The 72,089-nt window shown below is 40.4% G+C and overlaps 5 protein-coding genes across 5 annotated transcripts; 3 read left to right on the top strand and 2 right to left on the bottom strand.

Annotated features, from left to right (window-relative positions):
* The first annotated feature begins 5,912 nt into the window (after window positions 1-5,912).
* On the top strand, window positions 5,913-7,490 carry LOC100352379 (ubiquilin-1). The gene has a single exon (XM_017344860.4). It carries the CDS (start codon window positions 5,913-5,915, stop codon window positions 7,488-7,490), a length of 1,578 nt encoding a protein of 525 aa, XP_017200349.4.
* A 12,827-nt stretch (window positions 7,491-20,317) lies between these two features.
* On the bottom strand, window positions 20,318-21,274 carry OR52D1 (olfactory receptor family 52 subfamily D member 1). The gene is given in 1 exon segment (NM_001171467.1): window positions 20,318-21,274. A coding segment is annotated over 1 exon segment (957 nt).
* A 16,523-nt stretch (window positions 21,275-37,797) lies between these two features.
* Window positions 37,798-38,754, bottom strand: OR52D1_1 (olfactory receptor 52D1). Its single transcript, NM_001171466.1, is given in 1 exon segment — window positions 37,798-38,754. A coding segment is annotated over 1 exon segment (957 nt).
* A 15,211-nt stretch (window positions 38,755-53,965) lies between these two features.
* OLFR645 (olfactory receptor 645) lies at window positions 53,966-54,913 on the top strand. The gene has a single exon (NM_001171465.1). It carries the CDS (start codon window positions 53,966-53,968, stop codon window positions 54,911-54,913), a length of 948 nt encoding a protein of 315 aa, NP_001164936.1.
* A 13,137-nt stretch (window positions 54,914-68,050) lies between these two features.
* On the top strand, window positions 68,051-69,019 carry OLFR644 (olfactory receptor 644). Its single transcript, NM_001171464.1, is given in 1 exon segment — window positions 68,051-69,019. A coding segment is annotated over 1 exon segment (969 nt).
* The last annotated feature ends 3,070 nt before the right edge of the window (window positions 69,020-72,089 follow it).

Below are 72,089 nucleotides of genomic sequence, written 5' to 3' on the forward strand. Positions count from 1 at the left end.
AGGATCAGCCCCAGATACTCCAATGTGGTACGTGGGAGTCTTAATGGATGCCTCAACCACTAGGCTAAATGCCTACCTCCAGATAGATTTATTTTGTTGATTCTTATGTAATCAAATGGATGCATCTTCCATAAGTGGTTGTACAGCCTCCATTATTCTAATTTACATATGTAAATATTCATTTAGTACCTACTAGGCAATGGAGTTACAGTAGCAAAGATGAGGTCCCTGTTTTCATGGGGGTTTGTATTCTAGACAAGAGATATATAAAATAAAATTAGTAAACAAAGAAGAAAATATCACTCGATGATGTGTTTTACCCATAAAATTAAAGTAGTGAATGGCTGAGAAGACCTTGGTGATCCAAATGATAAAAAGGGACAATTTTGTGAAGATTAGGTGCAAAAACATTAAAGGCTTAGGGAGAAGTTACTGCAGTGGCTTTAAAGAATATGTTGGGCACTTAATGTGCTCTAGGAGTAGAAGACAGGCTGTGAACGGCCAAGCTTTGTAGGCAGGTAGAAAACCACCATTAGGAAGTAAAGGGCCAGGCAGGAATCCAATTATGGAAGGTTTTTATTTGTCAAGGAATTTAGATTTCATTCTGAAAGTGGTAAGGAGATAGCCTTTACTATTCCCACCAGGGGATCTAATTCAGTGAAATAAACCTATGAGACTATCATAAGCCATCATTGGCTGGAATGTCCTCATCTGATACAAGGAGAGCATAGCTAAGCAGCAGGACAGAATCAGGTATTTTTCATTCAGCAGAAGTTCTACAGCAGGTGATGCTTATGGTATAGTCATCCTGGAGTTTTCTCCCCAGTGACAACTCTGGGTGGAAGGAGACAAAGTCCTCATCAGGAAGTCAGAGAGACACTGTGTGTTAAGAGGATCCTCAAGCTCCATAGAAGCTAGTGTGGTTTTAGGTCCTCCATGCATCTGTATCACATATTTCTGCAAAGGACATGCCCTGCTACAATTTGTCCATATTCGGGAAAGCCCAAAGCATGGAATTCCCAGCAGATATTTACGATTCTTTGAGTTCAGAGTTAGTTTACCAGCCACTGGTTATTTTGCTGTCTTGCAATAATTGTATGGTTGAGGTTTTGCAGTCATCTGTTTGTCAAGGTAACAGAGCCAGTTAAATTTAACTGAAAATTAGATTCTCTTGCAATGGAATAAAAGACTTGTTAAAAACTTTTTTACCCATGTGCTTCAGACTACATAAGGTACTGGGATCTGGGATAAGCATTAGTGAGTATAATGGTTTAGAACTGGTTCAAGAGGCTTTAATTTAGGCTTACCACTGAATGAGCCAAGAGGCAAGAGATATGTGAAATCAAAGGCATAGAAGATTGGGTAGACTCCATAGTTTTTGCAAACATGCATATTGTACACATGAGTTTGTCAGTGCATTCTTTGCAAATCAAGCAGTGTATTCATTCAAAGGGACTCAGAGTAGAGGACTCATTGCTTTTTTTTTTTTTTTTAATATTACCAGGACGGGCAGGGACCACATTGGTATTCAAGAATCTACTTACCAAAATTAAAACAAATTCTATGCATGATAGGTTATATATTCTATATTTTCAATATTTTATCATTAGGGCCATTACAACCCCCCACACAAAAGGAATTTAACCAGAACGACACAAACTGATCTCCTTGTCTGTTAAGTTGGCAGTTTATGATGAAAGAGTAGAAGCTAAGTAGACCTAAGAGTAGAAGCTGACTAACTAGTACAGGAATTGCAGAAGGCCAGGCAACAGATTGTCTAAACTAGTATAGTAACAGTACAGAGAGAGTGATAGAGCAAAGAACTTGTTTTTAGGCTTGCTGGACAGGACTTGCTGATGGAATTCACACAGGGTAGAGGGTTTTTGGCTTGAGCATTTAGGAAGATAGTGGCCTTTTAACTAAGAAGGCTAAGACCTGAAACCCCCACCTCTTCTTTCTCTCCTTCCATTCTCTCGCTATTCAGTCACCCTTCAGGTTCTGGGTTGGGCAAGACAGGAGTATGCTTCTGGGGAGGGTCCTGCTAAGCCAGAGAAACTGAGCCCTCACTTTGCTCTTATTCTCTCCCTTGTGGGAGAAGTCATGATCCGAGGATGGGATCTTTCAGAACAAAGCTGTGTTGTCCTGGGGAAGGGGTGACACAAGTAAAGTGGTACTGCTATTCTTTCTTTCTTCACTGTACCCACTCCTAGGTTTTTTGCTCCTCTGTTTTCCAAAGCTCCCACAAAGGCATTATTCTCCTTGAGTAGCTGCCAAAGTTTGTGTTTCTTTGTGGAGGAAGTGGGGACGAAGGACTGGAAACTCGTATCATCTTGCTGACATTACTTCTGACACAGATTTCTGGATACTGTACTTCCTCCACAAGTCCATATGGAGTTGACTCTATCGCTTCTCAGCCTTTTGGCTAAGATCAAGTGTGGAGTTGCCTCTACCAACTGTATCTTCCTAGACATTTGCTCATCTTTGATGGACTTATCTGTAATCTGTTTTCCAATGCCGACCTGACCACAGGATGCAATGAATATTGCCAGTGACTTTTGTATTGAAACAATACTCAGTAATTAAATAATATCTGCTCTATTTCAGGCATGTTGGTCCTTTGGACTGCAAAACAAATCCACATGAAACTGTCATTTTAAGATTATAACATCTGGTATTTTTAAAAAAGATTTTCATGTGAAAAGAGAGAGAGAGAGAGAGAGAGAGAGAGAGAAATCTGCTGATTCATTCCTCAAATGGTTGCAATGGCCTGGCCCAGTCCAAGCCAAAGTCAGGAGCCTGGAACTCTGTCTGGGTCTCCTATATGGGTGGCAAGGACCCAAGTACTTGGGCCATCTTCCACTGCTTTCTTAGGCACATTAGTAGATAACTGAATGGGAAGTGTAACAGCTGGAACTTGAAAAGGTGCTGAAATGGAATGCCAGCATTGCAGGTGATGGCTTAACATGCCATGCCACAGTGAGGTCCCCAAACCCAGGCTTTAAAGGGGCAAATGACTTGTCAGAGGTTCTGAAGTGGTAGCAGGGCAATTTCATCAAGGGTTATTTAACTCTTGAAAACCCAAGTTTCCTTTTATCTTTCTAAACAGCTGCTTGGTAAGTTCATTTTTACTTTGTTTTATAACTATAAAATGATTATATATATAGTATAAAATATTCACAAGATGTCAGTTCTTCAGAAAGAATGAAATATGGTCTATATGCTGTGGAGCTCAGTGGATAGAATGGACAGAGCTCTTGCCTTCAGAGACAAGTATGCCCCTGAGAGGGAAAAGGCTGTCAAGCAGTGTTTGGGAAGGAGACATCCAGGCACTGTCAATGGGGTTTATGAAAGAGGAGACAAAGGAATGGTTCACCTGTGGGGAGCAACTGGGAGCAACTCGGACTAGACTAAGTTACTGGAATTAAGACTTATTCTATGCATCTGCTCTCCCACAATATGGCGCTGGGAGAGGAGGAAACAGCTTCTACACAGCTGCCTCCAGTTCAACCAATAAACAGCAGGACTTGCTCCTGATTGGAGGAGAGCAGCATACTCGGCGTGTGGGTAGCAGAGTTGGGATTGGTGGAAGAGGACTATAAAGGAGGAGAGAGACAACATGCACGAGGAACATCTAAAGGGAACACCTGAGCAGCCCCCGAGAGAGCCGGCCGACGGTGTGCCGCTCCCCTGCGGAAGTGGGGAAAGTGGCAGGGGGCCCGCCCCTCCACGGAGGTGGAGGGATGGTAGCCAACCCGGGAAGAACCAGCAGCAAACCCGGGGAGGGCCGAGTAGACCAAAGAACAGCGCAGGGTCCTGTGTCGTTCCTCCACGAAGAGGGGGAGCAACATAATGGTGCTGTGACTCGGATATGAAGCCTAGGCAGGGTTCAGTGTTGCTCCTCCACGAAGAGGGGGAGCGACATAATGGTGCCGTGACTCGGATATGAAGCCTAGGCAGGGTTTAGTGTTGTTCCTCCACGAAGAAGGGGAGCGACATTCACCTATAAAGATATGAGGAGAAAACAGTTCCTGGAGCCATGAAATATGCAAAAGTGGTTCTGAATAACTGTTACCTGGAATGTTCTTTAACTGCTGAAATATAGCAGTGCATTTAACAAGGGAAAGCCAGAAATATTAGCTTGAACATCTGATTCTGAGTTCAGAAACCAAAAGGGATCTCTAAAGCTTACAAGCTTCTGCTTATAACACTGGAATGGTAGAAGTTGCTCTGTTGTCTGGGCATTGCTAGGAGAGGCCCTCTTGTCCGGCTGACTGCCAGTCAACCAGGAGGCTCACTTGGTGAAATTATCTGGGTCTGGGAAGTTTTCTTTCAAATTTAAAAATCATAACTTACTTTGTACTGATATTTCCTAGACACTGGAGACACAGATTTAAACTATTGAAAGTATAAGCACAAATGAGGGAACTAGATGTTCCCTAAACACATGGTTAGCAGAATATCCTGGAACTGGATACTAAAGTCCTAATTTTGTAGTTCTTGAAAATTCTAGAATCAGAAAGAAGATTCAAGTATATAATGGCAACAGTTGATGATATAAACCTGTGATAGCCTGATGCATTCATCTTTTCAGCGAAAAGAAATTGCTGTAGGGTTAGTCTTTACCCTAGGCTCCCATCTGCCTGTAGTGGCTGAAACAGTGCCTTAGGAACTCACTATTACTTGATTTTACAGCTGAAATACAGCTTAACATTTATCTTCAAATATGCTGATATCTTACATCAATTACTGTTAAGTCACACAGTGCTAGACTCTAATACTTCTTTATCTTGTCTCAGTTCTGATTGTCAGAGTTTCCGTCATATTCACTTTGTTTATAGGTTCTTGGGGATACATGATGGTGTATTTTTTCCCCCAAAGAAACATTCTATTTAAGGAATAGATGATGTCTTTTTTAGAACCAAGTGTGTGAATTACTCAGCCTGGAAGGCATCCAAAGTGCATGCTGCCTGTATACCCCAGTGAGACTGGCTGGACTAATTATATATAATCTTCATTCTTTCTGTACACAAAAAGGAACTTGGAGACCTTGGGTGGGCTCTAGTCAGTGTGCAGTAATTTAGCAGAGGACAGGTGACAAGAAACTGTACTTTTCTTAAAAAAATCTATTTTATTTATTTGAAAGTTACAGGAAGAGGTAGAGACAGAGAGAGAGGTCTTCCATCTGCTAGGTCACTCCCCAGATGGCCACAATGGCCGGAGCTGCATGGATCTGAAGCCAGGAGCTAGGAGCTTCTTCTGGGTCTCCCACATGGGTACAGGGGCCCAAGGACTTGGGCCGTCTTTCACTGCTATCCCAGGCCATACCAGAGAGCTGGATCGGAAGAGGAGCAGCCAGGACTAGAACTGGAGCCTATATGGGATGCCGGTGCTTCAGGCCAGGGCTTTAACCCATTGTGCCACAGTGCTGGCCAGAATCTATACTTCTTTAGCTATGTATTAGACTTGAGCCTTTTTCAAGCATCCATGTTTGTTTATCAAATTTAAACTGTAGGATTTTCAACAATGGAACAGGCTATTGTGAAGTGTTTCTAGACAGGGACATCCCCCCCCCACCATTGCTTTTAAAATAAATTCATAAAGAAAGTCCAATCTCAAGCAAGTGGTTGGGGCCCCTACCCTCCCCGCATTCCAGCTACCTTTCAACTGTGACTTCATCACTGACATCATGTCCCCCAAGACTGGCCCAGGAGAAGAGCAGCTCTCCCTTCTATGGGAGCCAGGTGGCCTCAGGGCTACACTGGGAGGTAGCATCCACAGAAGGTGGGTGACAGGACATCACTGGACACCTACAGGTACCTGTATCCAGGTGTGCTCAGTGCCACATCTAGGCTTCTACAAGTCTGTGAGCCACTGTGTCCTCAAGTGGCCCTGCTTCCTGCTCTCAAGAAAATATGGCACGGGCTAGGGAAGAAGCAGGGGACAGCCAGCTGGTATCTGGTGGGGAGCCATCATCACGCATCATCAGAGTGTTTGTCAAGACCCCACAGGACTGCCAGGAATTTATGTTGGCAGAAAATAGCAGCGTCTACCTCTTCAAGAAGGAGATCTCCAAACGCCTTCATTGTGACATTGATCGACTGGCACTCATCTTCACTGGAAAGATACTCCGTGATCAAGATATACTGAGCCAGCGTGGCATCCTTGATGGCACTACAGTCCACTTGGTGGTGAGGACCCATTTGAAAGGATTAACGGGCCCTAGAACTCTGTCAGGTCCCACAGGTCCCACAGGTCCCATCCATCATCCTGAGCCATCAGCCTCTGAAGGTACTGGGGCACTAGCTATGCTGGGCCAGCTGGCCCGGAGTTTGCCTGATCTAGCTGACTTATTTGGTCAATTGACTCAACTCCTGATGGCTGCACCTGGGTCTGTGGTGCAGTTCTTGGAAGATCCTCTAGTTCAAAGCTTGGCAAGTGAGAAACCAGTCAATGCCGGCCATGTTCCAGAATCCTCAAAGCCCAAACAGAAACGTGAGTCTGCTTTTAAGGCTCTGGAAACCTTGCAGAACCCAGTCCAGCAACAAGCATTCCTACAAGCAGACAGGCAGAGGCTAGAGGCCTTGAAGGCAGTGCCAGGGGGTGACAATGCTATGCGTCCAGTCTGCTCTGACATCCAGCAACTCATGCTCTCCACGCTGGCCCTATTGTCTGCCTCCAAGGGCCATAGTCTAGGCTCAGAATCTTGCAGAGGGGAAGCCAGTACTAAGAACAGTGCTGACAGTAACACAACCATGCCCACTGCTTCTGCACATGCCAAGACGTTGGTAAGAGAGGTCAGTGCAAGAGTGGATGCCCAGGTCAGGGAGATGGCCTCAAATCAGCCCAATTCAGGGTGTAGGACTGGAGCTCAGGACTTAAACTCAAGCCAGGATCTTCCCACCCAGAACAGTCAGCAGATGGAGAAAGTCACTCCCGCCAGTCAGCTAAAGCTCTCACCCTCTCTTTTGTGTCAAGTCTTAAATACCCTGGAGCACAGTCCAGCTCTGTTACACCATCTAGCAGTTGTCAGCCCTCTGAGACATCATATGCCACTACTTCCCATCCTCACCAACCCTCGAGCACTGCAGGCACTGATGCAGATAGAACAAGGCCTACAGATACTCTCCAGGGAGGTGCCTGGGCTGAGACCATTCTTATGGAATCCAGCTATTCTAGGGGACCCAGCTAGATCACGGCGTGCTATAGGCATCCTTGAAACTGTGGCTGGAAGACAAGGTCATAGAGAAGACCCTGTGCAGTCCACCTTGGTCATTCTTCAGCTCCTCCATGCACTGGCCAATTCCTATTCCCAGGTAATCCAGTCCTCACTATCTTCATCCCTGCTCACTGCAGATCTCTATCAGCAAGAACTAGAGCAGTTGAAGGCCCTGGGTTTTGCTAACCATGATGCTAATCTCCAGGCCCTGATAGCCACGGATGGAGACATCTATGCTGCGATTGAGAGGCTGCTAGGGGTGCCACAGGTCTAGGTCCTTCCAGCTGATGCTCACAATACACCATCCCGTAGAGAGGAAGGAAAAAGAAAGGGAAGGGAAGGGAAGTAGCTTATTTTGGGAATTCCTCCTACGTGGATCATGTGCACATTTGGACAGCCCCTATGTCACTGTCCAAGCCTGTTCTTCATTAAAAAATTGCTTGGATCTTACGTGTTATGTAACTTTGGGGATGGGTAAGCAAAGGAAATGCTACTTGGAGAATGACTGATGATGTGAAATGATTTAGGGACTAGAATTCACCTATTCTTATGCCTCTAACATCAGAGTCTTTCAAAATTTTAACCATGAGGTAGAGAAATATTGAGGGATTTTGCATTTGAATCTTGTGTTCAATTAACAATCCAGTCTCCCACTAACATCATTACCAACACCGTCTCTTCTATTGCAACTCCAAACTTTTAAGAATTCCCTAAGAAGTCATGAATTTCCAAAAGACCTCTTGAAATCACTTAGTTCATTTTTTTGTCTATAGATCCAGTTCTAGAACAGATGCTCAATTTCTTTCTCTCAGCTATGGATTTTCAGCATTTTTCTGTGCCAGGATCCTTATCTGTGACACTACTTCTCTGAAACATCATTCTCTCCTACTATTTAGGATTTTTCTTTTGCAAATGCTCAATTCTGTTGCCTATAAATTACTGTGTCTCCATTTGTCTCTGAATTTCTTGAGAGTTTCTCCCATTGCAGAAGTAACATTTCACTATCTTCTGCAGTCAGGAGCTTACCCCAAGTAAGCTTACTTAAAACTTTCTCATTCCTTGTATATCAGAAAGTTTCTGCAAAATTTGGTCTGAAGATCTCTGTTTCTTAAAACCGCATCCTTTACTCTCTTGTCTTTCTTCTTTTAGAATAGTACAAACTGAAAGTATGTTTTACCATTTTTTAAAGATTTATTTTATAAATTTAAAGGTCAGAGTTACAGGGAGAGGGGAAAGGGAGACAGAAATATCGATCTTCAGTCTGCTGATTTATTCCCCTAGTGACTGGGCCATGCTGAAGCTGGAAGCCAGTAACCCCATCCAGATCTCTTGGGACATCTTCTGTTGCCTTTTTAGATGTATTAGAATGGAACCAGAATGAAAGTGGGGCACCTGGGACTTGAACCAATGCTCCTATAGGATGCCAGTATCTCAGCAGCTTAACCCATGGTACCATAACTTCAGCCCCAATATGGTAATTCTTTAAGTCTTAGAGAGCTTGGCCATTTTCATGGTCAAAGCTCTAGATCTTCTTTCACTGTTCTTAAATCTTTCTACAATTCTCTGGCCTTCTCTTTGGGCGTCCTAGCAGAACCTTTGATTCAGCAAGTTGAAATATAGTTCAGCATCTTTCCCCTGTCCCATTCCTACTCTAAATTCTCTGTTCTGTATGTCTCACTAAAAATCATCAATATTTTCCCAACCCACTCAGGCACTGCTCTGACAAATTTCTGAACTGTTTGTTATGTGACTCAGAGTAGGCACATATAGCATGCATGCCCCAGACTCCACTGACTAAATGTAACCATGCAGAAGGATAAGAACAGATGTAAAAATGGAGAGGAACACATTGGAATAGTTACTGAAGGGGAAGCTAAGAAATAAAAATTCAGAGCCAGCCTCAGAGATCAGTTAAGTCTCATTCTTCCTGGGATTGGGAAGGGTAGGGGGACAGGCAGTGACATCTCTAAAGCAGAGATTTGTACTTAATTGTATTGTGATATTCCATGAGCCTAGAGAGACCTGAAGGTTGTATATGTCAGGGACTGTGGATCAGACTTCTCCGCGGGCTCAGTTCCCTGCAATGAGCCTGATAGGCAGTTTATTGTTAATTTTCCCAGAGCACCAAAATTTTTGACATTGGAGACCTGTGTTTGTTCCCAGACTGGAGTGAGCGTCCCTGGGGTAAACTGGGAATAATGGGAAGGGCAATATTCTGAAATCCTCCAAGTATGCTTCCCCTCCTCCCTCATGCAGGCCCCATTGGCCAGAATTCTGAGAAAGGTAGGATACAGCTTTGAGATTATTGTTGATGTTCATTCTGAGGGCCACATTCACCTACACTTGGTCTGAAAACAGCCTATAGGCCTCCTCAAATCACCCCTTGCCACTACTCCAGGACTTACTGCATTTTAATTTTAGAAGGTTAAAAGAGCCCAAAACAGAAGGTAAGGAATAGAGCTTGTTGGAAGAGTTGCAGACTCTAACAGTTTGTTATCAATGATGAGTGCCAGCTTTGGTTTTGTTCAGCAATGTGAAGCCATGGGGAATATCAGCCCTGTGTCATACCCAGAGGCTATCAGTTCAGAGTAGAGGCTGTAGCTAGAGCCCTCAGGAAATCAGAAACTGTGTGTTTTCTGCATCCCAGATTAATTCTCTAGGAAGGATCAATGGAGGTAAGGATTTCATAGAAAACCAGAATTGGGGAAGACAGGAGTCCCTGATGAAACAATCCTTTTCTGCAGTACCAGTGCTGGAACAGTATTAATAGCTCAAGTAAGGAAGGAAGGAATGAAGAAAGGAAGGAAGGGGATATTATACTCTTAGAATTGTATCTATGAACTATATTGAATCTGATACAAACTTAAAAAGCAAAAAATAAATAAATAGCTTAGGAAAGCAGAAAGAATATGAATCCCACAATACTTAGCATCCACATCAAAAACATGTGTCTTGCAATGTTAGTCGAATCATACACAAGTCAAGATTAGACAACATAAAGGATATCAATGAGGCCTAGAAACAATTATAATGTAGTAGAAAATAAACTTTGATAGCCATGTGCATAAATTACCACAAGCACACATTATCAGAGTCAGAGAAAGAGATTAAATGATTAGGGGGCCAGTGCCGTGGCTCAATAGGCTAATCCTCCACCTGTGGCGCCGGCACCCCGGGTTCTAGTCCTGGTTGGGGTGCTGGATTCTGTCCCGGCTGTTGCTCTTCTAGTCCAGCTCTCTGCTGTGGCCCAGGAATGCAGTGGAGGATGGCCCAAGTCCTTGGGCCCTGCACCTGCATGAGAGACCAGGAGGAAGCACCTGGCTCCTGGCTTCGGATCAGCGCAGCACGCTGGCTGCAGCAACCATTGCGGGGTGAACTAATGGAAAAGGAAGACCTTCCTTTCTGTCTCCTTCTCTCACTGTCCACTCTGCCTATCAAAATCAATCAATCAATCAATAATAAGCGGCCGGTGCTGTGGCCCAGTGGGTTAACACCCTGGCCTGAGGTGCCAGCATCCCATATGGGTGCTGGTTCTGGTCCTGGCTGCTCCTCTTCCAATCCAGCCTTCTGCTGTGGCCTGGGATGGCAGTGGGGGACGGCCTGGGTCCTTGGGCCCCTGCACCAGCGTGGGAGACCTGGAGGAAGATCCTGGCTCCTGGCTTTGGATTGGCGCAGCTCCAGCCGTTGCGGCCATCTGGGGAGTGAACCAGCAGATGGAAGACCTCTCTCTCTGTCTCCACCTTTCTCTGTAACTCTGTCTTTGAAATGGATAAAATGAATCTTTACAAAAATTAAATGATGTCAATATTTATTGAATGTTTACTGTTAGATATGTAACACAAAATCATACGCAATGTAGACTGTAGGCCTACAGTCAGGACACAAATATCTGTTCACACACAGAAATGTAAAAGGGAAAAATAAAAAAATATCATAAAAGGATTGCACAATTTTTATAGGAAATAAAACTAAAATACTTGATTGTATGCCCTGTATAAAACATTTAGAAACCTTGAATGTCAGTGTTAGCTATTATTGACAATAAAAAGATGAGAAACTCAGAAAGTGACTTTTTGATATATCTTCCAAGATGGGACACTTGAGGGAAAACCAGAGATCTGGGGAATAGGAACACTCTTAGAAATCATTTTGCAGGGGCTGGAGTTGTGGTGTAGTGGTTAAAGCCATCACCTGGAACACTATTATCCCATATGGGCACTGGTTCATATTCCAGCTGCTCCACTTCTTTTTTTTAAGTTTTTATTTAATGAATACATTTTTCATAGGTACAACTTTAGGAATATAGTTGTTCTTTCCTCCAGACTCACCCACCCACCACGACTCCCATCCCGCCTCCCTCTGCCTCTGCCTCTGCCTCTCCCTCTCCCTCTCCCTCTCCCTCTCCCATCCCCTTCTTCATTATGGTTCATTTTTAGTTTGATTTTATATACAGAGAACCAACTCCATGTTAAGCACAGATTTCAACAGTTTGCACCCACACATATACACAACATATAGAGTACAGTTTGAGAACAAGATTTGCAGTCGATTCTCATAGTACAACTCATTAAGGACGGAGGTCCTACATGGGGAGTAAGTGCACAGTGACTTCTGTTGTTCCTTTAACAATTAACACTCTTATTTATGACGTCAGTGATCACCTGAGGCTCTTGCCATGGGCTGCCAAGGCTATGGAAGCCTTCTGTAACCATAGACTCCATCAGTATTTGAACACGGCCATAAGCAAAGTAGATGTTCTCGCCTCCCTTCAGAGAAAAGTACATCCTTCTTTGATGGCCCCTTCTTTCCACTGGCTACTCCATTTCTGATCCACTTCTGATAAAATGCTAATGGCATGGGAAAAAAAGCAGAATATGGCCCAAGTGATTGGATCCCTGCCACGCATGTAGGTGATCTGGATGAAGCTCCCAGTTCCTCACTTTGGCCTGCTCCAGTCCTGGCCATTGCAGCCATCTGGAGAGTGAACAAGCAGATGGGAGATTCTCATTCATATTCTCTGCCCCCCCCCAACCCTGGCTTCCTCCCTCTCTCTCTGTAACTCTGACTTTCAAATACATAAATAAATCAGGAGCCATTCATTTTGAGATAGCATAGTCATTGCTTTGAAATGTCTGCAAGTTATGCAGAGTTATTTTCGTCTGAGATGTAGAGACAGGCTAAGAGAGGTTCAGTGACGTGTCCCACACATATGTAATTTTAACGTCTTCTTCTGATCCCAGAATCTTCCTTGTAGCATTGCACCATTGTACATTCAGATTGTAAGTGTGTTGGATTCAGAGTTATTGTTAAGGGACTAGGGGCCAGTCTGATTGGGAAGGCGTGGATGTACAACAGGGTGATGGAAGCCTTAAACTTCTGCACATAGGGTGGAATTCTATGGAGGCTGGATCTACTGCCATCAGAATGGAACCACAGGGATGTGGGGATAGACCTCCTCCTGAGACTGCTTTACTTGGAGAAGTGAATGGTATGTTCCATCATTCTGAGCTAGAATCTGAGGACATTATGAAAGTTATGGTTGAGGGGCCAACATTGTGGAGAAGCAGGTTAAGCTGCCACTTGTAATGTTGGCATCTCCTAGTAAAGTAATGGTTCAAGTCCTGGCTTTACTGCTTCTGATCCAGCTTCCTGCTAATGTGACTAGGAAGGCATCAGAAGATGACCCAAATACTTGCACCCCTGCTACCCATGTAGGAGACCAGGATGGAGTTCCTTGGCCCCAGGCTTTAGGTTGGCCCATATCTGGCTATGCAGGCATTTGTGGAATGAACCAGCAGATGGAAGATTCTCTCTCCTTCCTTCTCTCTCTCACTCTGCATTCCAAATAAATAAATAAATGACCTTTTTAAAAAAGTTATGGTGGATGATTCATAGATATGTGAATGTAATGGAAGATAATGAGATCACAAACTGTTGTGGTACTTGGGTTCTAATACTGGACATAACATTGGCTACTCATGAACTAAAATTTCTGTGCTAGTACTTCAAGCTTTTTCTTTTTAAAGATTTATGTATTTATTCAAGCCACAGAGTTACAGACAGAGAGAAAGCTAGACAGAGAAAGGTCTTCCATATGCTAATTTACTCCCCAAATGGCTGCAACAGCTGTAGCTGAACCAATCAGAAACCAGGAGCCAGGAGCTTCTTCCAGGTCTCCCACACCAGTGCAGGGGCCCGAGCATTTGGGCCATCTTTTGCTGCTTTCTGAGACTATCAGCAGAGAGCTAGATATGAAGAAAAGCAGACAGGTATGAACTGGTGCCCATAGGGGATGCTGAGGCTTAGCTTACTATGTCACAGTGCTGGCCCCAACCTCAAGCTTCTTATAGCTGTATGATCTGGTAAATATAGTACACAGATGGGTCCATTTTATATTGCACATCTTCCATCCTGGCTCTGCTTCTCCCAGTAATTTCTTGGGTCGCAAATCTCAGTTTCTTAGAGAAATAATGTGAGGTTCATAGCAAGAAGTTTGTAGTGTAAACATGCTTGGTGAGCGGCTGTGTTATGAGATGGGCTTTTTGGCTGAACAATACCAGAATCTTAAAGGAGCAGGCACGGAGCCCGTGAGGTGCATTTCAGGAGCAGAGCAGCAGATGCAAAGGCACTGAGCAGTAACCTCAGCTCCTACCTCTACCTTCTTTGCATATTTTTCTCTATTCTTGAAAGCATTATACTACTTTAGTATTAGACCTTCAAAAGACAAATATCTTCGCTTTTGTCACTGCATGTTCTTGCAAACTGGCATCCTCATAAAAAAGCATGCATTTCTTTTCTCAGCCATCACTAATGTAATCAACAAATAACACCTGTTATGTTCTAGCCTTAATCCCAAGTATAGTAAAATTGCAAAGGAAGGGATGAAAAAAAATTTACTTGAGAGCACCAGAAAAGGTTTCTTAGAGAAGCTGATGTTCATGCAATGTCTTAAAAGATGGGTAGGAAGGTACAGGGGAACAAGTCAGAAAGGCATCCCAGCTAGAGGAAACAGTACTCACAAAAGCATGGAGATTTGGATGTATGTTGGAGAACAGTACTGTTAGTATGGCTAGAATTTAATGACCAAGGATATGCTTTCCCTCTCTGAGACTTGCGAATGCACTCCGTGGGCAGAAGAGACCTCTGAAGGTCTTAAGTTGGGAGTGGCATAGTCTGAGTTACTCATTTCCAACTCAAAGGTGACTAACTAATCACTGATGCTGGTTTATCTTTTCTTGGTCTCTTGAACAAATGTACTGCTGTATCAGAGTAGCCAAAAGATCTCTGTATTACTGAATCCTATTGTCATCTTTCAGTCTTCATCATTATTGCCTATTCATCAAATTGGAGTGATTCTTGTCTGATGCAGTTGATCATCCCCTCCTCCTTGAAATACTTTTCCTCGTGTGCACTGACACCATGCATTTTTTTTCTTTCTTTCTTTTTTTTTTTTTTTTGACAGGCAGAGTGGACAGTGAGAGAGAGAGACAGAGAGAAAGGTCTTCCTTTGCCGTTGGTTCACCCTCCAATGGCTGCTGCAGCTGGCGTGCTGCGGCCGGTGCACTGCGCTGATCCGAAGGCAGGAGCCAGGTACTTTTCCTGGCCTCCCATGGGATGTAGGGCCCAAGCACTTGGGCCATCCTCCACTGTACTCCCGGGCCACAGCAGAGAGCTGGCCTGGAAGGGGGGCAACCGGGACAGAATCCGGTGCCCCGACCGGGACCAGAACCCGGTGTGCTGGCGCCGCAAGGCGGAGGATTAGCCTAGTGAGTCGCGGCGCCGGCCGACACCATGCATTTTTAAAATTAGTTTTTAAGACCTTTCCTTCTCAGTTTTTTTTGCTGGTTCTTCCTTATCTTCTTGACCTCTTTACTTCTGAGTCTTTGGTTGGTTTCTTTTCTTGGTGTTTTCAACCTGGTTGTATTGCTTCTTATACCATGTACATATTGACAAGCTTCAAATTCATATTTCTAGTCTAGGCATCTCCCCTGAATCTCTGACTTGTATAGGCAAACTTAAAAGATCTTTCTCATAATACCTGAGAGGATGAACTCATTTCCTCTTAAAAACCTGTCCCTGTTCCAGTCTCCTTTGTCTTGGGGAAAAAAAAGGCAAATTCATATTTGCAGTTATTCTAACCAAAACCCTTATCAGTATCTTTGACTTCTCCCCATCTTAACGGTCAGTCTGTTATAAAACCCTTCTGGTATTTCAAACTATACCCAGAAACTGACCACGTTTTACCAACTTACATTGCTACCAATTTTTTCAAATCACTATTGTCAAACTAACTAGCAAACCTAGAGATTCAACAAAGATAATGAGTTCAACTGAGACTAGTGTAGCACTTAAATGTGAATGCCTGTTTCATAGTGAAGTAAGGGCATATTCAAAGAGGTAAAGGAAGATAGGGGCTTTTAAAAATAAAATGAAGAGAGATAAATAAATGGTTTGGGACAAAGACAATGTTGGTTATAGGGAATTATTACAAAAGCTGACATAAGTTTGTTAGCTGAGACAGTGTGTTAGGTAAATGTTCTTGTGCATTTCACTAGCTGCTCATGTAACTCATGTAACTAGCTGCAATTCGAGAAGACCTTGGCAAAAGTTTTGATTTTAGGCATATGTGCACAAGGATCCTTCAGAGAGCCTTTTAATCGTTCTTACTGTAGGCATGTGTGCATATGCCCTTCTTTCTTAACTTTCTCACTCTATTTGTTTTGGTTTAACACAAGTGACTCCATCTGGATACTGACCTTTTTTTTTTTTTTTTTTTAGAAAGTGGGAAAGGCAGAAAAAGACAGTTTGAGATCTCCCATTCACTGGTTCACTCCTAAGTGCCCTCAATATTTGGGCCTGGGCCAGGCTGAAGCCAGGAGTCCAGAACTCCGTCTGAGTCTCCCACATGCATGGCAGTGACCCAAATACCTGAGCCATTATCTGCTGTCTCCCAAGGTGTGTATTAACAGGAAGCTGACTCAGAAACAAAGCAGCCAAAACTTGAACCAGACACTCTGATATGGGGTGTAGGCATCCCAAGTTGTGACTTAACTCCTCAATGAAATGCCCACTGTGATGCTGACAACTTTAAATAAAACTTGTTCTCAAAGATTTATTTCATGGCTGGCGCCACGGCTCAGTAGGCTAATCCTCTGCCTTGCGGCGCCGGCACACCGGGTTCCAGTCCTGGTCCGGGCACCGGATTCTGTCCCGGTTGCCCCTCTTCCAGGCCAGCTCTCTGCTGTGGCCAGGGAGTGCAGTGGAGGATGGCCCAAGTGCTTGGGCCCTGCATCCCATGGGAGACCAGGAGAAGCACCTGGCTCCTGCCTTCAGATAGGCGCGGTGCGCCAGCCGCAGTGGCCATTGGAGGGTGAACCAACGGTAAAGGAAGACCTTTCTCTCTGTCTCTCTCTCTCTCTCTCTCTCTCACTGTCCACTCTGCCTGTCAAAAAAAAATTATTTCATTTTAGTGTATTAAGTAGAGGATATTCTTATGTCTCATAAGTTTCAGCTGTGTCTAAGTGTCCAACTCCATCACTTGTTTACTTTATTATTTAATGATTAAACTCATTCTCAAGGGTTTACTTTCTTTTTTAAAAAAATTTATTTGACAGAGTTATAGACAGTGAGAGAGAGACAGAGAGAAAGGTCTTCCTTCTGTTGGTTCACCCCCAAAATGGCCACAACGGCCGGAAATGCGCTGATCCGAAGCCAGGAGTCAGGTGCTTCCTCCTAGTATCTCATGCGGGTACAGGGGCCCAGGCACCCAGGCCCTCCTCCACTGCCTTCCGGGGCCACAGCAGAGAACTGGACTGGAAGAGGAGCAGCTGGGACTAGAACTGGCGCCCATATGGGATGCCGGCGCCACAGGCAAAAGATTAACCAAGGGAACCATGGGGCCAGCCCTGGATTTACTTTCTTTTAATGTATTAAGTTATTTTATCAATATAGAGTGAGTCATAAAACTTCTAAAGACTCTACATTATTCTGATCTTGGCTTGGATTTTGAGGCCCTCGGTGCTGTCTCCTTCCTGCACAGTTTCCTATTATTCCTCCTCTTCCAATCTCAGCTCCACCTTTCACTGATCTTTCTCCTCTTAGCTCCTCTGCTATGACATGACTGACTCTGTCCCATGACAGCTCCTTGTGCATGAATTTGTCTCTGCAACTGAAGTTGGAACTCTCCATGGCCAGAGGCTGACTCTTCTCTGCCTGTTTCACCTGTGGACTTGTTGATAATTTTTCCTTTGATTGCTTTCCTGAGTAAAAACCTCTCCCTTAACTCCTTATCCCTGTAGATGTAACTCCTTCTGAACAGCCCCAATATGATATAAATAAACAAGAACCAAATTGCTCAGTCTCTGTTGTGTGTTACATGTATAGTGCCATTACTCATCAAAATACATAATGAAGACATCATTCATGTGTTCATTATTCAACAAAGAAGATAATATACATAAGGAGGCTCCATCACATTTTCTGTGATGTTTATTGAATGCTTATTAATTGTGTACAAGACACAGATGAAACAGTTGCTGTGATGAAGTTTCAGAATGAGAAGAAAAATGAGAGAAAATAATTAAGCATTAATCATATCTCAAGTACTGTACAGTTATGTCATATAATTATGGCAATAACTGTGTGAGATGAGATAACCTAAAAACTCTTAGATAAGTAAAATAACCAGTAATAGTTACATAACTTTCCCATCTTATATATTTATTAAAAACTTACATGTTAGGCATTATCTTTTTTTTCTTTAGTTCCTTGATTTTTTTTCCAAAAAGAAACTTTTTATTTATAGAATACAAACTTGATGAATTTCATAAATACAACTTTAGGATTATAGTAATTCTTCCCAGAATTCCCACCCCCCCACCCACATTCCCACTCCTTTTCCTCCTCCCTCTCCCATTCCCAGTCTTGTTCTCCATTAAAATCCATTTTCAATTAACTTTATACACAGAAGACCAACTCTATGCACAAACTGTTTGAGAACAAGCTTTACAGTTAATTCTCATAATACAACTCATTGAGGATAGAAGTCCTGCATGGGAAGTAAGTACACAGTGACTCCTGTTGTTAATTAGCATGCTTATGTATGATGTCAGTGATCACCCGAGGCTCTTGACATGAGCTGCCTAGGCTATGGAAGTCTTTTTTATTTTATTTATTTTTTAAGAAAATTTTTATCTAATAAATATGAATTTTATAGGTACACTTTTTTGGAATATAGCAGTTCTTCCCCCCCATACCCACCCTCCCACCCTCACTCCCACCCCACCTCCTACTCTCTCTCCCATCCCATTCTTCATTAAGATTCAATTTTAATTATCTTTATACACAGAAAACAAACTCTATACTAAGTAAAGATTTCAACAGTTTGTACCCAAACAGACATACAAAGTATAAAGTACTGCTTGAAGACAAGTTTTAGCATTAATTCTCATAGTACAACACATTAAGGACAGAGGTCCTACATGGAGAGTAAGTACACAGTGACTCCTGTTGTTGATTTAACAATTAACACTCTTATTTTTGACGTCAGTTACCACCCAAGGCACTTGACATGAACTGCCAAGATTTTTCTTTAATTTTTTAAAGATTCATTTATTTATTTGAAAAGGCAGAGTTACAGAAAGGTGGAAGCAAAGAGAAAGCGATCTTCCATCTGCTGTTTCACTCCCCAGATGGCTGCGATGGCTGGAGCTGTGCCTATCTGAAGATAGGACCCAGGATCCTCCTCCAGGTCTCCCACAAGGGTGTAGGGTCCAAGGACTTGGGTCATCCACTGCCTTCCCAGGCCAACGCAGAGAGCTTGATAGGATGTGGAGCAGCTGGGAGTCCAACTGGCACCCATATTGGATGTTGGCTCTGCAGGCGGTGGCTTTTCCTGCTACGCCACAGTGCAGGCCCCCTCTCGTGGGCTTTTTAGCCAGATTCAAATACCTTAAGGACTGATTCTGAGGCCACAGTGCTGTTTAGGGTGTTTATCATTCTATGAATTTGCTGTGTGGCCTACTTTATGGAAGTCTTTTGCATCCACAAACACCGTCAATATTTAGACAAAGCCATAGCAAAGTGGAAGTTCTCTCCTCCCTTCAGAGAAAAGTACCTCCTTCTTTGATGACCACTTCTTTCCCCTGGGGTCTCACTTACCAAGATCCTCATTTGGGCATTTTTTTTTTTTTTGCCACATGTCTTGGCTTGCCATAGGCATTGTTTTATGTTTTCAACATTTATTAACTTATTGTTTATCACAACACTAATAGTTAGAGATGATCATTATCCCCATTTAATAGTTGGCCAAATTGAGGCATTGAAACATTTAGCATCCTGTTCAAGGACACAAAGCCAGTAAGCAGAGGAGTAAGGATTCACACCAAAGCACTATAATCTCACATTTTTTGCTCTTAACTGTTATCCAAAGTAATGGGTTTCAGACTTAACTAAATGTTCTTTTTCTTTTTTGCTTGGACTCATGGGAAAAATATTCTTATCAAGAAATTCTTTCTCCACTAAAGTCTAGGAATAGACTTTTTCCATAGTGGTTGTAGCCACTTTTGAGGCAAGAGTGAAAACACTAACACCTTTCTAGGCTATCCAGAGTGTTCAAGGACATCACTGGTGTATCCAGTCCAAGCTCCCTTCTACCATGTAAATCCATTCCTCTAGTATTAGAGGTTTCCATTCATGCCAGTGTAGATGGCTCTGCTACCCCTATAATTGTCTTTTTAAAAAAATATTTTATTTATTTATTTGAGAGACAGAGATACAGACAGAGAGAGTAAGAGACAGAGAGAAAGGTCTTTCATCTGCTGGTTTACTCTCAAAATGACCACAACAGCTGGAGCCGAGCTGACCCAAAGCAGGAGCCAGGACCTTCTTCTGGGTCTCCTATGTGGGTGCAGGGATCCAAGAACTTGAGTGTGCCATCTTCCACTGTTTTCCAAGGCCATGGCAGAGACCTGGATCAGAAGAGGAGCAGCTAGGACACAAACTGGTGCCCATATGGGATGCCAGTGCCACAGGTGGAGGCTTATCTTACTATACCAGAGAGATACCCTATACTTTCCTTATCTCCAGCTTCAACTCAAGAGTTTATATTGAGATCTTCCCCATATGAAGCAGTTTTAGAAGTCGGTTCTGAATTTCCTTGGTTCTAGCTCCATAGATAATAGGATTGAGCACAGGAGGCACCAGCACATAGAGATTTGCCAGAAAGATGTGCACATGCTTGGGAACTCTGTTGTGACCAAAGCGGTGGGTGAGGAAGGAGAAGAAGGCAGGGATGTAGAAAACCAGGATGACACCCAAGTGGGAACCACAGGTACTCAGAGCCTTGTTCTGGGCATCACGGGATGGAAGACGAAAGACAGCACGAAGGATAAAACCATAGGAGATGGCAATGAGGATGGAATCCAGACCCATGGCCAGCAGAGCCACAGTCAATCCATAGACAATATTGACAGTGATGTTAGCACAAGCCAGTCGGGCAATGCCCATATGCTCACAGTATGTGTGTGCCATGACACGGTGCCTACAGTAGGGCAGTCGCCTCAGCAAGAAGATGAAGGGAGAGACAATAGCCACACTACGGAATATCCCAACAAACCCAATTCTTCCTATGACGGTATGGTTGAGAATTGCTGTGTATCTCAGGGGGTTGCAGATAGCCACATATCGATCAAAGGCCATGGCAAGAAGAACTGAGGACTCCAGAGCATAGATAGAATGGACACAAAACATCTGGGCCAGGCACCCACTGAAGGAAATCTTACCAGCGTGCATCCATAAAATGGCCAGCATCTTGGGCACAGTGGTAGAGCTGAGAGCCAGGTCAGTGAGTGACAGAATGCAAAGGAAGAGATACATGGGTGCATGAAGAGCTCTATCTGTCACAATGACAAGAATGAGGGCAGCATTCCCAACCAGTGCTGTGAGATACATAGCACAAAAGGGGATGGCAATCCAAATGTGGAAGGGCTCCAGTCCTGGGATCCCTGTCAGGAAGAGAGTAGCTGGGAGACTGTTGTCACTGATGTTGGAAACAGACATTCTTGTTTTCAGAGGAAGGACTCTACCCAAGTGGTGATGGTATGTATGCCTGCCTTGTAAAATCAGATGGTTGATTCATGAAAAATGATGAACTTTCTGTGAAATAATTTATTTTAGACTGAGAAGAATATTCATTGTTTATCTCACCCTTGAGAATCTGCAAAGATGCTACCACATTTTGAAAACTCTGACCAATTGTTAATACCTTCTGCTATATCCTACAGTATTCAACCATGGTGTTTTGGGTTCTACATTCAAAGCACCAAGCTAATTGTTGAAATCGACCCTTACAGACATATCTCCTACCACATAGTCTGTTACCATCTAGGGATATTTCTTGTCTTTCATACTTAATTTTCTCAATGCTTAGAAAAATCTTTATTTTCTTCTCTAATTTTGTTTCAGATTTTCAGCAAATATTCTGCCTTCCACACTGAGGTGTTCCCCTACTAATCTTGTCTTTGGTGACCTTTAATTTTTTTTTTCCTTTTTTCTTCTTCTATCTTATAAAATCCTATTGGTAACCACTCTAACTTCCACACTAAGCATAACTATGTCTGTATCTAGACCTTTTGCTCAATTTCACTACAAACTCAATTCTGATAACCCTTAGTAACATAACTATTTACTTTTTAATTTCATAATATAATAATAGGTTCACTTTTTCTTCCAAGTTTTTAATGTAACTTCCTAGACATATCACAAATAGGTTCTTTTTATATTTATCTGAAATGCCTAGGGGCTAGGCAACCTGAATATGCTTATATAGCTAATAATTGAATTTCTATAATGATTTGAGCATTCAGATGAGTATAAAAGAAGACAGGATAAGATCAATCAGACATGCTTCAGATATCAACTCAGATATCAACCAGATACCACTCCCAGCTCTGACAAAGCCAGTTCACAGCCCTGCAAGCCCACCAGTGTAAAGGCTAGATGTGCTGGCTTGGTGAAGGGAGAGACTGGAGTGTCCTGGAGTTGACAAAACCATTAAGCATCCTGGAAAAGGTGTCTGTTCTGCCAGCTGAGGTAAAGCTAGCATTATATATATTCTTTCAGTGACATATTGTGTACTTAAAAGAATCCTGAGTAAGATGTTGGGAAACCTAAATTTTAATCTTGGTTCTGTCATATGACAGATGAATGATATTGAAAACAGTCTCTCACTTCTCTGGGAGATCTCAATTTAGAAAGGACAGTGGGGCCAACACTGTGGCATAGTAGGTAAAGCTGCTGTCTGCTGTGCCGACATCCTATATGGGTGCTGGTTCAAGTCCCACTTGCTCCTCTTCCGATCTAGCTCTCTGTTATGGCTTGGGAAAGCAATAGATGTCCCAGGTGCCTGGGCCCCTGCAGACACTTAGGAAACTTCTCTCTCTCTGCCTCTGACTCTGCCTCTCTGTAATGCTGCCTTTCATATAAATAAATAAATCTTTTTTTAAAAAAGTGACTGTTATTTAGTTTCTATTTTTCTATATGCTTGTTACAGAGCATTGGAAAAATTCCAAAACCTTTTATACCTCAGTTCGTCATCTCTATATTAGGAACAGCATCGTCTGGACTACTAACTTCACAAGATTTTGTGCTTGAGCAAAGATAAATATTCATGGGAATAAAAGTTTGGATATTGAAAATTAATTCCCCCTCCTTTTGTATTCAACCAGATCTGTATCTCTTAACAATCTATATTCTGGGGGAATATAGAGTATAAGTATTGTTCACATCTCTTACCAAGGAGAAGACCAAGACCTAAAAGATGAAATCATGTAATTGAGATTGCAAGGCATGTTTTCTGCAGAACTGAGTGACATTTCATTTCTCCTGATTCGGTTTGGTGCTTTCACTTCCCCTATTGTCCACTCATGTAGCCAATACCTGAATTTGTATCTCTTTCACCAAGGAATTTTATTTAATGCCAATCTCTAATGCTGTAATAATGTTTTTATAATCTGAAGTCCAAAGAGGTAAAGAGAATTAGGGACTCCCCCTCCTATTTGTAGTGAGGGGTTCAGAGATGACACCCAATTGTTTGGTGCTAATCTTTGACACTGCTCTGTGACACTAGTGGAAAGAAGTTTGGGTGGTGGAGTCTGGAGAGCTTGCATCTTCTCTTGCTTTCTCTTCCCTTCTCTTCTTGATAAATTTTTGCCCCAAGGCAATATTTCAAATTAGTTTCGTCATATGGCTGCTACTCTACAAGCATGCATGGAGAGAGGCATCAGGAAGTCTGGGACAAGAGAAGGGCTTTTGCTGCTGCTGCTGTTTGTTTTGGGGGAACAATGAGAAAGGATGTTGCGCTGGAGCCCCACTGTGGTTCACGACAGAGGCACTCTTCTAAATTTGTCTGTGTCTTATCCCTGGGTTGCCAGGAGATCCTTTCTCAGACTTGAATCTCAATAAGTTAACTCTGAGTTCATTCACTGAACATACTGTTTCAGATATATAGTTTGTACCTGTATTTTTATTTCATTATCTCATGTTCTTGTTAAGTCATTCTTAATTGACTGATGATTCTAGACCTTGCTTTTTTCCTAATAAGACAAAGCAGATTGCATTTATCTTCAAATTGTAACATTCAATTAAATGTTAAAATGACATCTGAAAATATACAGCTAATATTTTCTTTAGGGACACAGTGAATAAATTAGTTTTTTTCATTGTGTAGAAATACTTAGATGTCAAAAGCAAATTTCCTGGTTATTGATTATCTGCTGAGTACTCAGTCACTCACAACTTATTTTTTTTGCTGCTTATCTGACTTTGATTTGATAGCATTATTGTCACACCAAGAAGAAAAAAAAATTAAAAGAGGTCATTTTATAATTTGCTTCATGTAGACATATATACACATACATCCAATTATAATTGGGAAATAACTGAAAATTTTAACTTGTATATTCATGAGTATTGTTTCTTCTACTCCTAAATGTGATGCCTGAAGTAATCTGTCCCTTAGACCAAGTCCACCTGTAGCTGGGCACTGGATAAAACAGCCCTCAGGTGTAGGCTCTCCAATGTGTTGCCTGTGACTGCCCTCTCCCTGAGAAGGCAAAGGTGAGTGGTAAGCCCTCAGGTCTACAACCCTAAGACAGTAATGATCTGGCCCTAAGAAAAAGTTCACTGGTCCTTTGTCTACCTGATAAAGTTTTTGGAAAAGAAGACTTAGATTACACTACTTGGATTTTAATATGATAGTGTTGATCTTGGTGGCATGCCAGAATGATAAATTTCAATGAAAGCTGTTTGATACACTTTACAGTAAATATTGCTGTTTTAGGATCTGTGACAAGTGATCATTTGGGGAAACTTTTTACATTGGATTTATTAATAGTTACTTTCTAACTATTTATTTATTTATTTATTTGAATGTCAGAGTTACAGAGAGAGAGGAGAGGCAGAGAGAGAGAGAGAGAGAGAGAGAGAGAGAGGGAGAGAGACCATCCACTAGTTCTTTCCCCAAATGGCTGCAATAGCTGGAGCTGAGCCAATCCGAAGCCAGGAGCCAGGAACTTCTTCTGGGTCTCTCATGCAAGTGCAGTGACCCAAGGACTTGAGCTATCCTCCACTGCTTTCCCAGGCCATAGCAGAGAGCTAGATCGGAAGTGGAGCAGCCGGGATATGAACTGGCACCCATATGGGATGCCAGCACTGCAGGCGGCAGCTCCACCTGCCACGTCACAGCACTGGCCCCCTTAATAGTTATTAATAGTCCACTGTTTCACCATTTGTATTTTTGCATTTGTTTTACAAAATAGGACTAAATAAGATTTTATAAATCAGATATCTTTGAACTATACACCATATCTGCTTTTTCTAAAAGAATATTGAGGGGCCAGTGCTATGGTATAGCAGGTAAAGCCACTGCCTGCGGGGCTGGCATCCCGAATAGGTGCCAGTTTGAGTTCTGACTGCTCCACTTCTGATCCAACTCACTGTTAATGTGCCTGGGAAAGCAGCAGCAGATGTCCTGCCCAAGTCCTTGGGCCATCTGCACCCATGTGGGGGACCTGGAAGAAGCTTCAGGCTCCTGGCTTCAGGTGGTCCAGCTCCGGCCGTTGTGGCCATTTGGGGAGTTAATCAGTGGATAGAAGGCCTCTCTCTCCCTGCCTCTGCCTCTCTGTAACTCTATCTTTCAAATATATAAATCAATCTTTTAAAAAAAGAATATTGAAGTGGAAAATATTGTAAACATTAAAGTTGTTAATTTTTCTAAAAAACGGGCCGGCGCCGCGGCTCACTAGGCTAATCCTCCGCCTTGCGGCGGTGGCACACCGGGTTCTAGTCCCGGTCGGGGCGCCGAATTCTGTCCCGGTTGCCCCTTTTCCAGGCCAGCTCTCTGCTGTGGCCAGGGAGTGCAGTAGAGGATGGCCCAAGTCCTTGGCCCTGCACCCGATGGGAGACCAGGAGAAGCAGCTGGCTCCTGCCATCGGATCAGCGCGGTGCGCTGGCCGCAGCGCGCCGGCAGCGACGGCCATTGGAGGGTGAACCAACGGCAAAGGAAGACCTTTCTCTCTGTCTCTCTCTCTCTCTTACTGTCCACTCTGCCTGTCAAAAAAATCCATTTTCATATATAAATTTTCCCTTTAGTTGACACATATTGTGAAAGTCCTGAATCCACACAGGTCCGAGACATCTCCCCCACTCTTTCCTGGCATCAGGAAAACAAAAACACCGAGGTGCCATGCACCTGGAGAGCCTCACTGTTCCCACAATTTGTTCCAGCTGCAAATCAGGGAAACATCCTATGCCTCCCGGTCCCTGTCACTGCTCCAGTTATGAATCAGGCAGCCTCGGAGACTCCCTGCATCAGGACACCCTGTCTCACGGTATCTGTTATCCTCTCCAGCTGCTCCAGCCAGCATCCCACATCCCTTTGTTTGGCTACTCCAACTCATCTCCCACCTATCTCCCTCCTTCCTGACACAAGCTCCCTCTAAAGCCCCAATGGAACACACGAGCCCCGAGCTCCTCTCACTCTGAGGCTGCTCCTGGCAGTTCTTCACCCTAATAAAACTCTTTCTTTGCTCAGTGTGGTCTTGGTTGTCGTTCTGGGTCATGGTTGAAAACTCTAACACTTATTACTTCTGGATTTTACATGAATGGAAATTAAGATTGACAGTGATTAACTGTCAATGCATATTAAAAAAAAAAAAAGGAACTTACCTGTGTGGGAGACATGCATTTGCAGGTGGAACAGGCTGAAGTTGGAGTTCTGTGTAAAGGTGTATTGTATTGAGTTTGAAGATGTGTGGGGAAGAGTGTGGGAGTGCAGTAACTTAGGCAGGAAGTGTGTATGTGGATACAAAGTTTTGTTTAGGATAGAAAAAATATGTTTTCCTATATGTCCAGGTGAGTGTGGTGTGAAGGAATAGAGGATGTGGGTGTGTGATCTGTGTTGAAATGTTCTTTCTCGGCTTTCTGGACTCACTGAACGTCTTCTTCCAGCACTGCGTTCCAACCTTCTCTGGTCAAGGGCGTGGTAAGTGAGCTTATTTATCGATGCTGTTGTGGCTCAGCTGTGAAAACTCAAGTGACCTCCTCTAGGGATTGATTTAAGACGTGTCTGTGGAAGGAGATAAACAGTGGCAATTGCTAAATGAGCAAAGAAAAATTTCCATTGATTTTTTTAAAGGAAAGTGATGATGAAATATTAAGTATACATGTTTTATCCTCTATTCTGATCCCATATTGTCTTTCTTTCCTTGTCTCCTTTTTCTCCCTTCACACCTCTGTGAGTCTCATTGAATTCACATTTATCAGGAGACTATCTGAATTATGTGCTTCTAGGGGTGAAATATTTATGTGACCAGTACAAAAAGTAAAGATGGTGGTCATGTATCTGCATCATTGTATTGTAAGACTGCACTCTCAAAATGCACAAAGATAAAAGTATCAGGGGCATATACTCACATAGTTGGGCCCCAGACCTCTAGGGGATGTCAGCCAGGGGAGGCTGGTCTTTCTGAGGGATGTGATGAAATTGGTGACAAGGGACAAATAAAAAATGCAACCTAACACCAACTTCTCTTAGAACTAACTCTGCTGTTGCTTTGGAAACCAAGTTCTTGGGTGACACAGAAATAAAATGTGACTAGGAAAAGCACAACTCTTATCTCTATCTCAATTTTCTAGTCTGCTTCTAATAGCTCCTACAGACAGCTGCCCGGCAAAGGAAAAATGTAGACCCAGCCTAGGCATCATGCAGCAGAGCATAGAAGGGTGATTTTGAAGCTGAGAGGCAGTAGTCTAACATTCAGCACAGTAATCCTTTAGTGCATATGTATACATGTGTGTATAATAACCTGTCTGGCATTCTGGGATCGTATAAATATGATTCATCTTTAAAAATCAGAAATCGATTTCTTTTGCTAGGCCACACATAAAATTTTACTTTATTAGTTAATGTAAGGGAAATTATATTTTGCTAAGAAAATAGGACACAATTGATATGATTAATTATTAATTTAAATATGATTTGAAAATATTTTATATTTTTGACAAAAATACAATTAAACAATACATGTGTATTCTAATGCACATTTTTTCTCATAAAATTTAGTTATTTTATTTGAGAGGCAAAGAATCTGAGAATGAGAGAAAGATGAATCTCACATCTGAGGGTTCACTTTCCAAATGCCAACAATCATCAAGACTGGGCCAGGCTGAAGCCAGAAGTCAAAATTCAATGAGGTTCTTCCTCATAGGTGGCAAGGACCCAAGTACTTGAGACATCAGCTGCTACCTCCCACAATGCATGTTGGCAGGAAGTGGAAGTAAGACAAAAACTGAAGCATATCCACATGGTATGCAGACATCCCAAGTGGATCATAACTGCTAAGTTCTTGCCTTTAATATACATGTGCTTTTATTTTTTACTTATTAAGGATATGTTTTGTAAAAGGTTTGTTTACTTGTCTGAAAGGCTGAAGGAGCAAGAGAATGGCAGAGGGAGGAAGGGAGGGAGGGAGAGAGAGAGAGAGAGAGAGAGAGATCTTCCATCTGCTGGTTCACACCTCAAACACCTACAGCAGCTGGAGGTGGACCAAGCTGAATCCAGAAGCCAGAAATTCCCACATTGGTGGGAATCATCCATGAATCCATGATTCCCACATTGGTGGTGGAAACACAGCTATTTGGGGCATGATCTGTTGCTTCCCAGGGTGTATCAGCAGGAAACTGGATCAGAAATAGAGGAGCCAGTACTTGAGCATGCATTCTAACATGGGATGCAGGCATAAAGGGCAGCTTGAGCTGTTGAGTCACAACACCTGCCCCATATACATCTTTCTTTTAAAAAATAGCTTATATAAATATACATAAAAAGCGAACATTGTGTGCAGTGGTTAAGATGTCACGTCCCATATTAGTGTGACTGGATTTGAGACCTGACTTTCTCCCCAATTCTAACTTTGTGCTAAATGTGCACCCTGAGACAACAGGTATTGGCTCAGGTACTTGGATCTCTGTACTTGGTAAGCTTAGATTTAGCTCCTGGCACGTGGTTTCAGCCCAGCCTAGCACTGCCCCAGCTGTTATGAGCATTTTGAGACTGAGCGAGCAGAAGGGAGATCTCTTTGTCCATCTCTTTCTATCTCTCAAATACATAAAAGAGAAAATAAATAAATAAATAAATATGCATACATGTGCATGACATACATTTTCCCCTAAGATATATTTTGAAAGTTATGATAATTTTTAAAGGTTTCTTTTCCTTTTTTTAAAAAAAGATTTATTTATTTAACTTGAAAGTCAGAGTTACACAGAGAAAGAGAGAGAGAGAAGGGTCTTCCATCTGCTAGTTCACTCCCCAGAAGACTGCAATGGCCAGAGCTGCACTGAGCTGAAGCCAGAAGCCAGGAACTTCTTCTGGGTCTTCCCACGCTAATGCAGGGGCCCAAGGACTTGGGCCATCCTCTATACCGCTTTCCCAGGCCACAGTAGAGAGCTGGATTGAAAGTGGAGCAGCTGGGATGCCAGCACTGCAGGCAGTAGTTTTACCAGCTATGCCACAGCACCAGCCCCTAAAGTTTTCTTTATTTTAAAAGCTTGAGTTACACAGAGAGATACAGAGATAGAGATAGAGAAAGAGAGAGAGAGAATCTTCCATCAGCTGGTTTACTTCTCAGATTGCCACAATGGCCAGTGCTGGGCAAGGCTGAAGCCAGGAGTCAGGAACTTTATCCAGGTATCTCAAGTGGGTGGAAGGGACCAAACATTTGCATCATCTTCTGCTACTTTTCCCAGGCCATTATCAGGGAGCTGGATTGGAAGTGGGGCAGCTGGGACATGAACAGGCACCAATATGGGATGTCCGCATTACAGGTGGCAGCTTACCTGCTATGCCTCAATGCCAGCCCCAAGATATGATAGTTTAAAAAAAAATTCAGGGCGCCAGCGCTGTGGTACAGTGGGTTAATGCCCTGGCCTGAAGCGCCAGCATCCCATATGGGTTCCAGTTCAAGACCTGGCTGTTCCACTTCCAATTCAGCTCTCTGCTATGGCCTGGGAAAGTAGTAGAAGAAGGCCCAAGTCCTTGGGCCCCTGCATCCACGTGGGAGACCCAGAAGAAGCTCCTGGCTCCTGGCTTCAGATTGGTGCAGCTCTGGCCATTGCAGTCTTCTGGGGAATGACCCAGCAGATGGAAGACCCTTCTCTCTCATTCTCTATCTCTTCTCTCTTTGTGCAACTCTGAGTTTTAAATAAATAAATAAATCTTTAAAAAAATTTCAGTTATATTCATAATTACTAAATGTGATACTAAACCCTTTGGAGATATTTTTATAGTAATGACATATCATAATAATAAAATTTCTTAAGTTAAATGTGAATTTAACTTAAAAGGGGCCAGCATTGTGGCATAGTGGGTAAAACATTTGCCTTAAGTGCTGGCATCATATATGGGCACTGGTTTGAGTCCCAGCTGCTCCACTTCTAATCCAGCTCCCTGCTAATGTGCCTGGGAAAGCAGTGGAAGATGGCCCAAGTCCTTGGGCCTCTGCACCCATGTGGGAGACTCGGGAGAGACTCATGGCTCCTGGCTTTGGATCAGCTCAGCTCCAGCCGTGTGACCATTTGGGAAATGAACCAGTGGGTGGAAGACCTCTGTTTCTCTGTCTTTCAAATAAATAAATACATCTTTTAAAAAAGTGAATAAAAGCAATCATTTTTTAGTTTTGTTAGTTCTAATTTTGATAGTCTTAACTTATTTATTTTTAACTTATTTAGGATGTGAGGAACAAAACGCTCCCACTCCTCTGTCTTTTTTGTAATATATTTGAATTCAAAACTTTCAGACACTGCTGAAATACTCTGGCCTAAAACAAAGCATTAATCTCTTTTTAAAGATATATTTATTTATTTGAAACACAGAGTTATGGAAAGAAAGGTTGAGGAGGGAGGAGAGAGAGAGAGAGAGAGAGATCTTCCATCTGCTGATTCACTCCTTAAATGGCTGCAATGGCTGGGATTGAGCCAGGCTGAAGCCAGGATCCTGAAATTTCATCCATGTCTCCCATGTGGGTGCAGGGAACTAAGGACTGGGGCCAGTTTCCACTGCTTTACGGGATGCTTTAGCGGGAAGCTGGATTGGAAGTGGAGCTGTCAGATTTCAAACCAGCACCTATATGGGATGATAACATTGCAGATGGTGGCTTAAGCGGGGACACCACAATGGCAGACCCCTTGCATTATTCTTTTTTATTTTTATTTTTTTTAAATTTCATAAATGTAAATTTACAAATTACAACTTTTGCATTGTTGTGTTTTTTTCCCCCCATAACCTCCCTCCCACCCACAGCCATGCCATCTCCCACTCCCTCTCCCATCCCACTCTTCATCAGGATTCATTTTCAATTATCTTTATATACAGAAGACCAACTTAGTATATACTAAGCAAAGATTTCAACAGACTGCACCCACACAACCGCACAAGATATAGAGTACTGTTTGACTAGTAGTTTTACCGCTAATTCTCATAATACAACACATTAAGGACAGAGATCCTACATGGGGAGTAAGTGCACAGTGACTCCTGTTGTTGATTTAACAATTGACACTCTTATTTATGACATCATTAATCACCCGAGGCTCTTGCCATGAGCTGTCAAGGTTATGGAAGCCTCTTGAGTTCACCTACTCTGAACTTATTTAGTCAAGGCCATATCATAGTGGAGGTTCCCTCCTCTCTTCAGAGAAAGGTGCCTCCTTCTTTGATGGTCCATCCTTTCTGCTGGGATCTCATTCTCCGAGATCTTTCATTCAGGTCGTTTATGCATTATTATTAAAATATTTATGTGAAAGACAAAGCAAGCACTAGACAGGTATTAACTGATGTTATTAATCATTAAATACGTTTGCTCTAAATCAAGAATTGGAGTTGTCCCCCTTTTCATTGCCTAAGATGGAAAATGAACTAGATGAGAAAATCAAGGTGCATGAAATATAAATGGTGTTTGCAGCTATTTGTAAGCATAACCATAACAAGGAGAAAGAATCAGATAAATGTCTTTCTACCCAGAGATGGTTATCTGGCAGTTTAGGTGTTTTTCTTCCTTTGTAGTACTTTCATTCTCAGCCTGGATAAATCTCACTATCCACCTTCTATACCCCTATGACTGGTACCATTGTACACCATATTATTCTGGTAGGGCTGCCAAACAAAATATCACAGACCATGCGGCTTAAACGACAGAAATTGCTCTCTCATAATTCTGGAGGTTGAAAATCTCAAATCAAGGCCCAGCGGGGTAGGGTGGCAAGGACTGCCATCCTGGCTTTTCCAATTCTGTTTTGTCCTCACATGGCCTTTTCTCTATGGGAGAGTAGGGAAGGAGTGTTCTGATGTCTCTTCTTTAAAGCATGCTAACCTTTTTCAACCAGGGGTTAACCTTTATGACCTCATTTAACGTCAATTGCTCAAAAATGAGTCTATCTCCAAATACTGAGGAGTTTAGTGCTCTGAAATCTGAAAAGTTTTTCAGGTAGAAGGCCATGATTTAGTCTTTAGCCAGATACTATGGAAAATCATAAATATCCACAAATTAGCATAAAATAAGTCCAGGGCTTCAAACCTTAGCTTTACCCAAGGATCACTCTCCTTGATTTAGTTAATTTTCTCTATCGTCAGTATACTTTTCAAATATTCATTGTTCCTTTGGAGCTTTCCTCTCTATTTAAATTCAGTGTGAATAATATTTAGGAATTGATTGCTACTGAAATTTATATAAGTAATTAATGAAAGAAATATGTGCAGTGTGACTCCTAAAGTTTTTGTTTGGTACACTGCAAATATCATTCCCTTCATTGAGAGAAGGAAACTAGAAGGAAGAACAAGTTTTCATCCATATTTTGGACTTTGGTTGTGCTGATTTGGATTCAGAGTAGTTACAGGTGTCAAGCAGGTTGTTGGAAAAGAAGAGACTCATTAGAATTAAAGATACAGATTTGAGAGTCATCAGTGTGTTACAGGTAGTAGAAGTCTGACTTGTACATATCATCAAAGGGAGTATATAGAGGTGAAATTTAAGCAGGTTTAGAAAAGGGCCATGGAGAATGTTAGCATTCAGGTATTAAGAAGAGAGAATCATTTGTAAAAGACATTAAAGAAATGTAGATATGGAAATGATAGGAGAACAGGAATGTATGATGTTACTAATTGAAGAAGAAAGGGGAAATAATGCAAAAATAAGAAACAATATTATCAATCTCTCTATGGAGAGTTCATTGCATTTAGTAATAGTGAGTTCAACAATGACAATGAAGGCAGTTCTGTGATGGGATAAGACCAAAAGAGGCTCCATCTAGGAATGAACGATAAACAAGGAAGACATAATGGAATCAGATAGCTAGTGAGTATGTCCTTGAGTATCTTGTGAATAACACCAAACTGTGATAGATGCACCTCTTTTCTTGCTTGAGCGGTGGAAGAAATTTAAGTATTTTGGCCAATTTTAAAGTCAGTGGATTAAGGAAGCAGAGAGATGAGTTTGGACCAATTCCTGAAGGATAATACATTCCTGGGTAATTACTTAGATTTTAAACAATAATATTTGTTTACTTACCTTTTATTTATCTATTATTATTTTATTGGAAATATTGAGAGACAGAGACAGTTAGACAGATACAGAGACATCTTCCATCTGCTGGTTCACTCCAACAAATGCCACAACAGACAGGGCTGGGTCAAGATGAATCCAGGAACTCAGTCTAGGTCTCCCATGTGTATAATAGAGACCTAAGCACTTGAGTCATCATCTACTACCTCTCAGGAAGTTCATTAGCAGGAAAGTGGATCAAAAGTGGAAGAGGGTCTTGATCCCAGACACTGTGAGATGGAATGTGGGATTCCATCAAGCTGTGCCTTAGTCTGCACCAGAATGCCTGCTGCTACTAGGTCTTAAACAAAGGGCAATGTGTATGTTTTGAAGAACATAAACGGGAATATTTAGATTTTAGAGTGATTTCTCTGTCAGTCTAGGGAAGCAATAGATGGATTCTATAGTTACTGCAAAACTGATACAACAAGCATTCTTTTTTGGTTTTTGATTTTTTAAAAATTTAGCCCCATATATAAGTGAGAAATTTGTCTTTCTGACTCCAACTTATTTCATTCAACTTGTTGTCCAGTTGCAACTATTTTGATGCAAATGATGGAATTTAATTCTTTTGTATAGCTCTGAATAATATTTCGTGTGTGTATCATATTTTCTTAATCCTTTATGTGATGATTGACACCTTGATTAATTCCATATTTTGGCTATTTTGAGTAGCATTGTTATAAACATGGTGGTGCAGATATCTCTTTGATATGTTGTATTCAAGTATTTTTGGTAAACACCCAGTGGTGGGATTGATGGATCATATGATAAGTCTACTTCTAGTTTTTAAAGAAATTTCCATAGTGTTTTTTTTTATTTTTGTAAAATTTATTTATTTGAAGGGCAAAGTAACATACAGAGGGAGAAACAGAGAGAATGGTCTTCTACCGCTGGTTCACTCCCCAAATGCCTGCAAAGGTTGGAGCTGGGCCTATCCAAAGCCAAGATCCAGGAGCTTCTTCTAGGTCTCCAATGAGGATTCAGGGGCCCAAGCACTTGGGCCATCTTCCACTGCTTTCCCATACCATACCAGACAGCTGGATGGGAGAGCAAACAGCCAGTACCCGAACTCGTACCCTAATGGGATGCTGGGTGGAGGCTTAGCCTGCTACACACAACACTGGTCCCTGCAAAGAAAAAATTTTTGAATAGCTTGTACGTATTTAAGAAATTAAGTTCATTAAAAAAAAATTCCTCCAGGGATAAATCATTGGTGACTTTTCCCCCCAAATAATCTATTTATTTAATGAGTACAAATTTCATGACATAGTGTTTTCCACAGAGGCTACACTAATTTACATTTCTCCCAACAGTGTAAAAGAGTCCTCCCTTTTCCATAGCTTCATCAGCATTTGTTATTCTCTTGTCCTTTGGAAAATAGCTATTCTGACAGGGGCAAGGAGACATCTCCTTGGGAATATAGAAGACCATGTACATGTCCTGAATTCTACACATGTCCAGGGTGCTACATAGTCCCAGAAAAGTTCTGAGAAATGCCTAAGCTCTCACTTACTATTCACCTTGAGGCTCTGCTCAAGCAAAAATTGAAAGAGAAAGCAGAGTTTCAAACTGAATATTGGAGTGCTGAGGTTATGCTACAATAGGCAGAGTCCTTAGCAAAAGGAGAAAGGCTTACAATTTCCAGACTTTTAAGAAATTTTTTTCTAATTATAAACTGACTACTGAGCTAACACAGCAGAGATCTCAGTGACTATGTATAATAAAAGTTGATGTTCCATAATTCAGAAAATCAATAAACACAATGCAAACAATAATGACGACATCAAACAATGATAAAACAAGTCCAGGGGAGAGAAAATGATCTATTTTCCACAGTTGCATGTTATATAATATAAAATACACAATATTTAACAGAAAATTATTAGAAATGTGAAGAAACAAGGAAGTCTGGCCCATACACAAGAAAAAAAATAGTAGAAACAGTCCTTGAGGAACAGCAAATATTGCACTTACTAAGCAAAGACTTTACACTAGCTATATAATACGTTCAAAGAATAAAAGGAAGATGTGTCTAAAGTACAGAAGAAATGCATAAGCTAATTTTCTCACCAAATGTACAATATTAATAATCAGATATTATTTCTGTCTGCCTATTATCCACTGTCTATCTATGTATCCATACATAGAAATCATGGATTTTCCTTTCTTAATTGTTCATTTATTTCTTTGAAAGGCAGAATTAGAGTGAGAGGGTGAGAGAGAAATTTTCCATCTGCTGGTTCACTCCCCAAATGGCCACAAATGGTCAGAGCTTGACTAGGCAAAATGCAGGAACCCATAAACCCATCTGGATCGCTGACATGGGTGCAGGGAAGCAAGCACTAGAGCTATCCTCTTCTGCTTTCCCCAGAGCATTAGCAGGGAGCGTTATAGGAGGTGGAGCAGCCAGGACTTGAATGGTGCTCAGACAGGACACCAGCATTGCAGGTAACAGCTTAACCTGCTGTGCCACAACACCCACCTCAAGAAATCATGGAGGTGATAAGTACAATAAATAGAGGCTGGCGTTGTAGCATAGGGGGTAAAGTCACTTCCTGCAGTGCCAGCATCACATATGGCCGCTGGTTCGAGTCTTGGCTGCTCCACTTCTGATCCAGCTCTCTGTTATGGCCTAGGAAAGCAGCAGAAGGTGGCCCAAGTTCTTGGGCCCATGAACCTTGGTGGGAGACCCAGAAGAAGCTCCTGACTTCAGATTAGCCCAGCTCTGCCTGTTGTGACCTTTGGGGAGTGAACCAGTGGATGGATGAACTTTCTCTCTCTCTGCCTCTGCCTCTCTATAACTCCACCTTTCAAATAAATAAATAAATATATTTTTTAAAAAAGTAAAATAACTAGTATAAAAATTCACTATAGGCAGAAGACTAGAAAGTAAGAAGAAACAACAAACTTCATGGTAAGTCAATGGAAGTTATGTAGTCTGAGAAACTGAGCATAAAAAGAATGAAAAGAAACGGACAAAACCTCAGAGACCTGTGAAGCATGACAAATAATGTCAACAGTGGGCCAGTGTTGTGGCATTGTGGGTTGGGCTGTTGCCTGTGAAATCTCCATGAGCAGTGGTTCAAGTCCCAGTTGCTTCACTTCTGATACAGCCTCCTGCTCATGTGCCTGGGAAAGCAGTAGAAGATGGATCAAGTGTTAGGGTCCCTGCCTCACGTGGGAGACCTGGATGAATCTCCTGGCTCCTGGCTTCAGCCTGGCGCAGCCCAGCCAATGCCACCAGTTGAAGAATGAATCAGTGGATTAAAGATATCTCACTCTCTCTTTAACTCTGCCTTTCAAACAAATAAATAAATAATCTTGAAAATAATAGCAAAATATGAATATATACTGGAAGTTCTGCAAGGAGAACAGAGACAAAGGGGAGGAAATAATATTTGATCTGAACAATTTTCAAGTTTGATGAAAAACAAGAGTGTCCACATCCAAGAAATACAACAAATTTGAAGTAGAATAAACATAAAAAGCTAAATGTAGTAACTGAAGTGAGTAAGAGACTATTCGGTAAGGCAATTGAAATCTAAAAATGTTCCTCCAAATGTATATAAGGCATTAATTTACAAATAAAAGGAAATGAAAATGAAAAGTTTAAGAGTGGAGGAGAAATGAGAGAAAATATAATTTTATTAGTTAATAATCATAAATAAAGTACTGTCTAGCTTTCATAACCTAGTTGTAATAATTATAGTTGTAATAATTCTATGATGTGATTATACCCAAAAAGTCCTAGCTAAGTTATAAAACTGGACTAATAATGTTTTAAGAGGTTGTAAAATTTTACACTTTTTATTTATTGAGAATTTTACATTGCAAGCACTCCAAGTTTTTGAGATAAGTTTATTGCATTTGTATCACAATATCAAAAATTAGACATTATTATCATCTCCGTCTCTGTTTTATGGCTGACCTTGCTAAACACAGCAAGATTTAGCAACAAGATCAAGTGGAAAACTTCTAAGCAGAGGGGCCAAGATTCAAACCCAGGAAGTCTGTTTAAATTTAGAGCTTGTATATTAACCATTACCTAGAATTTTGAAGTTCAGATTCAAATTCATTTCAAATGGTTTTTTAAAAAAAATCATTGTTTTGCAGTTGATGTCCCAATATGATATTACCATGTGTGAGGTAGTCTTATAGACCAAAACTGCTTTCCTCTTTGGCAATTTATAATCCCCTCTGAGATAACAGAGAAAATGTAACCCTTCTCTGTGTAATTCATAACTGCTCAAGCATGCTCTGTGTGATCATTGACAAATACATTTCATTTGACTGCTTTTCTTCCTTTTATTTGCTCACCGCCTTTTCATATCCTCCCTCTCACATCACAGATCTACATCCATGTAAATTGATCTAGGCAGCTACTCTACCTGTTTATTTTTCTTTTCCTCAATTTCTGCTCAGAATTTATCCCGAGAACCTCCTCAAAAGAAGCAGTTTCAGAAGTCGTCTCTGAATTTCCTTGGTTCTAGCTCCATAGATAATAGGATTGAGCACAGGAGGCACCAGCACATAGAGATTTGCCAGAAAGATGTGCACATGCTTGGGAACTCTGTTGTGACCAAAGCGGTGGGTGAGGAAGGAGAAGAAGGCAGGGATGTAGAAAACCAGGATGACACCCAAGTGGGAACCACAGGTACTCAGAGCCTTGTTCTGGGCATCACGGGATGGAAGACGAAAGACAGCACGAAGGATAAAACCATAGGAGATGGCAATGAGGATGGAATCCAGACCCACAGCCAGAAGGGCCATGGTCAATCCATAGACAATATTGACAGTGATGTTAGCACAAGCCAGTCGGGCAATGCCCATATGCTCACAGTATGTGTGTGCCATGACACGGTGCCTACAGTAGGGCAGTCGCCTCAGCAAGAAGATGAAGGGGGAAACAAAAGCTATACTACGGAATATCCCAACAAACCCAATTCTTCCTATGACGGTATGGTTGAGAATTGCTGTGTATCTCAGGGGGTTGCAGATAGCCACATATCGATCAAAGGCCATGGCAAGAAGAACTGAGGACTCCAGAGCATAGATAGAATGGACACAAAACATCTGGGCCAGGCACCCACTGAAGGAAATCTCACCTTTGTGGAACCACAAGATGGCTAGCGTCTTGGGCACAGTGGTAGAGCTGAGAGCCAGGTCAGTGAGTGACAGAATGCAAAGGAAGAGATACATGGGTGCATGAAGAGCTCTATCTGTCACAATGACAAGAATGAGGGCAGCATTCCCAACCAGTGCTGTGAGATACATAGCACAAAAGGGGATGGCAATCCAAATGTGGAAGGGCTCCAGTCCTGGGAACCCTGTCAGGAAGAGAGTAGATGGAAGACTGTTGTCACTGATGTTGGAAACAGACATTCTTGTTTTCAGAGGAAGGACTCTATCCCAGGGGTGATGGATGCCTGGCCTGTAAAGTCAAGTATGTGTTTGAGTTATATAAAATGACCAGCTTTCTGTGAATAATCTTTTTTTAGATTGAGAAAAAGATTTATTCCTCCTTACTTGTTCAGGAAACTGGAAAGACTTTATCACATACAATCCTTTTGTTTTTGATCTTCCACAACTTCTTATATTCAACAACATTTTGGGTTCTGTATTCAAAGCTCAAGTTAAATATTTATTTATCTACCAAAACCAACCCTTATAGACTCCTCTTATTACTTCATGAACATCATGTGTTTTGTCCACATTTCTTTAAAAATTATGTATGTATTTATGTACATGAGTAGCTGAGAGAGACAGGCAGATGGACAATGAAAGAGCTCCATCTGCAATTCCTTCTTCAAAAGCCCTTAATGGCTGGGGTTGGGTGAGGGCAGAAGCTGGGATACAAGAACTCAATCCATATTTTCCAGGGCCAAAAATCCAGTTGCTTAAGCCATCACTGCTCTCTCCCTTGGTTTGCATTATAAATATGCTGGATTCAGGAGCAAGACAAGAACCCAGACACTCTCATAACAGATACAGATGTCCCACTGTCATCTTAGCTGTTAGACCAAATGTATTCCTCAATTATGGAAAATTTGATGCCTTTTCTAGTTCATGCCATTCCACATCATCTTTCTTCACATCATCCCTCATTAGTTTTGAATTTCATGCAGATTTCTCTGAATTCCTGAAATTGTTTCAATTTAAAGTCACTTTTTGTTTTGTTTAGTGTGTGGAAAATACATATTACATAGGTACAATGCCTTTATGAAATTTCAGTTTCCACACACTGTGTCCATGATTGTGTTTGTACCCAGACATTTTGACAAATATTGCCTAAAAAGATCAATTTTGATCATTTTTAGTAATATTCCATTGTGTTTTTGTCTTAGTGCTGAAACACTATTTATTTAATTTCCTCTCTGTGTAAAGGATCTGCTCAGTTACTCACCAAGCAGCTTTGGTTTTATATCTCTCTTGAAGTGGCCAGAAGGTGATTAAACAACCTGAACATACTCATATGCTTCACGGTTCATTGGTTCTAAGGAAAGAATCATGAGATGTGGCAGGTATTCTGGCTAGGGAACCAGCACTCCCAGCTACGCGGATGCCATTCCACTGTTTTGCCAGCCAGCCAGCAGAATGGCTGAGTGTGACGACCAGCTCAGAACGCCAAGGGCTGATAGAGGTAGATGGATGGGGAGAGAGTGGAGTGTTCTGATGTTGTTAGCAATAAAGATGTCAGTGTCCTGAAAGAGTGATTTTTTTTTCTGTAAAGAGAATGCTTATATTATTTTTATCTTCCCTCAATTATGTAGTGGGTATCTCATTTGTAAAGTGCTAAGGATTCTGAACCTTAGCCCTGTTTTTGTCTCAAGGTTGTTGTGTGATTTTGAACAAATATTTCAGCTCTCTGGGTAGCAACCCAGTGATGCTGGAATCCCTGTCTAAGCTTTCCTGCTTCTTCAATTTTGGCATCAGATAAATCTCACAACCTTTGTGAAACTATTTCTCACTTCTAAATTAAAAATGACAACTGAGCTTCTTATTTCACGTAACTTTTGTAGCCCACAAAAGAGTAAATATATGAGATTCAAAGTTGAAACAACAAAAACAGTTTTGCCCCCATTTACAAATGTTTTGTCTCATAACAGCATATGAAAGTGGTACAGCATATAACATTCATCTTACCTCTGTCTTATCAATGAAAAGTCCAGTTTCACACCTAAACTGGGACCATCCAGATCACAAAGCAGGTTACTGTAAGAACTGAAATTATCAGTTAGACCTCCTGATTGAAGCTTGGTGCTTTCACTTCAATTGCCTGTTTTTATGGCTAATACTTGAATTTTCATTTTTCTTGCAAGGCACTTTGCTTAATATCAATTCTTAATTGTGCAATCTAATAAGAGTATGTAGGGTCCAAAGATGCAGATACAGGTGGAGAATTCTTGTTTGCATGAAAAAATTTGCTGATCCCAGTGGTTAGGGGGAGAGAATCTTGGGTGCCAGAGGCTCAAGAGCCATACTCACTGCTGTATTTTCTTCTCCTCTCTTCTTATCCTATCCTTGGTCCCAAAGGATTATTTCAAGTGGTTATTATAAGGATATTGTTACTCTGTGAGCATTTGCGTATGTGAGTACTAGAAAAATGTGATGTAAATAAGGTTGCATTCTAGGGAAAATAAAAGAAAAAGAACTGGAGTACCACTTTGGTTAGAGTGGAGACATTCTCCTTAAATTGTCCCACTCAGGCTTGGCTCTGTATCACTATCATAGCTGAGTTTTTGAGGTCTCCTTCTTATACCTACCAAGACCTTAGTGATTGAATCCTGAGATTTTTCTTTGGACACCGTTTCTTGGGGAGATCTCATTTCAAGAATTTATCTATGAGAGTGAAGTCCAGGTGTGAGCATGCTCAAGTTGTTGCTCTGTGGTGGCTGTCATGTGTGGGTGTGAGGCTGGTGGGAGGGTGGTGGAACCACAGATTGTGCAGGTGATGCATACCTGAATGCAATAATTTGCTGAGGGAAGTGAAAGCTGTGTTTTTGTGCAGGTTGGATCAGTGTGCTTTTTGGGGATAGATGGGATCTGAGTGTGTAATCTTGGTGGAAATACCTGATTCTTTCTCAATTTTGAAGGCCCAGTAAGTGACTTCAGTTCTAGCTGCCTTCATTAAAGGACTAAATATCACTATTTATTGACTCTGACACTCATGTGTAAAAACTCAGAGGGCCTACTCTATCTGGGGATTTCATCTGTGGGTTTATTTTAGAAGTAAGGGTTGAAAGTGGGAGGACTAAATGAGTAAGGAAAATTTTCTGTAGGGAATTTTCAAGGAAAATGGAAATAAATGTTTACTAATTCTTATGTTCAACTTCTCGTAACCTCTCTTATTTTTCTCTTCTTTTTCCTTTAATACTGTGTACTTCACTGAATTCCCATTCATCATGAGCCAAGTCATCCTGTGTGCATAGGACATTGCTAATTCTATAAACCAATGGATTGGGAACGTTGTGGTGCAGCAGGTTAGTTGCTGCTTTTGACACTGGCATTCTATTTTGGAGCACCAGTTCAAGTCCCAGCTGCTCTACTGCTAATCAGACTTCCTACTAATGTGCCTAGGAAGGCATTGAGTTATGCTTGGGTTCCCTGCTACCCATGTGGGAAACCTAGATGGATTCCTACCTCCTATCTTTGACCCTTGGCCTAACCCTAGTTGTTACAGCTACTTGGGGAGTAAACTAATGGATGAAAGATCTCTTTTTCCTCTGTTGCCTTTCTTTGATACTCTACCTTTCAAATAGATAGATAATTAATTAATAATTCTTTAAAATAATTATTAAAAATTAAAATTAAAAAAAGATGACCTACATGAAAGATCTCCACGAGTGAGATCCCAGTGGAAAGAACGGGGCCATCAAAGAAGGAGGTACCTTTCTCTGAAGGGAGGAGAGAACTTCCACTTTGACCATGACCCTGTCGGAATAAGATCAAAGTCAGCGAACTCAAAAGGCTTCCATAGCCTTGGCAACTCATGACTAGAGCCTAGGGAGATTACTGACGCCATACACAAGTGTGTCAAATTGTTAAGTCAGTAACAGGAGTCACTGTGCACTTACTCCTCATGTAGGATCTCTGTCCTTAATGTGTTGTTCAATGTGAATTAATGCTATAACTAGTACTCGAACAGTACTTTATACTTTGTGTTTCTGTGTGGGTGCAAACTGATGAAATCTTAACTTAATATATACTAAATTGATCTTCTGTATCTAAAGATAATTGAAAATTAATCTTGATGTGAATGGAATGGGAGAAGGAGATGGGAGGGGTGTGAGTGGGAGGGAGGTTATGGGGGGAAAACGCCATTGTAATCCATAAACTGTACTTTGGAAAATTATATTTACTAAATAAAAGTTAAAAAAATAAAATTCCTACATTTAAGAGAAAAGAAAAATAGCCATGGACATACATATATATTTATATTTATTGTTTTTGATAAAAGGTTCTGAGATCTCCTAAATTTTGTTCTTAGGGTCAAACTTAACAACCATGGACCAAAAACCAACAACAGATTGCTTGACATTGACTTAAGTCCCCAGAGGCTGTCTACCAGGGCCAGCATCCTGCTTATGTGTAAATTTAACAGATTATTAACCCCAACCAATCCAGAAGCAACCAGTACTTCTCCTTAAGGAGTGTCCTTCTGTCCCCAAATGATCCACTTTTATGTTATCTTGCCCTCTTTTGTCAATAACAATAGAGGTAGTTTCATTGTAAAATGCTCTTAGCTCTTAGGTGCAGTGAACATATTTTCAACTGGTGTTTGCAGAACCTGCTTCATTTGGTCCTTTTCTGGTTAGCATTTATAACAGTTCAATAAAACTCTTCTGTTTCAGAGGACTTCTGCTTTCAAAAGTTTTTAATTCCTTCATTTCACAAAATGCATATTCAAAACATTTTTATTACTACTTTAAAATTTTTAATTTGTTTTTATTTCTTTGAAGTGGAGAGACAAAGAGACAGAGTCAGAGGCAGAGATAGACAGAGATCGTCCATCAACTGATTACTCCCCAAATGCCCACCATAGCTGGGGTGGGGCTGGTTGGGCTGAAGCTGTGAGTGAGGAAATCAATCCTGACCTTCAATGCAAGTGGCAGAAGCCCAGGTGATTAAGCCATCATCTGCTGCCTTTCAGGGTGCACTTAAGCAGGAAACTGGGATGAACAGCAGAAAGGGGACTGGAGCCCAGGCACCCTCATAGAGTATATGGGTGTTTCAAGGAATATCTTTAACCACCATAAGAAATTACCACCTCACCAAGAAATGATTGAAAATTTCCAGAACATGGCATCAGCATATTAGAACAAGGATCTTCTGGACATGAATCATTGTGCTTTTGCCCAGGATTCATGTCCTTAAAACACGCAAACCCTGGGAGCGAATATCAGTCCTCTGTCCAGGTCTCCTTATATCCTTGGACATGACATTCATAAAAGCAAAATATGATATTTTAAACTTCATAAATTAAGTGCAAACCTAATTTGGGAAGGAGGAGAAACACATTTTTTTTAATGGAACTGATGAGATATTCTTATTTTCCTTCAGTCAGCTTATGTATTCAAAAATCAATATTAATGGAATTAGGCAGGTTTTACTCCCAGTTATTCCTAGGTTTTATAAAATATAATGCCTGAGAGCACTTGTTTTTATACAAAGTGTAGAAGGTGTTTGCCATGCAGGGGACGCTATCATAAAACAGGTACTATTGTAATCAACCTCTGCCCTAATGGAAGAGGTTCTAGTTACCAGAACCTTAAAATAGGGTGCTCACCAAATTGGAAGCCAGATTTCTAAGGATCAACCCTAGAGAACCAGTGTTGGTATTTGTAGGCTAATAGAAGAGAATGGTTCAAAGGGCAGAACAGAATAGAATTACCCCAAACTGCTTCCGTTAGAATCAGTTAATGTTGTGCAGGATAAAACACTTGCTCGGGTGAGAATGATAAAAACAGAAAGCAAATCCCTTCTTCCAGCTTCCCAGTCTTCCTTGAATGTTTTCTATGAGCAGACCTTAACAATGCATTTATTTTCTGAACTCCAAAGCATTGCTAAAATACTTTTGTCTAAAGCCACATTTTATTCTTAAAATAAATTTGTAAGACAAGAAAAGCAAGCCCTCTGTGAGCATAATTAATTAATTAATAATAATTAATTAATAATAAAACCAGATTACTCTACATCAATAATTGAAATTGTCTCTTCACTTGTTGCCTTGAGGGGCGAAGGCAATGTACTAGGTAATAATTAGAAGAATGAAATCGGATTTTTTTTTCTTTTTGGGCTGGTGCTGTGGCACAGCAGGTAAAGCCACCACCTGTGGTGCCAGCATCCCATATTCCTCTGGTTCGAGTCCCGGCTGCTCCATTTCCAATCCAGTTCTCTGTGATGGCCCAGGAAAGCAGCAGAAGATGGCCCAAGTCCTTGGGCCCATGCACCCACGTGGGAGATCTGGAAGAAGCTCCTGGCTCCTGGCATCAGATCTGATCGGCCCAGCTCCAACCATTATGGCCATTTGGGGAGTGAACCATTGGATAGAAGACTCTCTCTCTCTCTGCCTCTCTGCAACTCTGCCTTTCTGATAAATAAATAAATCTTAAAAAAAGAAATTTTGTTTCTTTTTATTTAAAATTTATTTATTTTGAAGGAAGGGAGAGAGGAAGGAAGGGAGGGAGGAAGGGAGGGAGGAAGGGAAAGAAAGAGAGAGAGAGAGAGAGAGAGAGAGAGATGCAAAAAGATCTTCCATCTGTTGTTTCACTCCCTACATGTCTGCAGTAGCCAGATCTAGGCCAGACCACAGTCAGGATCTAGGAGCTCCATCCAGGTCTCCCACATGGATTGCAGGGGCCCAAGCACTTGAACTGTCATCTCCTTTGTACAAGAGATGGCTTATCTGGCAGTTTAGGGTTTATTTCTCCATCAAGTTAGGTCTTGATATCCACGCTGGATTAATTTTACTACCCTGCCACCATCTCTCATAGAGCAAATAACAAACTTACTTACATTCCATCTATTATGGAGTAAATGCAAAACAAGAATGAGACAGTGGTTGTAAAAGGACAGATCATTAACATATCCATGAGTAGGTCATTGTGCACTGAAGCACTACAGACTAAAAAGGCTCCTCTCCCAATAAGACTTGAGGAATAGAGGGATTTGGTATGTCAATTAAAAACTTGATAGGATGTAAGAAGTAAAGAGATGTGTTAAGACTGACTCCTGAAGAATGGTTTTTGACTTGGTCATTACTTAGATTTTAAATAAAGGCCCATCTGTTCACTTTGTAAAGGTTCAGCAGGACGATCTGCATTTTAAGAAAAAAATCACTGACCTAGGGGATGACTGGATGCTGGCAGATTTGGGGCAAAGATCAATTGGGAGTCTGCTTGATAATTAGATGATAAATGTCTAAATTTAGGCTGATAGGGTATTAGTGTAGTGATAAAACCTTTTGAGACAATGCTTTAAGATATGTCAACTGTTGGGCATCAGGGTTGAGAGACAAAAGGTTGAGAGACAATAAAGATGAGCAGACATTGGAATAGACTGACAATGGAATAGAGCTGACAATGGAATAAGAAATATGGAGAGAACAGTGGCCCTTTGCTTGCCTTTCCTTGGTGAAATCAGAAGACCATTTCTGACCCCAAGAGTCCATGGCTGAGCGTGCTCACCAACCTCATCACTGATGGTGAAGGAAGGGAAACAACATTTACAGCATTCCTGCCATGTATCAGGCTAAGGAAATGGTAAATGTAGGGGCCAGCATTGTGACTTAGCTGGTAAAGCTGCTGCCTTGGATGCCAGCATCCCATATGGATGCTGGTTTGATTCCTGGATACTCTACTTCTGATCTAGCTCACTGCTAATGGCCTGGAAAAAGCATCAGAAGATGGCCCAGTGGCCCCTGCTACTGAAGAGTTAAAATTGTATATGTGCAGGTGTAAAAAGTTAAGCTTAAGCTTACAGGTTTAAACCTTCCTGGTACAGCTATAAAAATAAGACAGAGTGAAGTAGCACCTTGACAGTAGGGACTCCATTTTGGAGCACTTGAGACTCCATTCTGGGAAAGCACCCCCCCACCGTGAGACTCTGGTTTGCAACTATGATCTCAAATAGTCGGACAATAGCAGTGCACTACATCACCCTTGGCAGAGCACAAAAACCCCCTAGCATGATTGCTCAAGCTTAAAAGTAGAAAGGTTGCACTTGGGTTACCTGGGCTAATAATAAAGATGTGATTTGTCTGTGTCTTACATTAATGTCAAGTCCTAATTGCTAATTGTAATATTGTAACTGGTATTGTCAAGATTATGATAAATATTAATTTCACTTAGGTTTTAGGTTATGTTGATCCCAGTAACCATATACTCTCTTTTGATTTTATGTACTCTCTTTTGATTTTAGCAACTGTGTATAGCAACCGTGCATAGCAACCATGTATTCCCCCCTTCCCGGTTTTGCGGTTTTTGCCTTTATAAACCCTAACCTTTGGTTATTCGGGGCTGCTCTGTTCATGTATGATCAGACAGCCCCAGCATGCTGGATAATCAATAAATCTTTAACCCTTTGCTGGTTGCATGAGAGAAAAGTCTCTTGGAGTCGTTCCTCGGGCAGTGGGCTTTTTCAGACTGTAACACTACCCACGAGGAGACCCTGATGAAGCTCCTGGCTCCTTGACATCAGCCTGGCCTAGAGTTTGCCTTGTGGCCAACTGGGGAATAAACCAATGGATGGAAGATCTCTCTCTCTCTCTCTCTCTCTAATAAATACATTTTTTAAGAGAATGTAAACTATTATCATATCATCTCTACTTAAAAGATGAAAAAACAGGTTTTACTATGATTTAAGGTCATCTAATTGGTAAGTGATTGATTTTCTTTTCACTCCAAGTCTGATCCAAAAACAGTTTAAGCAAATACAGCACACTTCCTCCCCTTTTCCCAAATGGATTTCCTGGTTTCAGTGTCTACAAAGGAACAGGTGGTGTCAGAGGAAATTGTAGAGCAAAAATATACCAAAATCAATGAAAGAACTGGAAAAATGATCAGAATCAGGATTTTTTTAACTTTAATGAATATAAATTTCCAAAGTACGATTTATGGATTACAATGGCTTCCCCCCCATACCGTCCCTCCCACCCACAACCCTCCCCTTTCCCACTCCCTCTCCCCTTCCATTCACATCAAGATTCATTTTCGATTATCTTAATATACAGAAGATCAGCTTAGTATACCTTAAGTAAGGATTTCAACAGTTTGCTCCCACACAGAAACATAAAGTGAAAAATAATAGATGATTTTTTAAATGATGATGAAATCAGATCAGACCTATTGTCATGTTTAATCCCAGTGAGAGTCAAGTTGGGAGTTGATAATTTCTTTTCTTTTCTTTCTTTTTTTTTTTTTTTACAGAGGATCAGTTTAGTATGCATTAAGTAAAGATTTCAACAGTTTGCACCCCCATAGAAACACAAAGTGAAATATATTGTTTGAGTACTCGTTATAGCATTAAATCTCAATGCACAACACATTAAGGACAGAGATCCTACATGAGGAGTAAGTGCACAGTGACTCCTGTTGTTGACTTTACCAATTGACACTCCTGTCTATGGCATCAGTAATCTCCCTATGCTCCAGTCATGAGTTTCCAAGGCTATGGAAGCCCTCTGAGTTCTCCGATTCTTATCTTGTTTAGACAAGCTCATAGTCAAAGTGGAGGTTCTCTCCTCCCTTCAGAGAAAGGTACCTCCTTCTTTTAAGACCTGTTCTTTCCACTGAGATTTCACTCACAGAGATCTTTTGCCAGAGTGTCTTGGCTTTCCATGCCTGAAATACTCTCATGGGCTTTTCAGCCAGATCCGAATGCCTTTAGGGCTGATTCTGAGGCCAGAGTGCTATTTAGGACATCTGCCATTCTATGAGTCTGCTGAGTATCTCACTTCCCATGTTGGATCACTCTCCCCTTTCAGGATTTATATGGATTATTATTTTACTCTCTTGATAGTGTCCTTGGATACACAAACATACTTAATTTTACTCAAGGAAAATTTATCTACTTTAATTATATTTTTCACTCATTATTGATATATCAGAATCCTTTACCAAATACAAGGGTTTGATAATTTACCTCTATGCTTTCTTTTAAGACTTTGGAGGTTTCTATGGCAAAAAGTGTCCTACATGAAGGACCTCTGTGGATGAGACCCCATGGGAAAGAAGTGGACATCAAAGAAGGATGCAATTTTCTCTGTAGGGAGGAGAGAACTTCCACTTTGCTATGGCCTTGTTTAAATATTGATGGAGTTTGTGGATTCAAAAGGCTTCCATAGCTTAGACAGCTCATATCAAGAGCCTCAGGTCATCACTGACATCATACATGAGTCTTAATTGTTCAATTAACAACAGGAGTCACTGTGCACTAACTTCCCATGTAGGACCTCTGTCCTCAAAGATCTGTATTATGAGAGCTAACAGTAATACTTGTTCTCAAAGGAAAACTAAAAGATTTCAGTGGTTTTAGTTCTTATATTTAGTTCAGTCAATTTCAAGCTAATTTTTGTATATAGTATAAGGACCCAACTTCAACTTCATTTTGTTGTATATAGATATCCAGTTGTCCCAACATCCATTTGTGAAAGGAATTCATTGTTTTATCATTGTTCAGGCTTGGTATTTATGGAAATCAATCAGTTAACCAAAGATGTATGTGTTGGTATCCCAGTGCTATTTCTTTGAGCTAATGTTTATCCTTAGGCTAGTACAACACTGTTTTGATAATGGAAGTTTTGTTGTATGTTTGGAAATAGGAAATTTGAGTCTTAATCTTTGCTCTTCTTTTGCAAGATTTTTTTTAAATCTTTTTTTTGACTTTTATTCAAACACTTGAACAGAGTTACCAAATAAACCATAAATTTCAGTTCTAAGTATATACAATAAGGACTACAAACATGCTTCATAAAAAATCTTGTATAAAAATATTCAGAGGCACTATTCATAATCCCCAAAAAGAGAGATATCCCTGATTAATGGGCAAATAAAATGTGTTTTATCCATACAATGGGATATTATATTAGGAATGAAGTATTGATATACATATTAGCATAAGTGAACCTTTAAAACATTAAATAAAGAAGCCAGACATAAAATAATGCTTAATGTATTATTACATTTATATGAAATGCTCAAAATAAGCAAATCCAAAGATACAGAAAGAAGATTAGTCACTGTCAGGGACTGGGCTGGATTTTGGAATTGGAAGTACCTGCTATTGGTTATGAAGTTAATTTTTAGGGGATGGTTGCTTAACATTGTAAATACCGGTGAATTTAAAAAAATTAAAAATTGAATTTTGTGGTATGTGTATTAGAACTTAATAAAAAAAGAGAAAATCATGTAATCATTATGACTTAAAAATTCAACTTCCTAGGATCAGTGTGTTTCTGTTACAAATATTTACAAACCCTGAACCTAGACAGGAAGAGATCAAATTTGTCCGCCAGGTGTTAGCTAGTAGCCAGCCTTATGGGAAAGTCAGAAGCTTGCAGAGGGTGAGAGAAGTTGATTTTAGCTTCTTTAATCATTTTCTTTCACAATTTTCTCTAGTTTTGAAGAAGGTTACACAGAGAGAAGCAAAGGCAAAGATAATCTGCTAAGTAGGAAAGAAATAATACAAATAGAAAAAGATGCCAATGATTAACGGGATAAAAAATCTTGTGTACTTTGAAAATGCTAAGTGAATAAATTAACTATCTATATATGAATGCAGCTTTGCCACTAATTAGTATTATAATTTGAGCATAATTCAACCTCCTGAATCTGTGAAATGAGAAAGGATTCCCTTTCTCTGAATTTGGTTGTTAGGTTCAAAAAAGATAGTACTCAAAGCTCTTGTCAAAGATCAGGAAACATTGAAAATACTGAGTATTATGTTACATTTCTATCATCATGACTCCAGAAGCAAACTGTAGTTTCAGTCAACCCTGTAGCCTGATGCTGCTGGTACCATGAGAACAGGGTTCAGGTATGGGACTTGGCTTGGGGAAAGAAGCCCTATAGTTAAAGGTCAGGAAACATAAGTCATATTCTTGCTTTCTCATTTACTAATACGAGGCACATTGGTACTCAGACTTCTTATTTGCCAGAGACCCTAGGGCCCATCCCTCACAGAATCTTATAAGCCATGAGGAGGTGGTATGGGAGCAGATGAACCCTGCTCAGTTGGGAGAAGAGAGGATATTGCCTTATCCTTTGCATAGACATCCTGAACCGCCCAAAGGAATAAAAAACAAGAGGTAAACATTGGGATCCCTCTGTGAGAAGCCTATTCTCAACTGGGTTTCACCTGGAGAATATTGTGACTAGCAATAGTGCTTCCACGGCTCAGAACTTGAGAGAGATGGCACCTGTGAAATGTGGTGTGAGGATGGGGTGCCCTACAGCCTTAACCTGACCTGGAGAAAGCACAGCCCATTCTCCTAGCATGTCTAGGACAGGAGGTCATTGCTTTGTCTTGTCAGTCTTATCTGGGTCCCCTTCACACTTCTCCATGTTCAGTGCTCCAGGTCCTTCTCCCTAAAATTCTTTGGTCTTCATTCTTCCTGTATTATTTCCCCTATATTTTTAATCGTTTTCTGTCTTTCTCCATCCTTGCCTTTCCCCATCCTTCTAGTCTTCTCCTCTCTCTCTCTCAGACTCTTTATCACTTCTTTCTTTAACTTCTACCCCTAGTTTTTGCTTGGTGTGAGCCTGGGAAAAATATAACAGAAGAGACAAGATGCTAGTAGTGACATGGGCCACTCAGCTGAACTTCAATGTATCCAATTAGGACAGGAAAGAGGTACTACAACTGGATTTTTGTTAAGATTATTTCATTTGTATTTATGTTTTTATCTGAAACACAAAAACTGTACATATATTAAGGGGTACCATGTGATATATTGTTATATGTATACATTATATAATGTCTAATTAGGGTAAGCAATCTGTCCTCTCGAACATTTATTATTTTCTTAAGGTAAAACATTCAAAGTATCTTCTAGCTTTTAAAAAAGTTAGAAAAATATATAGTATATTATCCACATGTACAGTGAGACATGTGACAGTGGTATGAGACTTAATGGTGGGTTGTTTCAGAGGCTGGTGACCTTGATATAATCTCCTCTAAGATCCTCAGTGTCAATTTTTGTGAAACACTGATGGTGACTCATTATGCTGTCTTGATTTGCCAGTGCTTATGTGCTTCATTCTCCCGACCATCTTCAAATCCAGTACTGCTGCTGAGAAAATCCATCCTTTGCAGGTCCTTGCAACTTTGTCTCAGACTTTACCCTTTTGATGGAGAATTTCTACCTGATGTCTAATCTGATTCTTTGTTGAAACAAAACTTAGCTCATGCAAGTGAAAAATAATTTTTCCCTTAAGGATGTATAAAATAATAAAATACAACAGTGATATAAATAAATTAATCAATCAGGATAACTGCACTCACGTTTAGGATTTATCCATGAAAGGTAGAAGAGGACATAACATTTAAATTATGAAAATTATAGGTGAAGCCACTTATCAAAGTGTCTGCAAGGTTCCTGGACAAGCCCCAGAAGTATTATCGAAATATTTTTGAGTGCAGCTCCTTCCACAGATATCAGTTTCTGAAATTCTTCAGTGCAGGAGAGCAAGGACAAGGATGTAAAATGCACTGTTAACATCTTTATCACTCTTCCCACAATATTGTTTCACCTGAAGTAAGGTGTTTCTCATCTTATATCCCTGTGGAAATTTGTCTTTCTGTGAGCAGAAAAACCATGATCTGCTTTGGAAATCAAAGAATGATATTCTTTAGTAATTCATGAGAAAAATAAGGTAGAGTAATTCTAATGTTTTTTCTGCTCTGTCTGGATCTTTTCGATTTTGGTTTTGCTTGCCTGTAACACAATGTTTTAAAGTGATGATATGTCCTTGAAAATTAAATATGAGTTTTCTATAAATATATGATATGGTTTTTGCCAAAGAAAGAACATTGTGAAACCAATTTGCCATCTCATCTAAATATGCTTTTAAACAAAACAACAATTATATCACCAATATATCCATAATACTTCCTACTCAGCAGGATTGTTCTAAGACCCAAACTCTCCCTTTCTCTTTGTCTCTCTTTCCTTCTATGTGTATCCATAGGGCAACTCTCTTTTGGTCTTATCTTAAAAGTAAAGGGAACACAGAGGTTAGTATATTTGCCTAATACCACATGGCTGTTTTGGGGGTAGTACTGGGCTCAAACCCATAACTATACTACATTATGATGTTTTTCATGAGCTACTGATTTTCCAGCTTTCCTAGGAGAACTTTCAGTATTAAGTGTGCTGTGTTAGACTGTGTAAATGCCTTGAGATGGAAATTGGACTATAAAGTTTTAATTCTTTTTAAATTTTTGTTAATATAAAGGGAACAGATTTGATGTATTTCATAGGTACAGTTCTAAAAAGATAGCTATACTTCCCTCCCTCCCCTTCTCCCTCCTCAATCTCACTCCTTCCCTCCCTTCTTTTCTTTTCATTAATTTTTGAGAAGACATAATTTTAATCCACTCTTTAATCACAGGCTTAATTCTCCACTAATCACAATATTCAGCAACTAACAAGTAGGAAAATGACAGTTTCACCAGAGTATAATCTAAATGACTATCATATCATAGGATGTCCATTTCATTCCCATTTTTTGTATTTTATATTAAGTACCACATATCAGGGATAATATGATATTTTTCTTTTTGAGACTGGCTTATTTCACCAAGCATAATGGTTTCCAGTTGAATCCATTTTGTTGCAAAAGATAAGATTTATTCTTTTTTATGGCTGAGTGGTATTCCATAGTACACACATCCAGTTATCAGCTGATAGACGTCTGAGTTAAGTCCATATCTTAGCTGTTGTGTACTGAGCTTCAATATACATGGGAGTACAGATAACTGTGTCATATGCTGATTTCATTTACTTTGGGTAAATTCCCAGGAGTAGGATGGCTGAGTCTATAGTAGATCTATCTTCAGATTTCTGAGGAATCTCCATACTGTCTTCCATAGTAGTTGTACAAGTTTACATTCCCACCAATATCCAGTTTGAATTCTAGCCATGTAACATCCTTACTACAAAAACTAGAGTCCTGGAGTAATTCCGTTACATTTCTTGGACACATGGTTCTTCATTAGAGTGAGTGTCATCATCTGTAATACATCGGCTAGGATCATGGTAAGAAATATGAAGCATATAAAGGAGATATTTGATAATGACAGGAAGGCATCAAGAGGGCTACCAAGGAGATTGAATGAGCTAGACAATCCCCCATGAAAGAATCGTATTTTGTAATTCTGAAAGAGGTCTAAGAATGAAGCTTCTCTTTCAATGGATAGCATTTCTTAACTTCCTTGTCACTCTCCCAGTGAACTTCAGGATAAAATCTATGTGTAACTGCATTTTATAAACCTGGTTTTGTTTTTTTCTCCCTAGGAAGAATAGTCATCTTAGACACAAGGTGCAGTTTCTCTGAAGATCCAATGGGCTGATGATAAGTGTCTCTGACCTCTCATGGGCAACTTCAGGATCAATGGCTCTAATGCTCCCAGCTTTATACTGACGGGTTTCCCAGGGATGGAGGCCATGGAGCTCTGGTTATCCCTCCCTCTTCTTCTATTCTATGCCATCTCCATTGTAGGCAACAGCCTGATACTCCTTATTGTCAAGCAGGAGCAGAGCTTGCACCAGCCCATGTACTACTTCTTGTCCCTGCTCTCAGTCAATGACTTGGGTGTGTCCTTCTCCACATTGCCAACTGTGTTGGCTGCCCTGTGCTTTCATGCCAGAGTGATCTCCTTTAATGCCTGTTTGGCCCAAATGTTTTTCATCCATCTCTTCTCTTGGACAGAATCAGGCATTCTTCTGGCTATGAGCTTCGATCGCTATGTGGCCATCTGTAACCCACTGCGCTATGCTGCAGTGCTCACCAATGCCCGCGTGGTGGCAATGGGCTTGAGTGCCATTCTCCGCAGTTTTGTGCTCATCCTGGTCTTTCCATTGCTGCTGTACAGACTGCCCTTCTGCCACCCACAAAACATTCTCTCCCATGCCTACTGCCTTCATGTGGACATGATTAAATTGTCATGTACTGATGTCTCCCTCAATAGCCACTATGGGCTGTCCATTGTTTTGTTCACCTTTGGCCTGGACTCTGCCATGATCCTCATCTCCTATGTCCTCATCCTGCGATCTGTGTTAGCCATTGCCTCTCAGGAGGAGCGCCTCAAGACACTGAACACATGTGTGTCCCACATCTCAGCTGTGCTTATCTTCTATGTGCCTATGGTTAGTGTTTCCATTGTCCATCGATTTGGGGCTGGTCTACCCCATGCTGTCCATATCCTTATGTCTATTCTCTATCTCTTTGTGCCTCCCATGCTAAATCCTATTATCTACTCCATTAAGACAAAGGAGATACGACACAGAATTCTCAAAATGCTCTTCAGAGTCAAGGTCTGACTCTGACATATCTAAGAGCACTGGATAATCTGGGGTTGTTGATGGACAACCAGACACTAGAGAAGACATGGATAAACTGAGGGGATGCTATTACTACATTTCAACTTTCTAGGATCAATGATCAATCATTTTAATCTAGTGTATTGGAGTGCCACCTGGCAGAGCTACCTTGGATCTTATTGGGAAATTAACTATAATGTCCTCTAGAGGCAGAGAGATGGTCTCCAAGAATAACCAGGAGAATTTTGAGCATCACTTCAGTGTGGGATTATTTCTGTATGAACTTGAGAGAAACTGCAGGACATGTGGTTGCATGCTGGAACTTGTGGTTATGGGCCTGTGCGACTGTGAAGAGGACAGATATGCAGATAAGGGTGGTCATGGACTGGCATTCATCATTACCAAAGTGAAGTTCAGTGTGTGTGGTTGATTTCAGATGCTGCCAAGAGCCAGGGCCTCTGTCACTGTGTTTTTGAAATTTCGATGTTTAACAGCCAGGATATTCGAGTAGGCAGGATTAGATTTTGAGATTCCTGGTATAGATTTTTTTTCCCAGTTGGGAGACCCGTAGATTCATAACCTCTTGGTTCACCCCCATTAAACTCAGTCTTTTGCTTATGTCTCCTGTGACCTTTCCATCACTCTTAATCACTATTTGCTTGCACTTGAGAGGATTTGAGTTCTCTAAAGTAGCTAGAGTATCATTCTCTACTTTGTCCACATCTGAATTATCAAGGCCCCTCTGGTTGTATGGCATTTACTGGTGGTAATCATGAAAGAATAAGTGAAAAAAGAGGTAAATAAGTGAATGAATAAGAGACAAAAATAATGAATAAACAAACATGAATATTAACTAATATGGCTTTCCTCAATTCAGAGTTTCATACCATGAACTTTTTGTACTCCTTCTGTACCCTGAGTGAGTGGAACAAAGCCTTCTTGGTCTTAACCTGCAAAATGAAATATAAATATTTTATTTATCTACCTCATAGGTGTGCTTTGAGGAACAAACTGTTCTAAAAATTATAAAGAATGCACTTGTAGATTATTTTCTTATATAATTTTTATTAAACAGGGATAAATATAAAATTCTCTTTGTAGCATCATACTAACATATGCATAAGCCATAAAAGAAATTTATTTTCTAATTTTTGTCTAAACATTTTGTCTAATGTTTTTCTCTATGTTATGTAGAATTGCTTTGTGCTCCCACCATACTCAAGTGTGCTTTACTATGTCAGTTTGGTTAGTTTGTCTCCTCATGTGTAGAGACCATATTTCATTTATCTTTGTGTTCTTTAGCCTCTAACACTGGGCCTGAAGTATTCCCCCACCACAGACATTAAAGAATAAATTAATAAATTATTTTATTTGCATAAATTTGTATATAAGAAACCCCTTAGGGCAATGTTGTGGTGTCACAGGTAAAGCTACTGCCTGGGACATAGGCATCCCATATGGGTGCCAGTTCAAGTCTTGGCTGCTCCACTTTCAACCCAGCTCCCTGCTAATGGCCCGAGAAGGTAGTAGAAGATGGTCCAAGTGCTTGGGCTCCTGCCATGCTAGTGGGAGACCCAGAAGTTCCTGGTTCCTGGCCTCAACCTGGCACAACCATAGCCATTACAGCCACTTGGGGAGTGAACCAGCAGATGGAAGATCTCTGTCTGTTACTCTTTCTCTGTAACTCTGACTTTAAAATAAACAAAACTTTAAAAGAGAAACACTGTTATACTTCTATGGATTATCATATTAAAAACTGTTTAACTCTAAAATATACCAGATACATTGTGGTGCAACAGGTTAAAATGTTGCTTGCAATATTAGCTTTCCATATTGGAGTGCTAGTTCTAGTCCATGCTGCTCCGCTTCTGCTAATGTGCCTGGGATTTTCACTGAAGTTGGCCCAGGAACTTGATCCTCTGCCATCTCTGTAAGAAATCAGGGTGGAGTTCTTGGCTTCTGGTTTCATCATTACCCAGATTTAGCTGTTGGGTCCATTTCAGTGGTGAACCTGTAGATGGAAGACATATCTCTTTCTCTATCTCTCTTTATCTGTCTCTCCCTGTCTCTATGCCACTCTTTCAAAAAACTAAATATCAAAAAAGATAAAATAAAATAGCTAATAATTTTACTAAAGAACAACTTTAAGTGAAGATTTTGTTATTGATCATAGTCTAAATAGCATATGCATTATGGATATGACCAAAACAAAAATAAATTGTACTTGAAATTTTCAAACATGTTTCAAATGCACCTTGTACATTGTTCAGAAATTATGTCGTTTTAATGGAGTAATACCACTCTGCCTTTTAGCAAATTATTTATTTATCTATTTATTTATTTTTATATACTTGAAATGTAGAGACGCCTTACTAGGCTAATCCTCTGCCTGCGGCCCTGGCACCGCGGATTCTAGTCCCTGTCCAGGCGCCAGATTCTGTCCCAGTTGCTCCTTTTCCAGTCCAGCTCTCTCTGCTGTGGCTTGGGAAGGCAGTGGAGGATGGCCCAAGTGCTTGGGCCCTGCACCTGCATGGGAGACCAGGAGGAGGCACTTGGCTCCTGGCTTTGGATTGGCGCAGCATGCCAGCTGTAGTGGCCATTTGGGGGGTGAACCAACGGAAAGAAGAGAGAAACAAAGAGAGAGAGAGAGATCTTCAATCCATTGGTACACTCATCAAATGTCCACAATATCTGATGCTGAACCAGACTGAAGCCAGGATCCCAAATCTCAAGCTGAGTCTCCCATGTGTGTGGCAAATATTCAAGTACTTGAGCTGATACATGCTGCCTTCCAGAGGGTGTGTTAGTCAGAAGCTGGGATTGGAAACAGAGATGAGATTTGAATGCAGGTACTCTGGTATGAGAAGCGGGTATCCTAACGGGCATCTTCACCAATGTGCTAGATCTGTCCCTGGATCTTTCATTTGCCAATCTAGAAATATACTTAAGAATGTTATCCTTGGGGCCGGCACTGTGGCGCAGTGGGTTAAAGCCCTGGTCTGAGGTGCTGGCATCCCATATGGGTGCCGGTTCTAGTCCCGGCTGCTCCACTTCTGATCCAGCTCTCTGCTATGGCCTGGGAAAGCAGTGGAGGATGGCCCAAGTCCTTGGGCCCCTGCACTCACGTGGGAGACCCAGAAGAAGCTCCTGGCTCCTGCCTCCGGATCAGCGCAGCTCCAGCAGTTGCGGTTATCTGAGGAGTGAACCAACAGATGAAAGACCTCTCTCTGTCTCTACCTCTCTCTGTAACTCTTTCTTTTTTTCCCTTCCTTCCTTCCTTCCTTCCTTTCTTCCTTCCTTCCTTCCTTCTTGTTAAATATTTATTTATTTATTTGAAAGTCAGAGTTATACAGAGAGAGGAAAGGCAGAGAGAGAGAGAGAGAGGTCTTCCATCTGATGGTTCTCTCTCCAATTGGCTGTAATAGCTGGAGCTGCGCAGATCTGAAGCCAGGAGCCAGGAGCTTCTTCCGGGTCTCCCACGAGGGTGCAGGGGCCCAAGGACTTGGGCCATCTTCTCACTGCTATCCCAGGCTACAGCAGAGAGCTGGATTGGAAGAGGAGCAGCCGGGACTAGAACTGGCGCCCATATGGGATGCTGGCGCTTCAGGCCGGGGCATTAACCTGCTGCGCCACAGCGCTGGCCCCATCTGACTTTCAAATAAATAAAATGAATCTTTTTAAAAAAAAGAATGTTATCCTTGTCTGGTGACAAGACCTATTACTATGTTAGTGTTTTCACCACCATAGGTATCTGGTTATGATACACATTTGATATGAGGTTTTGGTTTCTTTAACTTATTCTTATACACAGGTCGTCTTAATGGTATATTCTCTATTCTTCTAGAGCAATATAATGAGTTGTGTTTGGTCTCTTTAACAGAGGCTAACATCACCCACTTATTATGGGTTGGACATAAGCCCAGGCTTTCCAGTCTCACTGCTTGTGCTGCTGGACAGCAGCCGAACATTTTACAAGTTGATATTGATGGAAAACTTTTCTTATTCACAAGATTAGAAGAGTATAGGGTTTAGGAGGTATCACTGAACTGGAGTGCATCTTATGTGAAGGTTTTTTGTTTTTTCAATCTTTTGTCTTCTGGGTACATTTGTATATAATCATGAAGCCTCAATTCAGGTCCTATTCTGCTGTTCTTCACATGTGTCAATTTCTACATGGCAACCCCCCTTCTATATTTATATTATAGCTTGAGGATATATGGTGTTGCACTGGCACCCTATTCCTTATCAAGTAATGCTTACAGGTATGCATTAATGGGTTCTTCCTTATTCTCTTACTTCTAAAATATTCAATGGTGAAAATGGAAAAATATGGATCAAGCTGAATTAATGACTTGAAAGTAACAGAAAAAAATCCAGATAACATATACTTTCTTAACTACTTGTTCTGTTTTATAGATGTGAATATGTCTATAAGTAGTTGCTTGATAAATATTTGACTATATTTCCACCCCAAGACATAAAGAGGATCAAAATTGTTGCATAGTATATAGTTAAGGACTCTAAAATAAAAGATGTAGCCATAGAATATGCCTACCACAGTGTGTGGTATAGGAAAATTTTTCTACAAACAGTTACAGAAAGGAGAACGAAATATCTTTACATAGCAATGAAAAATATGGCACACATATTGTGGAAAAAATGATGTTAAGTGAATAAGACAGCCACATAAAGATAAATATCACAGAATCTCATTTATGTATGGAATGTGGACTAGGCAAGAATAGGGGAGAGGGGATAGGAAGAGGTTGAGTACTAGGTACTATGATGCAATTAAAAAGAGAAATAGTAGGGTAACCATAGTTAATAATAAATCATTATGGGGATGGCACTGTGGAGTAGTGGGTAAAGCTGCCACTTGCAGTGCCAGCATCCCATTTTGGCCCTGGTTCGAGTCCCGGCTGCTCCACTTCTGATCCAGCTCTCTGCTATGGCCTGGGAAAGCAGTAGAAGGCGGTCCTAGTGCTTGGGACCCTGAACCCCAGGCGAGACCTAGAAGAAGCTCCTGGCTCCTGGTTTCAGATCTGTGCAGCCCCAGCCATTGTGGCCACCTGGGAAGTGAACCAGTGGATGGAAGACCTCTCTCTCTCTCTCTCTCTCTCTCTCTCTCTCTCCCCCTCTCTCCCTCTCACCCTCTCTGCCTCTCAGTAGTTCTGCCTTTAGGGCAAATAAATAAATCTTAAAAAAATAAGTCATTGCATATTTCAAAACAGAAAGAAGAAAGGATTTTTGAATGATCTAATTAGAAAGGAAGCTATAAATGTTAAAGGTGATGGTTAATTACACTGATTTGATCATTACACAAAGTATGCATGTATCAAAGAATCACATATTAAATATGCCAAATTAGGGCCAGTGCCGTGGCTCAATAGGCTAATCCTCTACCTTGCGGTGCCAGCACACCGGGTTCTAGTCCCAGTCGGGGCACCGGATTCTGTCCCAGTTGCCCCTCTTCCAGGCCAGCTCTCTGCTGTGGCCAGGGAGTGCAGTGGAGGATGGCTCAAGTCCTTGGACCCTGCACCCCATGGGAGACCAGGAGAAGCACGTGGCTCCTGCCTTCGGTTCAGCGGCTGCTGTGGCCAATGGAGGGTGAACCAACGACAAAGGAAGACCTTTCTCTCTGTCTCTCTCCCTCACTGTCCACTTGTCCACTCTGCCTGTCAAAAAAAAAAAAAAAGCAAAAAAATATGCCAAATTAGTATGTATTAATCCAAAAGAAAAAGAAATGGATAACATCCTAAAATAAAGTATGAGGAAGAATGACTGAGCAAAAAACCATGGAAATGTGAGGAAAAGGCAGATGTGTGTTCAGAAAACAGGATTCTGATCCAGGAGAAATATTGGGCAAATCCCTTGAGGACAGCTGCACACAGGCCTGGGGTTCAACTTGTCCAGGCTAAAGCAAGAGAAAAGTGACTCCAGGGGGATGTTGTCAATCAAGAAAATTAATAAACTTTTAATGAAAATAAATGTGATTAAAGGATAGACATATTTGAAGAAATTATAAGAATGGTTGAACTCTTTAATTAACACACAATTATTCTTAGGTGTTTAAATTTAACTGAAAAGTGATCCCTGTTAAATATGAGTGGGAATAAGAGAGGGAGTAGATGTACAATTTGGGACATACTCAATCGGACTTGCCCCAAAGGGTAGAATTAGAAATGTGCCAGGGGATTCCAATTCAATCCCATCAAAGTGACATGTATCAATGCCATCTCACTAGTCCAAGTGATCAGTTTCAGTTCATAATTGATCACAATGATAGGATTAAGAGTCAAAGGGATCACATAAACAAGACTAGTGTCTGCTAATACTAACTGGTAGAATTAAAAAGGAGAGAATGATCCAACATGGGAAGCAGGAAACACAGCAGACTCATAGAATGGCAGATGTCCTAAACAGCACTCTGGCCTCAGAATCAGCACTTAAGACATTCGGATCCGGCTGAAAAGCACAGGAGAGTATTTTAGGCATGGAAATCCAAGACACTGGCAAAAAAAACAAAAACAAAAAACCTAAATGAAAGAGCTCTGTGAGTGAAATCCCAGTGGGAAGAACAGGCCATCAAAGAAGGAGGTACCTTTCTCTGAAGGGAGGAGAGAACTTCCACTTTGACTATGACCTTTTCTATATAAGATCAGAGTTGGCAAACTCAAAAAGCTTCCATATCCTTGGCAACTCATGACAAGAGCCTAGGGTGATTACTGACACCATAAACAAGAGTGTCAAATTGTTAAGTCAGTAACAGGAGTCACTGTGCACTTACTCCTCATGTAGGATCTCTGTCCTTAATGTGTTGTTCAATGTGAATTAATGCTATAACTAGTACTCGAACAGTACTTTATACTTTGTGTTTCTGTGTGGGTGCAAACTGTTGAAATCTTTACTTAATATATATTAAATTGATCTTCTGTATATAAAGATAACTGAAAATGAATCTTGATGCGACTGGAATGGAAGAGGGAGCGGGAGATGGGAGGGTTGCAGGTGAGAGGGAGGTTATGGGGGGAAAAAGCCATTGTAATCCATAAGCTATACTTTGGAAATTTATATTTATTAAATAAAAGTTAAAAAAATTGGGTTCACTAATTGTGTCAAATTGTTAATGGCTTCTAGATACTGATTATAATGCCTTCCCTATTCCTCATTTTACTCCTTCTTTCTTGTCACCCCCTTCATATGGATTACTGAAAATTCTTACTCCTATCTCATGAACTTACCTCTTATTTCAAAAGAATACTGATGGTCTCAGACAGGGACATTCAAATTCCTTTCACTAAGTCTATGTGAGTCTTCTTTCTCCTGCTTATAGCAGTGGCAGAAAAATCTTTTCTCTTAATTCCTGGGGCTCACAGTGGGCACCATTCAAAGCATTTATAAGTTAATATCTACCCATTTTTCTATTTACTCTTTAAGGTTTACCATCACACCTTGTTCTGCCACCCATTCTTTTCCTCCAGTATTCCCTTTCATACCTGCATGCCTGTGTTTGCATTGTTGTATCTGCCAGTAATGATACTTCTTCATTCTTTGCCTGACCTCTTCCTATGTCTTAGGACTCACTGTATTAGTTTTCTATTGGTGCCATAAAACTTGTCAGATATTTATCAGCTTAAAAGTAAAAGACCTTACATTATAGTTTCTATAGGTCAGAATTTGGGGAAGGAATTTATCTTGAAACTCATTTAAGGCTATTGGTTCAGTTTGGTTCTCCCTGATTGAAGGACTGACATTTTCATTTCCTTGCTAGTTATTAGTTGGTAGTTGATCTTTGTTCCTAAAAGTTGCCCACCTTGATTCCTATGCCTTCTTGGTTCCTTCAGGTAATGGTGGTTGAGTGCTTCCCATGCTTTAAATCTCTTACCATTTTTTAAATCTTTTTATCTGCAGCCTGAAAAAATCTCTATGATTTTGAGAACCCTTGTGAGTAAATAAGATCCACTAAGATAACCCAAAAGGAAAAAAAAATCCCTATCCTAAGGTGTATAGTGCTAATTATATCTGCAAATTTCTTTTGCTGTAAAACATAATATACTCATGATTTTGAAACATTGGCATCTTTTGATCATATTTGCCTCAATAATATTTGCTCATCTTTTGAGGGTCAAGAGAGCTATCACATAGACCTGAGAACCTTTCCAGATTGGTCTAGAATATGTCAAATCTTCCTCCATTGTTCTGTCCCGAACTATTTCCTGTATCTCTCTTTTTTTTTTAACTTTTATTTAATGAATATAAATTTCCAAAGTACAGCTTATGGATTACAATGGCTTCCCCCCCATACCGTCCCTCCCACCCACAACCCTCCCCTTTCCCACTCCCTCTCCCCTTCCATTCACATCAAGATTCATTTTCGATTATCTTAATATACAGAAGATCAGCTTAGTATACCTTAAGTAAGGATTTCAACAGTTTGCTCCCACACAGAAACATAAAGTGAAAAATAATAGATGATTTTTTAAATGATGATGAAATCAGATCAGACCTATTGTCATGTTTAATCCCAGTGAGAGTCAAGTTGGGAATTGATATTATTTCCTGCATCTCTTATAGTGTTCAAGGGACTGTTATACTTCCTTAAGGGAATTGACATACTTATTCACCAATACATTCCTAAGAAAAAAATTACGTCTAAAATTACAGTTGTTTTTATTAGTATATGCTTTTTACTATAGAATTTGAGTGTAGGGATTGTGACCTTGACATAAATCAACAGGTTTTTCTTTTTTTTAATATGGAAAACTTAAAGAGAACAACTTAGGACAAACAAACAATGGATGAAAAATGCTGATAAATATGTATTTATTCCTCAGGCTTCAGTTCATTTCCTGGTCTTTTTTGCCTGAGAATCAGTGTGCTTTGCCAGTAGATGTGTCAGTATATCAGATGATGCACTAAATCCTCTGGTTTATTTTACTGTGAGCTGGATACTTGAAAAGCTAGTACATGAAAATGGTTAGTCTCACACAGACATTAGGTATGGAGCTGTTCTTTCTAAAGATGAATTTCTCACTATCTCCCCTGATTTTGCTTCTAGTATTAGTCTCCTTTACTAAGCATTCTAATTCATTCCAAACGTATCTGTTAGTGTTTACATAAAAGTAAGTTGTTCAAGCTATTGGATGTATTTGTAATTATGCTTAGGTGAATATCAATTTCCAATATTTTTATTTTCAGGACCTAATGTTTGACACTTGAGGATAATCATTGGCCTCCAATAAGTGTTATTCTTCACCCAAAAAGCTAAATATATTTCCTGCACTATCTTGTCTAATCATCCCAATAATTATGTGATGCATGTATGATTATTACCTACTTTTCAAGTTAAAAAAATAAAAGTTATAAGTGGGTTATATATTTTGTCCAGGCAAATCTTGAAACCTAGTCTCAAACCTAGGTACCTCAAATACCAAACTTTTTCAACAAGCATTTGTGAAAATATCAGCACAGTTCAACTCCTTCAACATTTTCTTAATCAAGGCAACTGTTTTCAATAATGTGATATATAATCAGAGTATATGTGTGGTCAGCAACAGCATGCTAGTATATCTTATCCTGTTTATTGTGACCACGGGGTAAATTCCCAGGGATTATCCAGGTTAAAAGTTTCCATGTCCTAGTAAATTCAAATGTGAACATTAATTTACAAAGTTTTTTTTTAAACAAGGGATTTAAGCACTTTTTGATGATTTTGAGATTTCTTGTGGATAATGGCCATTGTTATACAGTGGAATGTCAGTAAGCTTAATTAGAAGACCTAGGATTAAATATCATTCTACCACTTACAAGTCACATAAGCTTGAGATTTCTGCTTTACTTTGTAGGCTCCAGTTCTTGTGTAAAATAAGAAGAGGCTAGATGCAATCCTTGAGGGTCCCTTCCACATCTGATCATTGCTACTCCAGCTATCCCTATGAGAGCTGAAATGATCACCAGGGAGGTGTCAAGCACTGTGAATGCTTCATATTCCCCATAGTCCATGTGCACCTGAGGTTCTTATACCTTAAGGAACTTCTTGGATGCAGTCATATATTTCTCAAGCCAGGCAGTTGACAGAGGTAACTGAGGGTATAGGCAGGTCATGCAAGGACCTTGGTATTCTATTCTTCTTTGCACTCCTAAGCATAGAATTCTCAGGTGGTAAATTGAAACATCAGGTGCTCTGTATTCAGGCCCTAGATCACTCCAATAGCATGCTAGAAATCTCGAGTGCTGCAATTTGGCTATCTGAAAGGGAAAAGTTCATCCCTAATCTGAGCTGGTTCTTTCTCCCTGCATGTTTTTCCCTTCACCACATTCCAAGTTATATGATTTCTATCTTTTGCTCTTGTTCTCTGAAATGTCACCAAGGTTTCTACTTCATACATTACTTTCTCAGAAGAGATGCCCCATCACACTGTATTTTTTAAGTAGATGACTTGGTATGAATAATCAGCCCTACACTTTCCCCTGCAAAACGTATTGTGTCAAGGAGTATGTACCAAGAAACTGGATGTTTTCTAAGTCATTTTTCAGGACCCTACTTATTGTTGAGAGACTTCAAGTTAAGAGTGTCTGTACATTTTATGCCAAGGCAAAATAAAATGTTTTGGAAGAATTAAAGGTAGGGAAAAACGAAGGCCCTAAAAATGTGGAATGAAGAAAAAATTGCATCTTGAGAAGAAAGGACAGAGGATTCCAGAATGCAATAGAGCACGAGAGGCAGGAGATGAGGGTATAGAGCAGTCTGAAGAACTCACCTTCAAAATCTCTGATCATAGAGTTTTCCTGACTCTGCACTTTTGGCTTTTTACAATTTCATTAAAATGTCTACAATTACAATAGAGACCAAAACCCAAAAAGGTGAGTCATTTACTGAGTACCTCTACCTGTCCAACCCTTGCACAAAGCAAAATGTAGCAGGGACTGAAACTCTGCATAAGACAGAGGGCTGAGTTCTTGGAGCTGGTGTGAAAGTGGGGAGGATAAAATCCACAAAGCTATAATTCAGGGCAGCAGAGAAGGGGACACTAAAGGAGATGCAAGCATACAACTGTGAGTGATGAAGAGGGGTTATCTCTGCTGATAATGATCAGTCAAGCGTTTTAATAGGGTGAATTCCTTGGATCTTAGTCTTGGGAGATGGATTGAATGGGTATGTTCATACAGTCTGAGCAACCTCTGAGAGATGGGAGCTGCAGATTAAGTTTGTAACAATAAATAGACCAATTTGGATACCCTGAGGTGTGAAGAAGAGAATTTCGAGTATATTTGATACCATAACTATTGATTTAATACTGATATTAGAGGGCTTAGGTTAATGAGTTTGGATTTGATCATTTGGTAATGAGATTTCTAATCAAAACATTGCATTTTCATTTTTTTTGAAAAGTAATAGTCTTACTAATATTGGATGGATCAGAGACATGCCAAAAATTTTCTAAGTGGCTATAATTTTGTTATAGTGGTATACCATGTTTTGTTTTTATGGTGTACTGGTGTGATATCTTAGTTCTGAGGTGTGAAACTGCAGGTGAAATGAATTGGACAAAGGTGCCGACAGGCACTTTGGGGTTAGTATTTTTTTTTTTTATTTTTTTTTTTGACAGGCAGAGTGGACAGTAAGAGAGAGAGACAGAGAGAAAGGTCTTCCTTTGCCATTGGTTCACCCTCCAATGGCCGCTGCGAATGGCGCACTGTGGCAGGTGCACCACGCTGATCTGAAGCCAGGAGCCAGGTGCTTCTCCTGGTCTCCCATGTGGGTGCAGGACCCAAGGACTTGGGCCATCCTCCACTGGACTCTTGGGCCACAGCAGAGAGCTGGACAGGAAGAGGAGCGACCGGGACTAGAACCCGGTGTGCTGGTGCTGCAGGCGGAGGATTAGCCTATTGAGCTGTGGCGTCGGCCTGGGGGTTAGTATTTTCATCTTGTAACTTCTTCAATGTGGTAGGCAAAGGGAATGAAATTAAAATGCTATTTGGATTTTGAGGCTCAAGGGCATAATAATAATAATACTGGTCAAGTAGATAAAGAATTCAGCTAAGAACAATTCTGGAGGGAGCATTTGGCTTAGTAGTTAAGAGATTTTTTGAGACATCACATTTTATTTTAGTGGGCCTAGGTTTCAATCCTGGCTTTGCTTTCAATTCTAGCTTCTTGTCAGTGTACCTCCAGGGAGATAACAGGTACTGGTTCAAGTGGTTGGGTCCCTGCTACTCATCTGGGAGACCTGGATTGAATTTTCTGCTCCCCGTTTTGGCCCAGCCCATTCCTGACCTTTGTTGGCATTGGAAGTGAACCAGCATTTGGGGGTTTTATTCTCTGCCTTTGCCTATCTCTGTATCTGTATATAATTCTTAGACTCTTAAACATAAAAATAAATGAAATTTAAAAATAAAAGGAAATAATCTGTGGTGTGGAACAATGGTTACTAATCTGGTGACCTTCAGGAGGTATGCATGTTTCGTACTGAAATAAATTATTAAGAAATTATTCTCATTAAATAGTTGGAACAGATAAGGGATGCCTCAAACAAAACGGATAGAAGAACGTAAACATGGGTGTACACAAGAAAGTCTTGTGTATCTCAATACAAGTGGATATACTTCTTTCTGTCCGTTTATATTTTGATTGTATGAATGAATGGAGAAACCAAGAAACAAGAGGGAGCATGGGAAGGGGTAGTTACAGTCAGGTAGTGAAGTTTAAGTTGCATGAAAAGGCAGAAAGGGAAAACATTATGATTCACTGAATAAGTTATTTGCCTAGGAAGAGAATAGTAGAGAAAGTAGTAATCAATAAAGTTTACTATTAAGTCTTGAACTAAAACATATAAATGGCTGATGAAGAAGTAAGTTCATAATTTTAAAGAAGAGAGACAATAGATTCAAGTATAAGGAGTGCAAAGCAATCTCTCTTGCCAGGTTGATAAAATGAGCAAATTGAGACAACTAAAGAAATTTCAGTATCAAGGAGAGGCAATGATGAGTGATTTGGTGAGCAAAATTGATTGATGCTCCAAAGTGAGGATCTGGATAATACACAAGATTCTAAAAATAGTAGGCAGAGGCCATGTATCAAAAGTGTCTATTTTCTTTACAGAATAGTGGCCCTGGAATCAAAGCAAGAATCCCAGCATGGGAGGAAGCCCCCATAACATCTCAGGATTGCCACCTTTCACCTTGACTGGACTCCCAGGGCTGGAAACCTCCCAACACTGGATGATTTTGCTCCTTGGTCCTCTCTACATTGTCTCCATTGTGGGCAATGCCCTTATCCTTTTCATTATCAAGGAGGAGCAGAGCTTACACCAGCCCATGTACTACTTCCTGTCCATGCTGTCAGTTAATGATCTCGGTGTGTCTTTTTCCACACTGCCCACAGTTCTAGCCACTTTTTGCTTCCACTTAAAAGAGATCAGTTTCAACTCATGCATGACCCAAATGTTCTTTATCCATTTCTTCTCCTTCATGGAGTCTGGGGTCCTGCTGATCATGAGCTTTGACCGCTATGTGGCCATCTGTAAACCTCTGCGCTATGCCACAGTGCTCAGTGATGCCCATGTGGTGCGAATGTGCATATCTGTTATTATCCGCAGTTTCTGTGTCATCCTCCCACTGCCTTTACTTCTGAAGAGGTTACCTTTTTGTAAGGCCAATGTACTCTCCCATGCTTATTGCCTGCATCCAGACCTCATCCACCTGCCTTGTGGAGACATCACTATCAGTAATGTTTTTGGTCTCTTCATTGTTATCTCTACCTTTGGCCTGGATTCTATACTTATCCTCATCTCCTATGTACTCATAGTTCGCTCTGTACTGGCCATTGCTTCTCGGGAGGAGAGGTTAAAGACGCTCAACACGTGCGTGTCACACATGTGTGCTGTGCTGATCTTCTATGTGCCCATGGTTGGTGTGTCCATGGTTGCTCGCTATGTGAGGCATGCCCCACAGTATGTACACACTCTCATGTCTCTGATCTATCTCTTCCTGCCTCCGATGCTCAATCCTGTCATATATTCTATCAAAACCAAGGAGATTCGTCGGAAACTGTGCAAAATACTAATGGGAAACCAAGTTCTTAGCAGAAGACATGTTGAAATGTGAAGGTTCTGTGGATAGTTACCATTACTGTGCATTTGAGTTTAAAGATCTGCTTTGACAAGATATTTTAATATTCTTTTGAGTATTAGTTCATATTTACGAAATCTTCTGTCAGATATTTGTTGACAACCTGATAATGGTTAAGATTCTAGACTGCAGGTTTTGCCAAGAGAAACTAGTATATAATTTGTGAAACAATATTTTCTCAATGTATTTTCTTTTAAATAAAAAAGATCTTCATTATTAGTCTGGTAAGCAAAATATATAGCATACTGTCCTTGTTTAAAATTAATCACATTCCAGGAAATTTCATACTGTTATGGAAAAATTAACATAATGGGGAAGATATTCTATTCTCAAAGATTATGTCAAAAAGATATTTTAAAAATTATGCACACCCACAAAATCTGTGCATTTCAATATTTATCTCCTATACAGTTTAAACATAGCTTTTAAAGTGAATATGAATAAAATAATTAACTTTTATAAATGATCTAATATTTAAGCAATATTAAATCTGATAATGCTTATAATTTAAATTGTATATGTGTGTATACTAAACAATGAAGGCTGTAATAAAATAGGAAAACTACATAACAAAATATGACATATAATGTAATCTGAAAAAATTCTTGTGAGATTTTGGGCCTATTTTTAAAACAAATAAAAAACAGAATTAAGCATTCAAATTAAGACTTTAAAAAGAATAAAATGTTAGGCATAATTCAGATAGTTAAAATTAAAAATAAATTAAGTAAACAGAAGAGAGTGAGAACAGCTGATAACATTATTTAACAAGCTGGTAAAATGGACCAACCTCTCATGGAAAGAGAGAATGGATTAGAGGGCTTATTTAATGAAATAATTACAGGGAATCCCCCAATTTGGAAAAAGGGATGTTCAGGTACAAGAAGCACATAGAACTCCTAAAGTACATGACCAGGAAAGATCTTCAGCATGACACATTGTAGTCAAACTTTCCACAGTGAAATATACATAGAATATTCTAAAACATGCCTGAGAGAAATGCCAGGTGACTTTTAGAGGATCTCTAATTCGACTCAGAACTCACTTGTCATCAGAAACTCTACAGGTTAGGAGAGAATGGAGAGACATAGTCCAGTTCTTAAGAGAAACAAACTGTCAATCAAAAATAATGTAGCCTGCATAGCTCTCATTATGAATGAAGGTGAAATAAAGACCTTCCACAAGAAACAGAAATTGAAAGAATTTGTCACCACATATCCAGCCTTACAAAAATGCTTAAAGATGTGCTATTGCTATAAACACAGAGAGATACTCAATATTTTTAAAGAATATGAAGGCAGAAAAATTCCAAGTAAAAACACAAAGGAAAAGCAAAGTAAACAACAGGAATATTTATGGAAAAATGGCAGGGCAAAGTTGTTACTTATCAATGGTAACCTTGAATGTAAATGCCTAAACTCTCCAGTTAAAAGATACAGTTTGGCTAAATGAAATAAAAAGACTCATTTATTTGCTGCCTACAAGAAACACATCTCACCAGCAAAGATACGTGCAGACTGAATGTGAAAGGATGAAAACAGATATTCCATGCTAATGGAAAGCAAAAAAAGGGCAGGAATGGCCAAGACAAAATAGACTTTAACACAAAAACAAAGGAGGACATTATGTATTGATTAAGGGATCAATGCAACAGGAAGATTTGACTTTTTGACTATAATAAGTAAGTAAGTGCCTAATTAAAGAGCACCTGACAATTTAAATAAATGTTAACTGATCTAAATGGAGACATAGACTCCAATACAACATTAACCCTGGTCTTCAACATCCCACTTTCACCAATGGACAAATCAACCAGACAGAAAATCAACAAAGAAAAACAGAGTTAATCCACTCTATGGAACAGATGTACCAAACGAATATCAACAGAGCTTTTCATCCCATAAATCCAGAATACACATTCTTCTCATCAGTGCATGGAACTTTCTCTAGGATAGACCATATGCCTGGGCATAAAGCAAGTCTCGCCAAATTTAAAAAAAATTGAAACCATATCATGCCTCTTCTCTTACCGCAATGGATTGAAGTTGGAAATCACAACTCAAAAATCTCTAGAACATACGCAAACATATGGAGACTGAATGGCATGTTGCTGAATGAACAGTGGGTCACATAAGAAATAAAAGCATTTCTAGAGATGAATAAAGATGACAAGAGATTATATCAAAACTTACGGGATACAACAAAAACAGTGCTAAGAAGAAAGTTTACAGCAATGGATGTGATCAATGTTTACAGCAATCAATGTGATACATCACATTAGCAATCTGAGGAACAGAAACCACATGGTTGTCTCAATAGATGCAGAGAAAGTATTTGATAAAAAATACAACCTTCTTTCATGATGAAAACTTTAAGCAAATTGGGTATAGAAGAACCTTCCTCAAAACAATCAAGGTAATTTTTGTCAAATCCACAGCCAAGATCTTATTGAATGGGGATAAGTTGGAAGCATTCCCCCTAAGATCTGGAACAGACAAGGCTGCCCACTCTCACCATTGCTATTCAATATAGTCCTGCAAGTTTTAGTCAGAGCCATTAAGAAACAAAAATATTTCAAAAGGGTGCAAATTGGGAAGGAGGAAGTTGGATTATCCTTGTTTGTGGATGACATGATTCTGTGTACAGGAGATTCAAAACACTCCACTGAGAGACTATTGAAACTCATAGAAGAGTTTGGTAAATTGGTAGGAAATAAAATTAACACACAAACAATGCTATGGCTGAGAAAGACTTCTAAGAATAGTCTCATTCACAATAGCTACAAAAAATTAAATATCTTGGAATAAATTTAAATAAGGATGGCAAAGATCTTTACAGTGAAAATTGCAAAACATTAAAGAAAGAAAGAGAAGACACAAAATAATGGAAAAATCTTCCATGTTTATTGATTGGAAGAATCAATGTCATCAAAATGTCCATAATACTTAAAGTAATTTACAGATTCAATACAATCCCAATCAAAGTATCAGAGACAATCTCCTCAGATAAAAGTATGCTAAAATTATATGGACACACAAGAGGTCCT

The sequence above is a fragment of the Oryctolagus cuniculus genome, chromosome 1 (assembly GCF_051225735.1).
Source record: "Oryctolagus cuniculus isolate XC-2025 breed Fujian yellow rabbit chromosome 1, ASM5122573v1, whole genome shotgun sequence".
NCBI classification, from domain to species: domain Eukaryota; kingdom Metazoa; phylum Chordata; class Mammalia; order Lagomorpha; family Leporidae; genus Oryctolagus; species Oryctolagus cuniculus.

What these genes read in the sequence shown, in the direction of transcription:
- OLFR645 (NM_001171465.1), top strand. Translation starts at nt 53,966, where the DNA reads ATGGGCAACTTCAGGATCAATGGCTCTAATGCTCCCAGCTTTATACTG.
- LOC100352379 (XM_017344860.4), top strand. Translation starts at nt 5,913, where the DNA reads ATGGCACGGGCTAGGGAAGAAGCAGGGGACAGCCAGCTGGTATCTGGT.